Raw genomic sequence first — 61,817 nt, 5'->3', positions numbered from 1 at the left:
CGCTCTCTCTTCCCCCCCGTCGCGCTCTCTCTTCCCCCCGTCGCGCCTCTCTTCCCCCCGTCGCGCTCTCTCTTCCCCCCCGTCGCGCTCTCTCTTCCCCCCCGTCGCTCTCTCTCTTCCCCCCCGTCGCGCTCTCTCTTCCCCCCGTCGCGCTCTCTCCTTCCCCCCCCCGTCGCGCTCTCTCTTCCCCCCCGTCGCGCTCTCTCTTCCCCCCGTCGCGCTCTCTCTTCCCCCCCGTCGCGCTCTCTCTTCCCCCCCGTCGCGCTCTCTCTTCCCCCCCGTCGCGCTCTCTCTTCCCCCGGTCTCTCTCCCCCCCGTCGCGCTCTCTCTTCCCCCCCGTCGCGCTCTCTCTTCCCCCCCGTCGCGCTCTCTCTTCCCCCCCGTCGCGCTCTCTCTTCCCCCCCGTCGCGCTCTCTCTTCCCCCCCGTCGCGCTCTCTCTTCCCCCCCGTCGCGCTCTCTCTTCCCCCCCGTCGCGCTCTCTCTTCCCCCCCGTCGCGCTCTCTCTTCCCCCCCGTCGCGCTCTCTCTTCCCCCCCGTCGCGCTCTCTCTTCCCCCCCGTCGCGCTCTCTCTTCCCCCCCGTCGCGCTCTCTCTTCCCCCCGTCGCGCTCTCTCTTCCCCCCCGTCGCGCTCTCTCTTCCCCCCCGTCGCGCTCTCTCTTCCCCCCCGTCGCGCTCTCTCTTCCCCCCCGTCGCGCTCTCTCTTCCCCCCCGTCGCGCTCTCTCTTCCCCCCCGTCGCGCTCTCTCTTCCCCCCCGTCGCGCTCTCTCTTCCCCCCCGTCGCGCTCTCTCTTCCCCCCCGTCGCGCTCTCTCTTCCCCCCCGTCGCGCTCTCTCTTCCCCCCCGTCGCGCTCTCTCTTCCCCCCGTCGCGCTCTCTCTTCCCCCCCGTCGCGCTCTCTCTTCCCCCCCGTCGCGCTCTCTCTTCCCCCCCGTCGCGCTCTCTCTTCCCCCCGTCGCGCTCTCTCTTCCCCCCCGTCGCGCTCTCTCTTCCCCCCCGTCGCGCTCTCTCTTCCCCCCCGTCGCGCTCTCTCTTCCCCCCCGTCGCGCTCTCTCTTCCCCCCCGTCGCGCTCTCTCTTCCCCCCCGTCGCGCTCTCTCTTCCCCCCCGTCGCGCTCTCTCTTCCCCCCCGTCGCGCTCTCTCTTCCCCCCCGTCGCGCTCTCTCTTCCCCCCCGTCGCGCTCTCTCTTCCCCCCCGTCGCGCTCTCTCTTCCCCCCCGTCGCGCTCTCTCTTCCCCCCCGTCGCGCTCTCTCTTCCCCCCCGTCGCGCTCTCTCTTCCCCCCGTCGCGCTCTCTCTTCCCCCCCGTCGCGCTCTCTCTTCCCCCCCGTCGCGCTCTCTCTTCCCCCCGTCGCGCTCTCTCTTCCCCCCCGTCGCGCTCTCTCTTCCCCCCCGTCGCGCTCTCTCTTCCCCCCCGTCGCGCTCTCTCTTCCCCCCCGTCGCGCTCTCTCTTCCCCCCCGTCGCGCTCTCTCTTCCCCCCCGTCGCGCTCTCTCTTCCCCCCCGTCGCGCTCTCTCTTCCCCCCCGTCGCGCTCTCTCTTCCCCCCGTCGCGCTCTCTCTTCCCCCCCGTCGCGCTCTCTCTTCCCCCCCGTCGCGCTCTCTCTTCCCCCCCGTCGCGCTCTCTCTTCCCCCCCGTCGCGCTCTCTCTTCCCCCCGTCGCGCTCTCTCTTCCCCCCCGTCGCGCTCTCTCTTCCCCCCGTCGCGCTCTCTCTTCCCCCCCGTCGCGCTCTCTCTTCCCCCCCGTCGCGCTCTCTCTTCCCCCCCGTCGCGCTCTCTCTTCCCCCCCGTCGCGCTCTCTCTTCCCCCCCGTCGCGCTCTCTCTTCCCCCCCGTCGCGCTCTCTCTTCCCCCCGTCGCGCTCTCTCTTCCCCCCCGTCGCGCTCTCTCTTCCCCCCCGTCGCGCTCTCTCTTCCCCCCCGTCGCGCTCTCTCTTCCCCCCCGTCGCGCTCTCTCTTCCCCCCCGTCGCGCTCTCTCTTCCCCCCCGTCGCGCTCTCTCTTCCCCCCGTCGCGCTCTCTCTTCCCCCCCGTCGCGCTCTCTCTTCCCCCCCGTCGCGCTCTCTCTTCCCCCCCGTCGCGCTCTCTCTTCTTCCCCCCCGTCGCGCTCTCTCTTCCCCCCCGTCGCGCTCTCTCTTCCCCCCCGTCGCGCTCTCTCTTCCCCCCCGTCGCGCTCTCTCTTCCCCCCCGTCGCGCTCTCTCTTCCCCCCCGTCGCGCTCTCTCTTCCCCCCCCCGTCGCGCTCTCTCTTCCCCCCCGTCGCGCTCTCTCTTCCCCCCCGTCGCGCTCTCTCTTCCCCCCCGTCGCGCTCTCTCTTCCCCCCGTCGCGCTCTCTCTTCCCCCCCGTCGCGCTCTCTCTTCCCCCCCGTCGCGCTCTCTCTTCCCCCCCGTCGCGCTCTCTCTTCCCCCCCGTCGCGCTCTCTCTTCCCCCCCGTCGCGCTCTCTCTTCCCCCCCGTCGCGCTTCTCTTCCCCCCCGTCGCGCGCTCTCTTCCCCCCCGTCGCGCGCTCTCTTCCCCCCCCGTCGCGCGCTCTCTTCCCCCCCGTCGCGCGCTCTCTTCCCCCCCGTCGCGCGCTGTCTTCCCCCCCGTCGCGCGCTCTCTCTTCCCCCCGTCGCGCGCTCTCTTCCCCCCGTCGCGCGCTCTCTTCCCCCCGTCGCGCGCTCTCTTCCCCCCGTCGCGCGCTCTCTTCCCCCCGTCGCGCGCTCTCTTCCCCCCGTCGCGCGCTCTCTTCCCCCCGTCGCGCGCTCTCTTCCCCCCGTCGCGCGCTCTCTTCCCCCCGTCGCGCGCTCTCTTCCCCCCGTCGCGCGCTCTCTTCCCCCCGTCGCGCGCTCTCTTCCCCCCGTCGCGCGCTCTCTTCCCCCCGTCGCGCGCTCTCTTCCCCCCCGTCGCGCGCTCTCTTCCCCCCCGTCGCGCGCTCTCTTCCCCCCCGTCGCGCGCTCTCTTCCCCCCCGTCGCGCGCTCTCTTCCCCCCCGTCGCGCGCTCTCTTCCCCCCCGTCGCGCGCTCTCTTCCCCCCCGTCGCGCGCTCTCTTCCCCCCCGTCGCGCGCTCTCTTCCCCCCCGTCGCGCGCTCTCTTCCCCCCCGTCGCGCGCTCTCTTCCCCCCCGTCGCGCGCTCTCTTCCCCCCCGTCGCGCGCTCTCTTCCCCCCCGTCGCGCGCTCTCTTCCCCCCCGTCGCGCGCTCTCTTCCCCCCCGTCGCGCGCTCTCTTCCCCCCCGTCGCGCGCTCTCTTCCCCCCCGTCGCGCGCTCTCTTCCCCCCGTCGCGCGCTCTCTTCCCCCCGTCGCGCGCTCTCTTCCCCCCCGTCGCGCTCTCTCTTCCCCCCGTCGCGCGCTCTCTTCCCCCCGTCGCGCTCTCTCTTCCCCCCCGTCGCGCTCTCTCTTCCCCCCCGTCGCGCTCTCTCTTCCCCCCCGTCGCGCTCTCTCTTCCCCCCCGTCGCGCTCTCTCTTCCCCCCCGTCGCGCGCTCTCTTCCCCCCGTCGCGCTCTCTCTTCCCCCCCGTCGCGCTCTCTCTTCCCCCCCGTCGCGCTCTCTCTTCCCCCCCGTCGCGCTCTCTCTTCCCCCCCGTCGCGCTCTCTCTTCCCCCCCGTCGCGCTCTCTCTTCCCCCCCGTCGCGCTCTCTCTTCCCCCCCGTCGCGCTCTCTCTTCCCCCCCGTCGCGCTCTCTCTTCCCCCCCGTCGCGCTCTCTCTTCCCCCCCGTCGCGCTCTCTCTTCCCCCCCGTCGCGCTCTCTCTTCCCCCCCGTCGCGCTCTCTCTTCCCCCCCGTCGCGCTCTCTCTTCCCCCCCCGTCGCGCTCTCTCTTCCCCCCCGTCGCGCTCTCTCTTCCCCCCCGTCGCGCTCTCTCTTCCCCCCCGTCGCGCTCTCTCTTCCCCCCCGTCGCGCTCTCTCTTCCCCCCCGTCGCGCTCTCTCTTCCCCCCCGTCGCGCGCTCTCTTCCCCCCCGTCGCGCTCTCTCTTCCCCCCCGTCGCGCTCTCTCTCTTCCCCCCGTCGCGCTCTCTCTTCCCCCCCGTCGCGCTCTCTCTTCCCCCCCGTCGCGCTCTCTCTTCCCCCCCGTCGCGCTCTCTCTTCCCCCCCGTCGCGCTCTCTCTTCCCCCCCCGTCGCGCTCTCTCTTCCCCCCCCGTCGCGCTCTCTCTTCCCCCCCGTCGCGCTCTCTCTTCCCCCCCGTCGCGCTCTCTCTTCCCCCCCGTCGCGCTCTCTCTTCCCCCCGTCGCGCTCTCTCTTCCCCCCCGTCGCGCTCTCTCTTCCCCCCCGTCGCGCTCTCTCTTCCCCCCCGTCGCGCTCTCTCTTCCCCCCCGTCGCGCTCTCTCTTCCCCCCCGTCGCGCGCTCTCTTCCCCCCCGTCGCGCGCTCTCCGTCCCCCCCGTCGCGCGCTCTCTTCCCCCCCGTCGCGCTCTCTCTTCCCCCCCGTCCCGCTCTCTCTCTTCCCCCCCGTCCCGCTCTCTCTTCCCCCCCGTCGCGCTCTCTCTTCCCCCCCGTCGCGCTCTCTCTTCCCCCCCGTCGCGCTCTCTCTTCCCCCCCGTCGCGCTCTCTCTTCCCCCCCGTCGCGCTCTCTCTTCCCCCCCAGTCGCTCTCTCTCTCTCTTCCAACAACATGCCCTCGAAAAAGCCTCGACACCGCCGGGCACTCCAGCTAGTTATAGAATAAAGGATACCTGGGAGTGAGATATAGAATAAACAATGCCTGAGAGTGAGATATAGAATAAAGGATACCTGGGAGTGAGATATAGAATAAAGGATACCTGGGAGTGAGATATAGAATAAAGGGTACCTTGGAGTGAGATGCCGTCAGTAATCTAATTGAGGGTTTCAGATGGTTAATATATAGAATAAAAGACAAGTTATGGTTAAGGAAGCACAGCCGCTTGAGTTTAAGAATATATACAGGGTTGTATTTAACCCTGTTAGTCTATCTGTAGACAATTGTTGTTGGTGTGCTCTCATTATGCCGCGACCGTTAATTCTCATACATCCCAGTAGGTGCTGTTGGCAAACAGTGGGAGCCCTGGTGTTCCAGTTGATATTTCTTTGCTGGCTCACGCTGGATTGCGAAGTACCGAAGCAAGTTGCATTTCTGTTACCTAATCAGCACGGGCCATAAAAACAGTATTTTGGGTTTTGTATAAAAGCGGCAGCAGCATGTCAGCAGAAACATGCTACTGAGGCCATTTAGACCTTCAGTCAATCACGCAATGCACTTGATCATATCGGGTGGGGCTCACCCTCTGTCCGAAAACCAGCTGAACCCAATTCTCTGATGCAGCCAACAGATGTGTAAAGTGCCCAGGTTTGTTGGTGTCTCTTCTCACGTTTTGTTTTTCGCCCCTCAGTTATGGCCACGCTGCAGCTGCCAGCCACCAACCTGGCTAACCTGGCCAACCTGCCCCCAGGGACCAAACTCTACCTAACAACGAACAGCAAGAACCCCTCGGGCAAAGGCAAGCTGCTGCTGATACCCCAGGGGGCCATCCTGCGGGCCGCCAACCCAACAGGTAAGATCTTTCTGCACCGGGCAAAACAGACTGTTTTTTTGTAGGGTTATTTGGGTCAAGCTGGAATGCAGAGCTGCATTAGTGACCTGGAAGCTGGCGTGGCCTTCGATAGAGAGGTCAGCTGTTCTCAAGCCCCTGCCAAACACGTGATGTAGTGAGTTGTATTGTGACATTTAATGGCACCACATGACACTGATGGAAGTGACGTGCGGCTGTTTGGTGGTTACTTGTCCTTCCCCCGTCCGCCACCCTCAATCCCAATGGCCTGAACTTAGTGGAAGCACTAAACAGGACCAATCAATCCAAAGAAAAATTTCCATTGGCTATACCACCAAGAATGTACCAAGTGTTACCTCGTGCAGGGTGGTTTACAAGAACATAAGAAATAGGAGCAGGAGTAGGCCATTAGGCCCTTCGAGCCTGCTCCGCCATTCAGTAAGATCATGGCTGATCTTCTACCTCAACTCCACTATCCCCATATCCCTTGATTCCCTTAATATCCAAAAATCTATTGAACTCTGTCTTGAATATACTCAACAACTTAGCATCCACAGCCCTCTGGGGTAGAGAATTCCAAAGATTCACCACCCTCTGAGTGAAGAAATTTCTCCTCATTTCAGTCCTAAGTTGCTGACCCCTTATTCTGAGATTGCATTCTAGACTCCCCAGCCAGGGAGTTTGGAGGTGGTGCTTGTAACGTTTGCATATTGAATTATCATTGGCCCGCAGGCATCTGTAAGGAATACCTATTATATTCACATGTGATCACATGCTGAGTTGTCATTGGCCTGCAGGCATCTGTAAGGACTGCTATTGTTTAGAAGACCCAGGGGGTCCTGACTCCATCTTGGCCACACGGTGCTGTACTGATATGAGTAAGCACAGACCTGATGTTTCATTAAAACAGTTTAAACTGTAATACTCCATTGTCCTGCAATTTATTATTTTTGTACAAAGTGTGCAAAACAAGACATGGTGTCAGAACAGGGATTTGAAATGGACATCGTTGGAGCTCCCTTACCCCGAATGAACTGGGAATCTTTGAACTTACCTAGAGAATGGAGCAAGTTCAAGCAACACGTGGAGTTGATGTTCTCGGGTCTGTTGAAAAGAAAAGGAGAGGAAGAAAAATGCAGCTACCTACTCCTGTGGATTGAAGAAAAAGGGAGAGACATTTTTAACACATGGTCTCTCACCGCAGATGAAGCAAAGGTACTGAAAAGTTATTTTGACCATTTTGAAGCATCTGTGATGCCCAAGACAAATACGATATTCGCTAGGTACAAGTTTCAGGAGAAAGTACAAGGAGCTAGTGAGTCGTTTGAACAGTTTGTGACTGAGTTAAAACTACTGGTAAAAGACTGTGCATATGCAGATAAAGATGAGATGGTCAGAGACCGCATCGTGTTTGGAATACATTCAGCTAAAGTGAGAGAGAAACTTTTGAATGTTGGGTCCGGGCTAACGCTGGACAAAGCTATGGACATAGCTAGATCGCACGAGATAGCCCAAGCACAGTTGAAAACCATAACCGGCGCCACAAACAGCTCGAGTGAACAGGCAGTGCACGCAGTTAATAGACACACACCAAAGAACACCGCCCAGAGAGCGTGTTTCAGAACAGAAAGAACACCGAGAGTTCTAAAAATGGGCGACACAGACATAAAACGCTTCAAAAACTGTGGATATTGTGGAAACAACTGGCATGGAGAAAAGGAATACTGCCCTGCCAAAGGAAGGCAATGTACTAAATGTGGTAAACGGAACCACTTTGCTAAAGTTTGCAGGACTGTTTTCGGAATAACAGTACACACAGTGAGTGACAGCCAAATGCCAGATAGAGAGCCAAATGCAGAGGAACTGTTTATTGATTCTGTGTCACAGAAAAACAGATTTCAGGGACTGAGCAAGCCTATGCCGATATTGAGATAGGAAAACAGGGCAAAGAGCTTAAGTTTAAACTAGACACTGGATCTCAGGTTAACGTAATTCCTCTGAGTGAGTATCACAGCTTGAAGGATGAGTGTGAGCTACAGCCCACCTCACGCAGACTGACCAGCTATGGGGGTGAGCAGCTCATTGTAAAAGGCACATGTGTGATGAAATGTAAGTACAAAGAAAGCGACATGATGCTGGACTTTTACATTGTTGACACTCGAGCACCTCTAGTGCTAGGTCTAAAGGCATGTTTAGACATGGACCTCGTCAAGCTAGTGCTATCATTGACAGCACCAGTTGATAAGCAGACAGTCATGGAGGAGTTTGCTGATGTTTTCAAAGGAATCGGACTATTCCCAGGTGAATGCACTATTCACCTTGACCCAGCAGCAACCCCTGTGGTTTGCCCACCAAGAAGGATACCCCTTGCTCTACATAGTCACCTGAAGAAGGAGCTGCAGAGCATGGAGAATACAGGAATCATCGTCCAGGAAACAGAACCGACAGAGTGGGTCAACGCATTAGTAGTGGTTGAGAAACCACGTACAGGCAAGCTCAGAGTCTGTCTCGACCCCAGAGATTTGAACAAGGCTATCAAACGCCCTCACTACCCTCTACCAATGCTAGATGACATCACACCCAAGCTTGTGGGAGCACGTTACTTCAGTGTAATGGACGCACGATCAGGATACTGGACTATCACTCACGGAAGAGTCATCTAAGTTAACAACGTTCAACACACCATTTGGACGCTACCGATTTCTGCGTTTACCATTTGGTCTTATCTCAGCTCAGGATGAATTCCAGCGGAAGATCGACGAAACCTATGAAGGCCTCGACGGAGTGGTCGCAATCGTAGACGACATCCTCATCTATGGCAGGAATAGAGAGGAACGTGACAGGAACCTCCGTGCGATGCTACAAAGATCACGGGAGAAAGGTATCCGGCTCAACCCCGAGAAAAGCATAATCGGATCCACCGAGATCAGTTATTTCGGGCATCGCCTCTCGGCTGATGGCATTAAGCCGGATCCAGAGAAAATCTCCGCCATCAAGAAGATGGAGCCGCCGAAAACCGTGCAGAGCTAGAGACAGTACTAGGCATGGTTAACTACTTAGCCAAGTTTGCCCCGAGCCTCTCTGAAATCAACGCACCCATGCATCAGTTGCTCAAACAATCCAATGAGTTCCTGTGGGACAAACAACATGACACAGCATTTCAGAAAATGAAAGACCTAATCACAAGAGAACCAGGACCAATTCTTGCCTACTTCGACCCCAACAAAGAGCTCAGACTACAAGTGGACGCGTCAAAGTACGGACTAGACGCAGTATTACTGCAAGAAGGAAAGCCCATCGGCTACGCTTCCAGATCTCTCTCAGACAGTGAAATCAACTATGCTCAAATCGAGAAAGAGCTATATGCAATTCTGTTTGGATGTAAGCGTTTCCACCAATACGTCTATGGCCGACAGGTCATTGTGGAATCCGACCTCAAGCCCCTCGAGTCAATCATGAGGAAACCACTAGCTGCAGCCCCACCAAGGCTACAGAGAATGATCCTTCAGCTACAGAAGTACGACTTCACAATCATTCACCGTCCAGGCAAAGACATTCCTGTCGCAGACACGCTCTCCAGAAAGTCTCTTAGCTACCAGGACAGCAGCCTCAGTGAAGGCATGGATGTGCAGGTGCACATGGTGTACAACAGCTTACCTGTGAGTGACTCAAAACTGAAGGAGATCCGAGCAGAAACAGAAAGACGCACAACTCACACTGCTGAGCAAAGTCATACATGAAGGATGGCCTGAGGAAAGGAGGAAATGCCCTCAGAGCATATCTGAATTCTGGAACCACAGAGACGAACTGTCACAAATCAACGGAATCGTCTTCAAAGGGGGGAAAATCATCATTCCTACCAGTCTCAGAGAAGAGATGTTGACAAAAATTCATGCTGGACATATGGGCATGGAAAAATGCAAACAAAGAGCATGTGACATTATGTTTTGGCCCGGAATGTGCAAACACATTGAGGACATTGTTGGAAAATGTTCCATTTGTCTAGAACGCCGCCCATCAAATGTCAAAGAGCCCATGATACCTCACTGTATCCCAGACAGGCCCTGGCAGGTCGTCAGCTGCAAGCAAGTGCATGCAAAACGTGTACAGAGACAGCAACACCAAAAGAGATACTATGACAGGTCAGCTAGACTACTGCCGCCGCTGCACAATGGAGAATCCGTCAGAATCCAGGAGCATGACTACTGGAAGCCAGCAGTCGTCATCCAGCCAGCTGACACTGAGCGATCGTATCACGTCCGCACCCCAGAAGGACAGGTGTACCGCCGCAATCGCAGGCACCTCCTGAACACCAAGGAACAACACCGTCATTCCGACGAGAGGTCAAGCCTAGAGTTATCCTTGACTTGTGAACTGTCAACGAGTGTAGGCGGATCGCTGCCCTAAAAAAAACTGTACATCGTTATTGAAACATTGAGATGTTTTCAGTGCTAGTTAAATGTTGAGTTTACTTATATGTTGATGCTACTGAGAACATTATGTAGAAGAAAGGTTCAAAAGTAATGCATAACATTTTTCTTTTAAAAGAAAGGGGATGTAACATTTGCATATTGAATTATCATTGGCCCGCAGGCATCTGTAAGGAATACCTATTATATTCACATGTGATCACATGCTGAGTTGTCATTGGCCCGCAGGCATCTGTAAGGACTGCTATTGTTTAGAAGACCCAGGGGGTCCTGACTCCATCTTGGCCACACGGTGCTGTACTGATATGAGTAAGCACAGACCTGCTGCTTCATTAAAAGAGTTTAAACTGTAATACTCCATTGTCCTGCAATTTATTATTTTTGTACAAAGTGTGCAAAACAAGACAGTGCTGGCCAGCGTTGCACATGTCCCAGTGATTGCTGCAGAATGGCTACTGCAGGGGCCTGGGAGCAGGTGATCCGCCTGCAATTTAGAGCGGAGCCTGGGACCCAGGGGTCAGGTCACCTGTCGGCCCTCTCGGGAGATGTCTGAGGCCACAAATCAGGTCCAGTACCCTCTCTGGCCAGGGGAATTATGTGTGGGGATGTCAATAAACATACAAGAGCAGAGAAGGATGATTAACATTTACACATGTGGGGTGGCCATTCTTTACTGAGAATGCTCACTCTGTGTTGGAACAGTTTTTCCCCCTCTGTCTCCATCTCTGCAGTTAATTGAGTGATCTGTGTATTATGGTGCACCACTAATCAATAAGTCAAATCCTTTCCATTTACTCTTCATCAGACAGAATCCTTGACTCTGGCAGTCTATAAAATGTTCCCCAATTATTCAGCAGCGTGAATACTCCTGGTCCAGCGCCTGTCTGTTGTCTCCTACAGGCTGATAGTCATGTCTACAGCACACAATTGAGTCCCAAATGGGTTGAAGCACAGAGATTATAGATTCAAGCTCCCCTATTACCTCCTCACCACACACAAATACACAGATACTGCCCCCTCCTCCCCACACACAAATACACAGATACTGCCACTCCTCGCCACACACAGCCTTACTGCCCCCTCCTCGCCACACACAGCCTTACTGCCCCCTCCTCGCCACACACAGCCTTACTGCCCCCTCCTCACCACACACAGTCTTACTGCCCCCTCCTCACCACACACAGCCTTACTGCCCCCTCCTCCCCACACACAGCCTTACTGCCCCCTCCTCCTCACACACAAATACACAGATACTGCCACTCCTCGCCACACACAGCCTTACTGCCCCCTCCTCGCCACACACAGCCTTACTGCCCCCTCCTCCCCACACACAAATACACAGATACTGCCACTCCTCGCCACACACAGCCTTACTGCCCCCTCCTCACCACACACAGCCTTACTGCCCCCTCCTCCCCACACACAGCCTTACTGCCCCCTCCTCCCCACACACAGCCTTACTGCCCCCTCCTCGCCACACACAGCCTTACTGCCCCCTCCTCCCCACACACAGCCTTACTGCCCCCTCCTCCCCACACACAAATACACAGATACTGCCACTCCTCGCCACACACAGCCTTACTGCCCCCTCCTCCCCACACACAGCCTTACTGCCCCCTCCTCTCCACACACAGCCTTACTGCCCCTCCTCTCCACACACAGCCTTACTGCCTCCTCCTCCCCACACACAGCCTTACTGCCACCTCCTCACCACACACAACCTTACTGCCCCCTCCTCGCCACACACAGCCTTACTGCCCCTCCTCTCCACACACAGCCTTACTGCCTCCTCCTCCCCACACACAGCCTTACTGCCACCTCACCACACACAACCTTACTGCCCCCTCCTCGCCACACACAGCCTTACTGCCCCCTCCTCGCCACACACAGCCTTACTGCCCCCTCCTCGCCACACACAGCCTTACTGCCCCCTCCTCGCCACACACAGCCTTACTGCCCCCTCCTCGCCACACACAGCCTTACTGCCCCCTCCTCACCACACACAGTCTTACTGCCCCCTCCTCACCACACACAGTCTTACTGCCCCCTCCTCACCACACACAGCCTTACTGCCCCCTCCTCCCCACACACAGCCTTACTGCCCCCTCCTCCCCACACACAAATACACAGATACTGCCACTCCTCGCCACACACAGCCTTACTGCCCCCTCCTCCCCACACACAGCCTTACTGCCCCCTCCTCTCCACACACAGCCTTACTGCCCCTCCTCTCCACACACAGCCTTACTGCCTCCTCCTCCCCACACACAGCCTTACTGCCCCCTCCTCACCACACACAGCCTTACTGCCCCCTCCTCACCACACACAGTCTTACTGCCCCCTCCTCCCCACACAGTCTTACTGCCCCCTCCTCGCCACACACAGCCTTACTGCCCCCTCCTCCCCACACACAAATACACAGATACTGCCACTCCTCGCCACACACAGCCTTACTGCCCCTTCCTCCCCACACACAGCCTTACTGCCCCCTCCTCATCACACACAGCCTTACTGCCCCCTCCTCATTACACACAGCCTTACTGCCCCCTCCTCACCACACACAGCCTTACTGCCCCCTCCTCACCACACACAGCCTTACTGCCCCCTCCTCCCCACACACAGCCTTACTGCCCCCTCCTCCCCACACAGTCTTACTGCCCCCTCTTCCCCACACACAGCCTTACTGCCCCCTCCTCATTACACACAGCCTTACTGCCCCCTCCTCACCACACACAGCCTTACTGCCCCCTCCTCATCACACACAGCCTTACTGCCCCCTCCTCATTACACACAGCCTTACTGCCCCCTCCTCACCACACACAGCCTTACTGCCCCCTCCTCATTACACACAGCCTTACTGCCCCCTCCTCCCCACACACAGCCTTACTGCCCCCTCCTCACCACACACAGCCTTACTGCCCCCTCCTCACCACACACAGCCTTACTGCCCCCTCCTCACCACACACAGCCTTACTGCCCCCTCCTCATTACACACAGCCTTACTGCCCCCATGCTCCCTTCCTGCCAAGTGGATACACAGTACACATGCATGTACTGCCTTCTGTTGTTGGGTGCGGTGGAGTTGCTCACTGTGACCATTCCGTGACTGGTGAATGTCCAGATAGTACGAATGGTCAGAATTCTTCTCCCTGGTTTGTCCAGCCTTCCCGTACAGACGGTTCCTCCTCCAGCCAAGGGGGGAAAGCACCTGGGAGATATCCCCATCGGTTGGGGGGGGGGGGGGAGCAGGTGTGGTGAGGAGGGAACAGTAATGATTGAATGAGTCAATGTAGTGGCAAAACACATTCAGTAAACGGTGGAGAGAAAAGAAATGAAATATTCTGTGCCCTGACCATTTGAAAAGTGAAAACCGGTTGGATGAGTAATCTAAGTGAGGAAAACAGCAGTTAACATATTTAACCCAGACTCACACCACCGACAATGCTCATTTTAAAAAACCAATCTCCCAGTGCCCTGTCACATCCCCCGATGGTGGTGTGACGGGAGCTCTGGGACTTGTCCTGAACAATTCCTGCTCACAGTCTTTACCTTTTAGTTTGTGCAGTGTTCCTGCGGACTTTGGTTGAGATTAACCCCGTGCGATGTTCTTTTAGCAGGGCAGCAGGTGCAGGGGGCGTCAACGAGCACGACTGGCAGCATTCAGGGCACCGTGGTTGGTGGATTACCCCAGCAACTGGGCTACACCTCGTACATCCTCAAGCAGACACCGCAGGTCAGTCTCAGGACACTTCCACCCATCACCATCCACTCAACACTCGTGTTGTTGAAGTTCATTGGTCAGGAAGGAACTAGACAGGCACATGACAACAAATGGGATTCAGGGTTATTAACACTACTGTGGATAGGTGGACTGGCTTGGAACATAGGAATGGGAGAAGGCCATTCAGCCCCTCGAGCCTGTTCCAACAATCAATTAGATGAATGCTGACCTATATCTTAACTCCATCTACCCGCCTTGGTTCCATAACCCTCAGTACCCTTACCTAACAAAAATCTATCAATCTCAGTCTTCTCCTGCCTGAAACTGTTGCTGTGTAGATCGGTAATTTAAGCACGCGCTGTGCGCAGTATCACCACTGAATTTCTGGTGTGGGCTTTGCCGTGTGAGACTACCCATTGGGAGCCCAAGGTCACAAAACGGAATCTTTCATCTTCAGACAAAATGCTTCATATTAAACGATTTCATTCCCCTTAAATGTTAGTGAGCAGAACACAGGAACAAAAATGTTTTTAACTCGCTGGATGTTGTGAATGTGAGGGAAAGGCTGTTTTTTTTCTAGTATGTTTTAGCTCTGGGTCCTGAATCATAGAATGGTTACAGCACGGAAGAAGGCCATTCAGCCCGTCGAGCCTGTGCCGGCTCTCTGCAAGAGCACTTTAGCTAGTCCCACTCCCCTGCCCTTTTCCCATAGCCCTGCAAATTTCTTTCCTTCAGATACTTATCCAACTCCCTTTTGAAAGCCATGATTGAATCTGCCACCACCACCCTTTCAGGCATTGCATTCCAGATCATAACCACTTGCTGCATAAAAAAGTTTTTTCTTACGTCGCCTTTGGTTCTTTTGCCAATCGCCTTAAATCTGTGTCCTCTGGTTCTTGACTCTTCTGCCAATGGAGCAGTTTCTCTCTATCTACCCTGTCCAGACCCCTCATGATTTTGAACACTGCTGTCAAATCTCCTCTCAATCTTCTCTGCTCCAAGGAGTACAACCCCAGCTTCTCCAGTCTATCCACGTAACTGAAGTCCCTCATTCCTGGAATCATTCTCATAAATCTTTTCTGCACCCTCTTTAAGGCCTTCACATCCTTCCTAAAGTGCAATGCTCAGAATTGGACACAATACTCCAGTTGGGACCGAACCAGTGTTTTATACAGGTTCATCATAATTTCCATACTTTTGTACTCTATACCTCTATTTATGAAGCCCAGGATCCCGTAAGCCTTTTTAACTGCTTTCTCAATCTGCCTTGCCACCTTCAACGATTTGTGCATACATACCCCAGGTCTCTGCTCATGCACCCCCTTTAGGATTGTACCCTTTAGTTTATATTTCCTCTCCTCATTCTTTCTACCAAAATGTATCACTTCACACTTTTCTGCATTAAATTTCATCTGCCACGTGTCTGCCCATTTCACCAGCCTGTCTATGTCTTCCTGAAGTCTATCACTCTCCTCCTCACTGTTCACTATGCTTCCAAGTTTTGTGTCATCTGCAAATTTTGAAATTGTGCCCTGTACACCCACGTCCAAATCATTATCAAGAAAAGCAGTGGTCCAAGAACCGACCCCTGGGGAACACCATTGTATACCTTCCTCCAGTCCGAAAAACAACCGTTCACCATTACTCTCTGTTTCCTATCACTTAGCCAATTCCGTATCCATGCTGCCACTGTCCCTTTTATTCCATGGGCTTCAACTTTGCTGGCAAGCCTATTATGTGGCATTTTGTCGAATGCCTTTTGGAAATTCATGTACACTACGCCAGCTGCATTACCCTCATCAACCCTCTCGATTACCTCATCAGAAACTCAGTCAAGTTAGTTAAACACGATTTGCCTTTAACAAATCTGGGCTGGCTTTCCTTAATTAATCCACACTTGTCCAAGTGATTGTTAATTTTGTCCCTGATTACTGTTTCTAAAAGCTTCCCCACTACCAAGGTCAAACTGACTGGTCTGTAGTTGCTGGGTTTACCTTTACACCCTTTTTTGACACCACCCCTGTATCTAAGGAGGATTGGAATTTTATGGCCAGTACCTCCACAATTTCCTCCCTCAATTCTCTCAGCATCCTGGGATGCATCCCATCTGATCCTGGTGACTTATCTACTTTAAGTACAGCCAGGCTTTCTAATACCTCTTTATCAATTTTTATCATATCATGTATCTCCAATACCTCCTCCTTTACTGTACTATGTCTGCAGCAGCATCCTCTTCTTTGGTGAAGACAGATGAAAAGTACTCATTTAGTACCTCAGCCATACCATCTGCCTTCATGCGTAGGCCTCCTTTTTGGTCCCTAATCGGCCCCACCCCTCCTCTTACTACCCGTTTACTATTTATATACCTGTAGAAGACTTTTGGATTATCTTTTGTGTTGGCTGCCATTCTATTCTCATACCCTGGAACAATGGGCTGCCTTTAAAGAGGAAATAGTTCAGGTACAGTTGAGGTACATTCCCACTAGGGGGAAAAGCAGGGCAACTAAAGTCAGGGCTCCCTGGATGATGGAAGAGCTAGAGAGTAAGATGAAGCAGAAAAAGAGCGCATATGATAGATGTCAGATTGCAAATACTTCTAAGAATCAGGCTGGATATAGAAAGATCAGAGGAGAAGTGAAAAAGAAAATAAGAAGGACAAAGATAAATAGAGATAAATAAATAGAGAGAGATAGATAGATATAAATGGAGAGATAAATAGAGAGAATGTATCCCTCGCTCTCTATCTCTTTCTTTCAATATATATCTCTATCTTTCTCTTTCTATCTCTCTTTATCTCTCCATATCTAATCTTTCTCTTTCTATTTCTCTCTATTTATTTATCTCTAGCTCTCTGTCTCTATCTCTCTCTGTTGTAAGGGTCCGCAGGTGAAATGAGTATGGGACAGGGTCAGTTGAGTTACTGTGTAAAAATGCCCCCTGATTCAGCACACACTGGTATTAAATTCAGTCTCACTCAGCGAGGCCACAGGATGCCGGTGTGGGAATCAGAAATGTCACTCTGGTGCAGTTGGGAGCAGGTGCTCTGTGAGGCTGGAGCTTATTCGAAAATGAAAGCATGTCAAAGATTTACACACCACTGTGCTGTGTTGCTACCTGTTTCTGGTGATTTCTGGAATATTTCTGCTTCATCAGTGGGGCTACGATGGTATAATTAGGGTAACAGGCTTCAAGGTGTTCCTCGGCCTGGTGGAGTGATGGAGCTGGCACACTGCGAGTGCTGTGCGGAGAATGATACCGGGGCTTAGAGGGTTAAATTATGCGGATGGGTTGCCTAAACTTGGCTTGGATTCCCTTGAGTTTAGGACACTGAGGGGTGATCTGATTGAGATGTTGAAAATGTTAAAAGGATTTAATGGGCTAGATACAGAGAAACTATTTCCTCTGGTGGGGGAAATCCAGAACAAGGGGGCACAATCTTAAAATTAGAGCTTGGCCATTCAGGAGCAGAATCAGGAAGCACTTTTTCACACAAAGGGTAGTGGAAATCTGGAACTCTTTTCCCCCAAAAGGCTGTGGATGCTGGGTGACAATTGTAGTTTTCAAGACTGAGATCAATAGATTTTTGTTAGGTAAGAGTATCAAGGGATATGGAGCTAAGGCGGGTAAATGAAGTTGAGGTACAGGTCAGCCATGATCTAATTGAATGGTGGATCAATGGCCTCCTCCTGTTCCTATGTTCCTAGAAATGTCTTACTCGAATGGAGTGTCATACCAACCCTGAGTACCCAGCATTTAGCACAGGGTGAAACCATTAACTCCCAGCAACTGCTCTGAAAAATGCACCCTTAAAGTGGCTGGAGTTAGCCGAAGCACTTGACTAAGCATTTAAAAGATAGCCACATGTGTTGTGTTAACGGGCAGCAGTACTTCATTTTGAAATCGCTTCTCCTCAAGCATCAACCTTCCTTCACACGCAATGGTCAACACCATAATGCACAGCTAAGGCAATGACTATGGTTTGGTCTGACATGGAAAAATAGTGGCTTTCAATAGAATCATACAGCACAAAAGGAGGCCATTCGGCCCATCGTGCCTGCTCTGGCTATTTGAAAGAGCGATCCCATTAAACCAGCTCTTTCCCCATAGCCCTGAACTCTTTCCTTTTCAAGTATAAATCCAATTCCCTCTTGAAAGTTACTGTTGAATTTGCTTCCACCACTTTTCAGGCAGTGCATTCTAGATCATAACAACTCACTGTGTAAAAAAATTTCTCCTCATCTCCCCTCTGGTTCTTTTGCCAATTATCTTAAATTTGTGTCCGTTGGTTACCGACCCACTGCCAATGGAAACACTTCGGGCTGGATTTTCATGTAGGAGGCGGGACTACAACTTTTGGGGTTGTAGTCCCTCCTCCATCGAGTTGTAGCCAACCCACGCGATTTTGACTTGATTGACCTTGTTGAGCCCGCCCAGCGGGCTCAGCGGGCCGATTAAGGGCCACCCAGCAACAGGTGAAGTCACAGATTGATATTTCATCTGTCAAGACCTTTTGACAGATGAAATATCAGCGTTTCACAGCTGTTTGAAGCTGTCAAACACTGACAATCTGTACTGCAAATTAATTCCTTCCTCTCAGGATGATTTAGAGATCTCTTCGGAACAGAAAGCTGAATGCTGCAATTTTTGACAGATCGCGGCCATTCTGCTTTCTGTGCCGGTGAGATGAGGGACTCCCGAGACCTGAAAGAAGGAAGGCTGTAAAGGTAAGTAAAACATCTTTAAACACACCAAACACACCAAACACACTTACCTCTGCACTCATGCACCCATCACTCACCTGAACACTGGCCATCTCGACCCCTCCAAGCCCTTCATCCCGCCTTGCTAACTTGGCGTGGTTTGGAGCTGTCGGGAATCCCACACTTCAAGAATGAAAATAGGGATTAGGCTAAAAACTGCCTGTTAACTACCTGTTAGCAGGCAGTTAATTGGCACTAATCCCCTTCCCGCCTCGGGGAGGCGGGTCCCAGCGCGGGTCGGGTACTCGCCTCCTTTGAAACTGGCATGGAGGCGGGTTAGGGGTGGGATGGGTTCGTACCCCCCCGATTTCGGGATTTTAACCCCCCACATGACTCCAATCCCGCCTCCACGGCCCAATGAAAATCCTGCCCTTTCTCTCTATCTACTCTATCAAAATCCTTCATAATATTGAACATCTCTGTTAAATCTCCCCTTAACCTTCTCTGCTGTAAGAAGAACAATCCCAGATTCTCTAGTCCCTCCACATAACTGAAGTCTCTCATTTTCTTAGCCATTCCGTAACTCTGGCAGGAATAGCCAGAAACTCCACTGTACCCAGGAAATGTGAACCTTCGGTGCAGGTGACTGAGATACTCTCACACAGTGGTGAGTGTTGCATTTCTCATATTCAAATTGTTCTTTGACAGCAGCCTTTCTTCTTTCCAGGGCACATTTTTGGTTGGCCAGCCGGTCCCTCAGGCCTCCGTGAAGCATGGGGCTGGTGGCTCTGTGGCGCCCAGCGTAGCAGTGCAGGGGCCACCTTCTACAAGCGCCCACCAGCAGGCAATCAGAGTCTCCACTGCCCAAAAAGCAGTATTTGCACAGGTAAATGCTACACTCTGTTAAACTGGTGGGGTGGGGTTTTCTAAGTTATGCATGAATCGCGCATATTTTGAGATACAGGGGCACAATTATAGTTGGAGCACTGAATTGATTCAGGAGTTATCCATAAGTACAAAAGCTGTTCTCGAGGACTGGAGCAAGGCATGAACTCAGGAAATACAGGTAAACGTCTGCAGTGTAGGAAGTGCTCAGGAGCATTTTACGAGATGTGTGTAAAGCTAATGATCACACGTGCCATTCATTTTTGGCAGACATTTATTAATTGAACTTTATAACCATTGCTTACAACTTGCTAGTCCCCTTCAAAGGGCATTAAGAGTCAACCACTTTGTGTGGGACCCGAGTCACATATAGGCCAGGCCGGGTAGATTTATACTGAACTCAAGTTCACTTCTTGCCATGGTGGGATTTGAACTCGTGCTAGTCCAATACCATAACCACTAGGCTACTGCATCCTACTGCCCCCGATGCCTCTGCAGCTCCATTCCTTCTGTGGGACACTAACCAAATTGGAATTCAGTGTCGTTTCCTCTCCTTTTCTCCAGCAATGTAAGTGAATGTTATTAGGAGCGAGGGTTTTCTAACTTCCATACAATGAATGAAAGACTCCTATTGAAGCAGAACTATTTGATAGAAATACTGGGCCTGTAGCCTTTTCCCTCTCCATGTGAGGAAATGGCTGGCCTTCATGTGGCTTCTGTCCACAGTGACATGACTGAAATTGGGAGCTCTCTTTGAGAGGAATCGCAGGCTCAGGTCCATGTCCCATCACTCCATGGTGCAGTATTCCTGAGAATGCCCGTTGAGCATGAGGTTGGTTGGGATTATGGCCTGTTGTTGAATTGTCCAGCCATAAGAATGGAGCAGCGTGGTTTTAGAATTAGGTTTGTGAATGACAGCATTTTGGCTCTAAACCCAATTTATTGGAATCCATTCAGTTACATAAAATGGCTGACAAAGGCAGTGCAGTGGGTACTACATGGATTTGAGAGTCACTCATCCAACAAGGTCCTGCATAGGAGGCTTACTAAGAATATCCGTGCCATGGCATTAATGGAAGATCGAATTAAAATTGGCTTGGGACAAAGAAAGTGAAGGTTGTGTCTTGGGCAGAACTGGAAGGTTTGAGGACAACATAATGAGCCTCAAGCAAGACGTGAGATTAGAAAGAATTACCTCCCCGCAGGATAATGGATCTGTGCAAAAGAATCCCAGCTAAAACCATCAATGTTGTACCGATTAACTCCACTACAAGGAGATGGATCAATACCCTATATTGGAATGGGATCGAGGATTAGGGTCCACACAGACAGATTATGTGCAGAACATGGAGATCCTGACCAGCTAGGGCCATGGCAATGTCATACCAAGAAAGGATATAAGGGTTACATTTTGAGGTTTCATTTATTATTTTTTTACCCTGGATATTTTTAGCTTTCATGTTTCAGACTACTCTTATATGTGAGCCCTGGCTCCCTTTGTCCCAGAGAGAGTGTTTTCACCTGCCCAGTTATCTAGGTAAATGTGTAGCGTGCCCGGGGAACGGACAGAGAACCCTATTCAGTTTATTTAAGCTACTGATGTTATTCTGTGATCTCGCATGATTTCCCTTGTCTTCTGAAGGCGGTAGAATAACAAACAATAGACTGTGCCTTAAGCTTTAACTGCCAAACAGATTTATTAAGCAGTAAGAGGGTAAATGAATAGTAGGAGCACTTGAGGAACAGGAGGCACGTGTTGGTTTGCTTTCACGATCTTTGGTATGTGGAATCAGTGGGTGATTAAGAAAAGCAAACAAAAACTAAAAGAGACACAAAGTTCTCAATCGCAACTCAGTACTTTTTCTCTCTGTCAGCAGCAGCAGCTGTGCCTGTCACTACTGCGGGTATGGTAGCACAGTGGTTATGTTACTAGACTAGTAATCCAGAGACCTGGACTAATAGTCCAGAGAACGTGAGTTCAGATCCCACCATTAAGGATTAGAGGGGAGTTGAGAACTTTTTTCACACAGAGGGTGGTGGGGGTCTGGAACTCACTGCCTGAAAGGGTGGTAGAGGCAGAAATGCTCATCACATTTATGAAGTACTTGGATATGCACTTGAAGTGCCGTAACCTACAGGGCTACGGACCAAGAGTTGGAAAGTGGGACTAGGCTGGATAGCTCTTTTTCGGCCAGCACAGACACGATGGGTCGAATGGCCGCCTTCTGTGCCATAAATTTCTATGATTTCTATGGCAATTTGAATTCAGTTTAAAAAATCTGGAAATAGAAAGCTGGCATCAGTGTTGGATTGTCGTAAAAACTCAACTGGTTCACTAACGCCTCTGGGAAGGAAACCTGCCGTCCTTATGCGGTCTGGCCTATTTGTGACTCCATGTGACACTTAACTGCCCCCTGAAGTGGCCTAACTAGCCACTCAGTTGCAGCAAACCACAATTCAAGAAGAAGGCTCACCGCCACCTTTTCCAGGCAACCAGAGACGGACAATAAATGCCAGCCGTGCCAGTGATGCCCACATCCCGAGAATGAATTAGAAAAAATCTGTGTATTGATAAATTTGTATATTTCGTTGAAGGTTTGCTCATGTTTTGTGTAGGTGATCTTAACATTCCTTATATTTACAAAAAATATCCTCACACTGATTCATGGGCCCTCTAAGCTTTTTTCCTTCATTGGGAACCGATTCAATTCCTTTGGCTTCTATTCACAGCCTATTATTTTACAATGCTGTTTCATTCTTGTTCATTGAATTCTTTCCAATTGCCCTCTGTTGGAGACTCCACATTGTTGCTGTTACAAAATGTCTGTGTTGCTGCCTTGGGCTTACACCTTGTGGATCTGCCTGCCGACCCTTGCCTGTTGCTTCTACAGAGCATCCAATAATTTGGTACCTTCAGCATCTGGCGTTGAACAGCTAAAAATGCAACAACTACCTGTATGTTGCTTTATGTTAGAAAGAAACTCGAGTGTCTGAGGCAGTCTTGAGAATCTGATGATCACTGGAGCTTCCATCTTGCAGTTAATGAGGTCAGGACTGCTGAGTTAGATTCCTGCCTGAAAGGAGGAGGAGGAGGGTGTGGGAGGACTTTCTATCCATGCATTTTCTGGAGAAAAAAAGACCTGCTGACAGGAATCTGGATTTTCTGAGTTACCTTTCCTCCCCGAGGCAGGGTCCTCCAGGGTCTATACTTGGCCTTCTCTTCTTCCTTGATTATTTGCTCATACATACACTGACACACTCAGTCTCCATATTTACATTGATGCACCCAGCCTCACCACTTCTTTTGATCCCGCAACTACTTCCTTGCTGGCTGCCTCTTCATTTTTCTCTCCTTTAAAAACCTTGCGAAAACCCATCTCTCTGCCCCAGCCTTCAGTCCCCTCTCCTAACTTCTCTCCACTGCTCGGTCACCTGTTCCTCTTGTTACTTCTTTGTAAAACTCCTTGGGACATTTAGTACATTCAACGTGCTGTATAAAGCTAGGTGGCTGTAGTTCCTAACAGCGGGGGACATGGATTACCCACGCGGTCTCCCGTGGTGGAGCCAGCCCAAAGTCGCAGTTCTGTTGCTTCCATTGGAGCGATCTGAGGATGCTCACTACTGATGACGATATGGAGCAGGCGCCATGCAGCTTGGAATGGTTACACTTTGGAGAAAAAGGAGATAGCAGGAAGCCCTCTGCCACCGTCTATTGCGTTGTGTTTATCACTAAACCAGGTGTAAATGTAATTGTTTTACGCACAGGTTGTCCCGAGTACCCAGGCGTCCTCTCTGCATTCAGCTGCCGTTTCCTCACTCGTCCATTCCCACTCGCCCGACGGAGCAGCAAGGCCACTGTCCGTAGCGTCCCCCCTCTCGCAGCCTGGCACCACCACCCTGCGGGTGGCAGGAGGGGTCATTACGACAGCCAGCCTCTCGACATCAGTCTCAGGAACAGCACCGGCAATCGCAGGAACTGTGGCTCCGCAGGTAACAGGAGGGGGGAGGGGGAGGGGTCCATAAACAAGGATAATAAAGAACGACAGCACAATAATTGCACACTCGGAGTTTTGGAAACCTTTTTACTTTGAGAACGTTCTGATTGGCTTTGAAGGAGATGTAAATTGCAGGTAGCTCCTGGTCTTGAATCTCAACAATCGCCCTGCGAGCACTCTGACTCTAACACTACTTTATTCTTTATTCCGTTAGCAGTCGGAGCTGATAGGCCCCAGCCCCCCTGTGGCCTCTGCGATGCCCCTAGTGAAAGCCTCAGGACAGCAGCCGTCCCTCCTGGTATCCCAGGTGCACTTAGCCACCGGCCAATCGACTCGCATCGTTTCCGTTGGTTCCCAGGCAGCCCATGTGGGGGTTTCCCAGCCCAATGCTGGAGGATCCAGCAAGACCAGCAGCTCGGGGGCTTCCAGTCTGGTCTCCTTCGTGTCCAGTTCTTCTGCTGGAATGAACACTGTGAGTGGAAAAGCCGTAGCAACAGTATCAGGTAAGATGGGAGCATATGACATTTAGAAACCAGTTAAACCTTCTCTTCCACCCTGAGTAGGGCCGGACCACTCTTCCCGGATACTCGCTGTGTCTCCCTCTATAACACTTGCGCAGTTAGAAGGAGTTTACTGAATGGTACACTAATTTTATCCTTAATTTCTTTGAGATGTTTCCTTTGTTCTTAAGCCTCTCTGCAACTTACTCTGGCCCACTGGGGAGACAAGCAACTGGATCTCTGATGTCTACCTCTATTGTTTTGTAACCAGCTACCACCAGGGAATGGTACCATAGTGGTAATGTTACTGGGCTAGTAATCCAGAGGCCTGGACTAATGGTCCGGTGACGCCACCGGGGTGGCGGCACAGTGGTGTACAGGCGGGAAGGAGTGGCCCTGGGAGTCCTCAACATTGACTCCGGACCCCATGAAGTCTCATGGCTTCAGGTCAAGCAAGGGCAAGGAAACCTCCTGCTGATTACCACCTACCGCCCTCCCTCAGCTGATGAATCAGTACTCCTCCATGTTGAACAGGACTTCAATGTCCATCACCAAGAGTGGCTCGGTAGCACCACTACTGACCAAGCTGGCCAAGTCCTGAAGGACATAGCTGCCAGTCTGGGCCTGCGACAGGTGGTGAGAGAACCAACACGAGGGAAGAACCAACAATCACCAATCTACCTGTTGCACATGTATCTGTCCATGACAGTATTGGTAGCAGTGACCACAGTCATTGTGGAGACGAAGTCCTGTCTTCATACTGAGGATACCCTCCATCGTGTGGCACTACCACCGTGCTAAATGGGATAGATTCAGAACAGATCTAGCAGCTCAAAACTGGGCATCCATGAGGTGCTGTGGGCCATCATCAGCCGCAGAATTGTATTCCACCACAATCTGTAACCTTATGGCCCGCCATATCCCTCACTCTACCATTACCATCAAGCCAGGGGACCAACCCTGGTTCAATAAGTAGTGTAGAAGAGCATGCCAGGAGCAGTACCTGGCGTACCTGAAAATGAGTTGCCAACCTGGGGAAGCTGCAACTCAGGACTGCATGCATGCTAAAAAGCGGAAGCAGCATGCTCTAGACAGGGCTAAGCGATCCCACAATCAATGGATCAGATCAAAGCTCTGCAGTCCTGCCACATCCTGTCGTGAATGGTGGTGGACCATTAAACAACTAATGGGAGGAGGAGGCTCCATGAATATCCCCATCCTCAATGATGATGAAGCCCAGCACGTGAGTGCAAAAGACAAGACTGAAGCATTTGCAACCATCTTCAGCCAGAAGTGCCGAGTGGATGATCCATATTGGCCTCTTCCTGAGGTCCCCACCACCACAGAAGCCAGTCATCAGCCAGTTTGATTCACTCCACGTGATATCAAGAAATGGCTGAGCGCACTGGATACAGCAAAGGCCCCGACAATATCCCTGTTATCGTGCTGAAGACTTGTGCTCCAGAACTAGCCGCGCGTCTAGCCAAGCTGTTCCAGTACAGCTACAACACTGGCATCTATCCAACAATGTGGAAAACTGTCCAGGTATGCCCTGTCCACAAAAAGCAGGACAAATCCAATCCGGCCAATTACTGCCCCATCAGTCTACTCTCAATCATCAGCAAAGTGATGGAAGGTGTCATCGACAGTGCTATCAAGCGGCACTTACTCCCCAATAACCTGCTCACTGATGCTCAGTTTGGGTTCTGCCAAGACCACTCGGCTCCCGACCTCATTACAGCCATGGTCCAAACATGGACAAAGGAGCTGAATTCCAGAGGTGAGAGTGACTGCCCTTGACATCAAGGCAGCATTTGACCGAGTGTGGCATCAAGGAGCCCTAGTAAAATTGAAGTCAATGGGAATCGGGGGGGGGGAAAACTCTCCACTGGCTGGAGTCATATCTAGCACAAAGGAAGATGGTTGTGGTGGTTGAAGGTCAATCATCACAGCCCCAGGACATCGCTGCAGGAGTTCCTCAGGGCAGTGTCTTAGGCCCAAACATCTTCAACTGCTTCATAAATGACCTTCCCTCCAACATAAGGTCAGAAATGGGGATGTTCGCTGATGACTGCACAGTGTTCAGTGCCATTCACAACTCCTCAGATAATGAAGCAATCTATGCCCGCATGCAACAAGACCTGGATGACGATCAGGCTTGGGCTGACAAGAAGCAGGTAACTTTCATACCACAGAAGTGCCAGGCAATGACTATCTCCAAGAAGCAAGAGTCTAACCTCCGCCCCTTGACATTCAACGGCATTACCATCGCCAAATCCCCCACTATCAACATCCTGGGGGGTCACCATTAACCAGAAACTTAACTGCACCAGCCACATAAATACTGTGGCTACAAGAGCAGGTCAGAGGCTAGGTATTCTGCGGTGAGTGTCTCACCTCCTGACTCCCCAAAGCCTTTCCGACATCTATAAGGCACAAGAAAGGAGTGTGATGGAATACTCTCCACTTGCCTGGATGAGTGCAGCTCCAAAAACACTCAAGAAACTCGACACCATCCAAGAAAAAGCAGCCCGGTTGATTGGCACCCCATCCACCACCTTAAACATTCACTCCCTCCACCACCAGCTCACCGTGGCTGCAGTGTGTACCATCTACAAAATGCACTGCAGCAACTCGCCAAGGCTTCTTCGGCAGCACCTCCCAAACCCGCGACCTCTTCCACCTAGAAGGACAAGGGCAGCAGGCACATGGGAACACCATCACCTCCAAGATCTCCTTCAAGTCATACACCATCCTGTCTTAGAAGTATATCGCCGATTCTTCATCGTCGCTGGGTCAAAATCCTGGAACTTCCTACCTAACAGCACTGTGGGAGTACCTTCACCACATGGACTGCAACAGTTCAAGAAGGCAGCTCAGCACCACCTTCTCAAGGGCAATTAGGGATGGGCAATAAATGCTGGCCTTGCCAGCGACACCCATACCCCATAAACAATTTTTTTTTTAAAAGGTGGGAGGTGTCCCGCCTCTGATTGGCACTGCCTCGTGATGTCACTATCCCGCCTCTGATTGGCACTGCTCCCATGATGTCACTATCCTGCCTCTGATTGGCACTGCTCCCATGATGTCACTATCCCACCTCTGATTGGCACTCTCCCATGATGTCACTGTCGAGCCTCTGATTGGCACTGCTCCCGTGATGTCACTGTCCCGCCAGTGATTGGCACTGCCGCATGATGTCACTATCCTGCCTCTGATTGGCACTGCTCTCGTGATGTAACTACCTGCCTCTGATTGGCACTGCTCCTGTGATGTCACTCTCCCGCCTCTGATTAGCACAGCTCCCGTGAGGTCACTGTCACGCCTCTGATTGGCACTGCCCCATGATTGTCACTGCTCCTGTGATGTTACTATCCACCTCTGATTGGCGCTGCTCCCGTGATGTCACTCTCCTGCCTCTGATTGGCACTGCTCCCGTGACGTCACTGTCCCGCCTCTGATTGGCACTGCTCCCGTGAGGTCACTGTCCTGCCTCTGATTGGCACTGCCCCATGATGTCACTGTCGAGCCTCTGATTGGCGCTGCTCCCGTGATGTCACTGTCCCGCCAGCGATTGGCACTGCTCCCGTGAAGTCACTGCTCCTGTGATGTTACTATCCCGCCTCTGATTGGCACTGCTCCCGTGATGTCACTGTCCCACCTCTGATTGGCACTGCCCCATGATGTCACTGTCGAGCCTCTGATTAGCACTGCTCCCGTGATGTCACTGTCCCGCCTCTGATTGGCACTGCTCCTGTGAGGTCACTGTCCTGCCAGTGATTGGCACTGCTTCTGTGAGGTCACTGTCCTGCTTCTGATTGGCACTGCCCCATGATGAGCTGGTTGATATAGGGAACTCAATGCGTGGGGAATTGCAGGCTAAAGCCATGTGCTGCCTCGACACAGGGCAGGCTTCAGAGCTACATGCTGTTACACAACCATTCCACTAATCAGCAGCTTGTATTGGACAGTGTTACGGGCTGGAGATCTATTGAACAGGTCAACAATAAGCAGAGACGAGTTATCTCATCTGATTGCCCCCATTTTATCTCACACTGTAGTGCTTCTGAATTGAAAACCAAAAAACAGGAACCCCTATATTGGGGGGCGGAGCGGGAATCACACATTTATTTAATACTAGCTGAAGTGCCCGGCAGTGCCGAGGGTCTTTTGAGGGCATGTTGTTGTTGGAAGAGAGAGAGAGAGCGACTGGGGGGAAGAGAGAGCGCGACTGGGGGGAAGAGAGAGAGCGACTGGGGGGAAGAGAGAGAGCGACTGGGGGGAAGAGAGAGAGCGACTGGGGAGAAGAGAGAGAGCGACTGGGGGGAAGAGAGAGAGCGACTGGGGGGAAGAGAGAGAGCGACTGGGGGAAGAGAGAGAGCGACTGGGGGGAAGAGAGAGAGCGACTGGGGGGAAGAGAGAGAGCGACTGGGGGGAAGAGAGAGAGCGACTGGGGGGAAGAGAGAGAGCGACTGGGGGGAAGAGAGAGAGCGACTGGGGGGGGAAGAGAGAAAGCGACTGGGAGGAAAGGGGGAGGCGGGGGAGGAAAGGGGGAGGGGGAGGAAAGGGGGAGGGGAGGAAAGGGGGGCGGGGGGGAGGGGAGAGGAAAGGGGAGGGGGAGGGGGGAGGAAAGGGGGAGGGGGGAGGAGTGAAGAATGGGGAGCGGGGGAGGGGTGAAGAAGGGGGAGGAGGAGAGGGGGAGCGCCCCGTCAGCCCGAGCCCCGCCTCCCCGAGCCCCGCCCCGCCCCCCCAATCTCCCCGAGCCCCGCCCTGCCCCCCCAATCTCCCCGAGCCCCGCCCCCCGATCTCCGGAGCCCCGCCACCCCCGCCCTCCCGAGGCCCGATTTCCCGAGCCCCGCCCCCCAATCTCCCCGAGCCCCCGATCTCTCGAGCCCCGCCCCCCCAATCTCCCGAGCCCCGCCCCCCCCCCCGATCTCCCGAGGCTCCCCCCCCCCCCCCCCCCGATCTCCCGAGGCTCCCCCCCCCCCCCCCCGGATCTCCTGAGGCCTGATCTCCCAAGCCCCGCCCCCCCCCCCCCGAGCCCCCCCGATCTACCGAACCCCGATCTCCCGAGCCCCGCCCGAGCCGGCTTCAAGAGCAGAGAGGGAGACGCCGCTGCGCAACCTACCGCGTGAGGCCCCGGCTGGACTCAAGTCGCGCGCGCTGACTCCTGCCCCACCCGCCTTTACTAAGATGGCGGCGACGCTCGGCTCTGGCCCGCCCCCTCCAGTCTTCACAAAGATGGCGGCGATCGCGAGCCGCTTGTTGAGCGTGACGGGAGGTGCCTAGCTCGGGCGTGGCTGGGCAACAGAGGCCCAGGCTTACAGGCCTGGAAAAACGGTGAAAGGTAGGAAAATTCTAGATGTTAGAAAAGATTTACAAATTAATTAACTTTTTTTAAAAACAATTTGTGTTTTTAAAGCAACTTTTTTTTTGCTGGAAATATAGATTTGAAAAGAAACATGCAAAAAGTGGGAAAAAGAAATGAACAGTTTTGGAATCAAGATGGCGGCCACTCACCTCGGTTCAGAATGATCAGGCCCGCCCACACACGCACCGATTTGGTCAACCGTCAGGTCCCTGCACTGTAGGATTGGTCAATCATCACGTCACTCAACTGTAGGATGGCCCGCCTGCACGCACAATGAACCGCCCCACTCGATGCAAATGAAGCGGATAATGAGCGGAATTTTGAACGTTGTTTGGATACCGTCGGCACAATTTTTGTCCGACCATCGGCACAATTTTTGTCCGAGCAAAAAGTAAATACGCCTACAAGAGTCCCCTAATGATGAGCTTTCTTTTGATATAACATATGTGTAGGTATGCTCTATAACTTTTGATTGTATAGCCGGACAGAGAGACAGACAGAGAGACATATCCTTTTATATATATAGATACTTCACCGCAGTTTGTTGCGAATTACTTAACTGGCTGTTCTTAGTGCATTATGAATGATTGTGGTGGAGCAAACCAGTTTGGCATTTAAGTGTTGGAAGGAGAGATGTTCCTGTTGCTGATTGAGCTAGCTCAGTGATGCCATCGCTAACTAAACTCCCACAATGGGAACTTTAGCCTGGAAGCAGCCATAGTTGTGGAAATGAAACGATATAGTCTTAAAATATTTGTGGATGTTCCCTTGCTGGCTCAGTTAAGCCACGCAGACGAGAAGGTACAAGCCCAATTCCCGGCTGAGATAGGCGATCTCAGCCAGCACAACAGCAGGGAGGCTGCAATTGTCCTCGGTACCCCTGGGCTGGGGTTGGGGAAAATCAGCCATGGGTTTTTGCTACTGTTCTTGCAGTGACCCCTGCTGGAAGTTCATCTGTGAGTGGGCAGAGGGTGAGGACAGGATTGGGTTGAATTGTAACCCCCCGCCCCGCCCCCCCCCCCCCCCCCCCCCCCCCCCCAATCGTCGAATGTCTTGCTGGCACTTCACCACCTGGGCTCACACATGGAGTACGGGCACTGGGACCAGGTCCTGCAAGGCAGCCAGCGTTCACGGAACTGTGAGAGTCAGCGCCTTCAAGAGAGGTGGAAAGGAAAATAAAGGGATTGAAAAGCATCGGTGGCTATCAATTGTACCCATAGGGTAGCCGCTTATCCTGTGTAAATTGATTTTTTTGGTGGGGGGGTGGGGGGGGAGTTGTTTTACTGCAGTTTCTATTTAAACGTTCGGAGGTTTGAAACCCCTGGGTCCACCTGAAACAAATCCTGCATTCGGAGTTAAAAAGAGCATAAGAAAATGTTGTGAGGCATTCACGTACACTTAGAAAATGAATAAGTGATGGGAATATAGTGTTCAGCTGTCCCTCTGAGACCACAGAGTGTAATGGTGGAAGAGCAGAGTCTAATGGAGATTAACCGTAGTATTTATACTAATCCTGGCTGCAATCACAGCTTCTGGGCAAATCAGATGCCCTGGAAACACTTTAGACAGAGTTTTGCCACCAGTGACCCTTCAAAAAAAAATCAAACTGTCTCACTAGGAATTATGATTTTCTTTTTATCCCCTTCTCTCTCCTGAAGGCACTGACCAGTGCTGGCCCTATGGGAGCTGTCTACTCTTCACCAACTCACCCACACACGAGCCCAGTGAGCATCGGCAGCATATTGAACCGCGGGAGGCATCGCAGCCATTCCCTGAACCTGCCCTCATCCTATATCCTGGCACGAGCGGTTTCTCGCAGGGACAGTGATCTGGAGCAGGAACCCTGAATGACTTGCTCCTCTTGTAGTCCAGAGGCTACGGGCAATCGTACTGTCCCAACCCTTGCCCCGGCTGAGATTTGCAAGTTCAGTTTGGACTGGGGTTTCAAAGCCTGGGACTCTGACTGTGTAGATAAGTGTCGCACTGGAAGGTCTGGACTGGAAGGCTGTAACCTAGAAAAGTAATCTTTGATCCCTGTTAAATGGCACCAGGGCTCGTTGCCGATTTAAGTTATCCACCTTCTGCCCCACCCACCCATGTAAAGTGCCTGGGATGTTACCCCATTTCAAGAATTGTTATATAAATGCAGTTTGCTGTTGATATCTTTTCTCTCCCGTGAGCTTTCTATCTGGAGGCAGTTTCATCAACTGCATACGTGCTAATATTTATTCTCCTCTACATTAAAAAAAACCATTTTATTTCCTCCCCTTCTCTTTCGACCTTCAGAAATCCAGCAATCACAGGGAGGTGAATACCTGAAAGGCCTGTGTCAGGAGCATTATTGAGCCAGTTTCTGGGTATTCGAGATAGACCTAGCATTACTCTCTCTGTCACATTCCCTTCTGGGTGAATGGAGGGGGACGTGGAATGTGTGGGGCCTTATCAGCGTCAGTCACTGCCTCCTTCTGACTGGGAGTTAGTGCCATCACTCAGTGTCTTCCCGACTGGCAGTTAGTGCCGTCACTCAGTGTCCAGGGGAATTATCCTGGTGTCCTGGCCAATATTTATCCTTCAATCAACACCTAAATCAGATTATCTTGTCATTGTCACATTGCTGTTTGTGGGAGCTTGCTGTGTGCAAATTGGCTGCCACGTTCCTACATTACAACAGTGACTACACTCAGAAAGGTACCTCATTGGCTGTAAAGCACTTTGGGACCTCTGGTGATCGTGAAAGGCGCTGTATAAATGCAAGTTTTTTTTTCTTTCTCCTGACTGGATCTTATCGGTGTCACTTACTGCCTCCTCCCGACTGGGAGTTACTGCCGCATCACAGTGTCCTCCCGACAGGGAGTTAGTGTCAGTGCCGTCACTCAGTGTCCTCCCGACTGGGAGTTAGTGTCATCACTCAATGTCCACCTGACAGGGAGTTAGTGCCGTCACTCACTGCCTCCTCCCGACTGGGAGTTAGTGCCGTCACTCACTGCCTCCTCCCGACTGGGAGTTAGTGCCGTCACTCACTGCCTCCTCCCGACTGGGAGTTAGTGCCATCACTCAGTGTCCTCCCGACTGGGAGTTAGTGCCGTCACTCACTGCCTCCTCCCGACTGGGAGTTAGTGCCGTCACTCACTGCCTCCTCCCGACTGGGAGTTAGTGCCGTCACTCGGTGTCCTCCCGACTGGGAGTTAGTGCCGTCACTCAGTGTCCTCCCGACTGGGAGTTAGTGTCGTCACTCAATGTCCTCCCGACTGGGAGTTAGTGTCATCACTCAATGTCCACCTGACAGGGAGTTAGTGCCGTCACTCAATGTCCTCCCGACTGGGAGTTAGTGCTGTCACTCAGTGTCCTCCCGACTGGGAGTTAGTGTCGTCACTCAGTGTCTTCCCGACTGGGAGTTAGTGCCGTCACTCAGTGTGCTCCCGACTGGGAGTTAGTGTCGTCACTCAGTGTCCTCCCGACTGGGAGTTAGTGCCGTCACTCAGTGTCCTCCCGACTGGGAGTTAGTGTCGTCACTCAATGTCCACCCGACTGGGAGTTAGTGTCGTCACTCAATGTCCACTCGACTGGGAGTTAGTGCCGTCACTCAGTGTCCTCCCGACTGGGAGTTAGTGTCGTCACTCAATGTCCTCCCGACTGGGAGTTAGTGCCGTCACTCAGTGTCCACCCGACTGGGAGTTAGTGCCGTCACTCACTGCCTCCTCCCGACTTGGAGTTAGTGCCGTCACTCAGTGTCCACCCGACTGGGAGTTAGTGTCGTCACTCAATGTCCACCCGACTGGGAGTTAGTGGCGTCACTCACTGTCCTCCCGACTGGGAGTTAGTGTCGTCACTCAATGTCCACCCGACTGGGAGTTAGTGCCGTCACTCAATGTCCACCCGACTGGGAGTTAGTGTCGTCACTCAATGTCCTCCCGACTGGGAGTTAGTGTCGTCACTCAGTGTCCTCCCGACTGGGAGTTAGTGTCGTCACTCAATGTCCTCCCGACTGGGAGTTAGTGTCATCACTCACTGCCTCCTCCCGACTGGGAGTTAGTGCCGTCACTCAATGTCCTCCCGACTGGGAGTTAGTGCCATTACTCAGTGTCCTCCCGACTGGGAGTTAGTGCCGTCACTCAGTGTCCTCCCGACTGGGAGTTAGTGTCGTCACTCAATGTCCTCCCGACTGGGAGTTAGTGCCGTCACTCACTGCCTCCTCCCGACTGGGAGTTAGTGCCGTCACTCAATGTCCACCCGACTGGGAGTTAGTGCCGTCACTCGGTGTCCTCCCGACTGGGAGTTAGTGCCGTCACTCACTGCCTCCTCCCGACTGGGAGTTAGTGCCGTCACTCAGTGTCCTCCCGACTGGGAGTTAGTGCCGTCACTCAGTGTCCTCCCGGCTGGGAGTTAGTGCCGTCACTCAGTGTCCTCCCGACTGGGAGTTAGTGCCGTCACTCACTGCCTCCTCCCGACTGGGAGTTAGTGCCGTCACTCACTGCCTCCCCCCAGTCTGGGAGTTAGTGCTGTCACTCAGTGTCCTCCCAACTGGGAGTTAGTGCTGTCACTCACTGCCTCCTCCCGACTGGGAGTTAGTGCCGTCACTCAGTGTCCTCCCGACTGGGAGTTAGTGCCATCACTCAGTGTCCTACTATAAGTTACTTTGTTTCAGTTTCTTGCATGGTCCGTTCTGCCGGTTCCAGAGTGACCGGCACATTGCAGGTCCGATGACGCATTTTTGCCCATCACCACTGGTATATCCGTCGACCGCTATTAACAGTACATCTGATTTACAAAAGCATTCCCCTTGTGAGATCGAGTGAAGAGAAAAACACAATCCCTGTTCCTTGGCGCAAAGCCTTGCGGTGGGAGACTCCCCACAACCTAGCCCCCTGTCTCGGTTTCCTCTGGATTAAGCTGCCTCTTTGAAGTGCATTGTTTGTGGCAGCAGTGCAGCCTGTTCAGTCAGGAGCGCCCTGCAACATGTGTGTTGTGTTGTTAAAACATCAGTATGATCGTGTCCTGCATTCACATTCTGTGACTGTATTGAATCAGTGGTATTCGCAGCTCAGATCAAGAGAATGGACTAATAATTCGCAACAAATCTCTCGTGCTCTCCGACCCACCTCAAACAATTATTCTCCCATTCTTTACTTACTGTCCCAGCCCAATGTGCAGTGTTTTCCCTGCCCCAGACACTGTTGTTCCATCTGCGCTCAGGTTTCTCCCAGTGCTGCTCACTGTCCAGGCTCACATATGAAGAATAGTCCCTTGTATGAGATGCTGGAGGGCACTCACCACCCAGCAAGTGGGCAGTATCCTCGGGAGAAGAAGGGAGAGAGACACTGGCAAAAATGAAACCTCACACTGTACATATCCACTGAGTAGGGTGGTCTAAAAATTCCATTAACTTATATAAAGCTGCATGACTGAGATGAGGAGAAATTTCTTCACTCAGAGGGTTGTGAATCTTCAGAATTCTCTACCCCAGAGAGCTGGATACCCAGTCGATGAGTATATTCAAGGCTGGGATCGATAGATTTTTGGACTCCAGGGGAATCAAGGGAAATGAGGATAGGGCGGGAAAGTAGAGTTGAGGCCGAAGATCAGCCATGATCTTATTGAATGGTGGAGCAGGCTCGAGGGGCCGAATGTCCTACTCCTGCTCCTATTATGTCCTTATGTTCTAACAATCTGGACAGTGAATATGTATTGCCGTGGGATGGTTTCTGTGACCCAGTCACGCAGGGATCGGGCCGTTAGAGGAAGCGCTGTTTATGATGTTGTACCCGGGATCGACTTCATCAACTGATGGATCCTGGTTAATGGTGCATGGTGATGTCACAGGGCCACACCACACAGACGTTTGGCTTATGACAAAACGACAATGTTTTTAAAATGATAAAAATTGGGAATGAATAAAATTATGACATGATTTAAACTAATTGCACACAGAATGTCAAGAGAAACCATTTAAACTCATTGAAACCAGGCTGACCTCCATATCTCTAGGCAAAAATATTAATGATTTTTCTTAGCCTTGCCTGTGAGTTCTATTAAACATCACACCAGGACCAGCAGTTGGGATTAGTTGTACTATTAACAAGCGCTTTCGGGGTTAAACACGATGCATAAGATCTTACAAAAATAGGCCAATTTATCTGCCTTTGGTCTGTCTGCTCACTGTCCGTGGGTAGTGTAATGTCTGATTATCGTTCTGCCATTTCTTTGTACAGTGAAGACCGAGCCTGGTTCTGTAGGAGCTTGCTTCAGCCCCACACTTTCCACAGCAGGCACCGTGAAAGTGGAAAGAGCAGGACTGGAGGGGGCGTTTGAAATTATTGAGTAAGTCCAGCATTTTATTCTCAAATCCCTTTTTTTATGGAGGCGTCCCAGTCGTGTTCAGTTTAAAAAGTCAGATACAGCGCAGGTTAGATACAGAGTAAAGCTCCTTCTACACTGTCCCATCAAACATCCCCAGGGCAGGTACAGCACGGGTTAGATACAGAGTAAAGCTCCCTCTATACTGTCCCATCAAACACTCCCAGGGCAGGTACAGCACGGGTTAGAAACAGAGTAAAGCTCCCTCTACACTGTCCCATCAAACACTCCCAGGGCAGGTACAGCACGGGTTAGATACAGAGTAAAGCTCCTTCTACACTGTCCCATCAAACATCCCCAGGGCAGGTACAGCACGGGTTAGATACAGAGTAAAGCTCCCTCTACACTGCCCCATCAAACACTCCCAGGGCAGGTACAGCACGGGTTAGATACAGAGTAAAGCTCCCTCTACACTGTCCCATCAAACATCCCCAGGGCAGGTACAGCACGGGTTAGATACAGAGTAAAGCTCCCTCTATACTGTCCCATCAAACACTCCCAGGGCAGGTACAGCACGGGTTAGATACAGAGTAAAGCTCCCTCTACACTGCCCCATCAAACACTCCCAGGGCAGGTACAGCACGGGTTAGATACAGAGTAAAGCTCCCTCTACACTGTCCCATCAAACACTCCCAGGGCAGGTACAGCACGGGTTAGATACAGAGTAAAGCTCCCTCTACACTGTCCCATCAAACACTCCCAGGGCAGGTACAGCACAGGTTAGATACAGAGTAAAGCTCCCTCTACACTGTACCAGCAAACACTCCCAGGGCAGGTACAGCACGGGTTAGATACAGAGTAAAGCTCCCTCTACACTGTCCCATCAAATACTCCCAGGGCAGGTTTGCTCTGGCCTGTACTGAGTTAGCTGATCTCAGCTACATTTGGCCTTATTGTCCCTGGAGTGGTGGTGGAGACCTGGTCACTATTCTTTGATCACCTCCGGAAAATGCATGTCTGTGAATGTCGGGTAATACACACCTGTGAAGTTTACCACAGTCAAATACCTTGCCAGTACTATAGCAAAATACTGCAGATGCTGGAAATCCGAAATAAACAACAGAAACCACTGGAAAAACTCAGCAGGCCAGGCAACATCCGTGGAGAGAGAAACAGAGTTAAAGTTTCAGGTCGAAACCCTTCTTCAGAACTGAGAAAAAAGCAGGAAATGAAACAGATTAAAAGGCCAGTTTAGGGGCTGGGGAATGGGGGAGGGGAGGAAAGAACAAAAGGGAAGGTCTGAGAGGTGAAGAGACATTAAGAGATATTCAAGGTGAGACAAGATGGTAATAGGACAGGTAAAGAGACAAAAGATGGCTCTAGATGAAGTGTGAAATGCGCTGGCAGAATGAGAGACAGCTGCCATGTGGGAGAGAAAAAAAGGAAAAGGCACAAACCAAAAGTGTGGATAAAAAATATATAAAATTATAATAGGGGCCGAGGTTATGATCTGAAATCTGAAACCTTGCCAGTACTCACTGTTTAGCTTCACAGAAGAAGAATGGTCACTTGGGTGAGATACAATAGAGCAGGCAGCCTCATGGTACAGCATGAGAGAAAGGGGAGAAAACTGACAGATAAAAGATCCCTCTAACTGACTTGTGCTTCATTGTTAAAGTCTGCTGTACCAATAACTCACCTGGGAGATGTTTATTGACACACCATCCGCCCCTTATGTTATAGCCTTCTGTAGGATCAGTTCAGTGAGGTGTTACTGCATTACAATAACTGTCACTATAGAAATACACAGCAGGTCCGGCAACATCTCTGAAGAGAAAAGACAGGTTAATGTTTTGGTCACAACTGGCTGTTAGGTGTCGCTGCTTTAGTGCCACACAGAGAGCACTGACCAGCCTCTTATTCCTTGCTGCCTTTAGCCTTGAATACATTGAGAATGTGCAGCAGCTATTGACCGCCATCCTGAAGAAGGCGCCTTTGATCGTGCATAAGAAAAGTGAGTATAGCTCTTTGATTTTTATTTCAGGCATGTCGCGCATTTTAAGGTTGGATTCGGCAGTTGCTGTTTCACAAACCCTGCGATGGCAGCAAATCCTGTGCATTCACATTGGGCAGGTTTTGAGTCAGCGCAAAACTATTTTTGCCAGATATTCTCTTTTAGTGATGTTGATTGAGGGATAAATATTGGCCAGGAAACCAGGGAGAACTCCCCTACTCTCCTTTGAAATAGTGCCATAGGATCTTTTACATTCACCTGAGAGAGTAGACGGGGCCTCAGTTTAACATCTCATCCGAAAGACGGCACCTCCGATAGTGCAGCACTCCCTCAGCACTGCACTGCAGTATCAGACTAGATTAGGTGCTCAACTTTAAAAGGGCTGTAGCCTGTGGTTCAGATGGTCATAAAGGGTCACATTGCACTATTGGATAGGAACGGTAGTGTAGTGACCTGGACTAATAATCCGGAGAATGCGAGTTCAAATCCCACCATGACAGTCTGAGAATTTGAATTCAGAAATAAAAAGCTGCTATCAGTAAAGGTGATGATGAAGCTATCAGATTGTCATAAAAACCCACCTGGTTCACTAATGCCCTTTAGGGAAGGAAACTTGCCGTCTTTACCCAGTCTGGCCTATTTGTGATTCCAGTCCCACACCAACGTGGTTGACTCTTAACTGCTCTCTGAAGTGGACTAACAAACCACTCCGTTATATCAAACTGCTACAAACATGGACCCCAGCGGTTCAAGGAAAAGACTCACCACCACCTTCTCTAGGCAACGAGGGATAGGCAATACATGACGGCCCAAAAATTAATTCGAAAAAGATCAGGGTGATCACCTGGCCAATACTCATCCCTCAACCAACACTACCAACAACAGATTAACTGGTCATTTTCCCACTTGCTGTTTGTGGCACAAATCAGCTGCCACATTTGCCGACATTGTAATTCCTTGGCTGTAAAGTGCCTTGGATGTCCCAAGGATGTGATAATGCGCGACATACTTTAGGAGTCATGGCTTCTCTCTGCATTGCCTCCATAGCTTGAACAGTGACCAAAATTGAACGCAGTACTCAAGGTGCAGTCTGGCCAATTTAACTTGACTTTCTTTGACTTGTGCTCAACTAACCCAGCGATCGAATTCAGCACTCTCTTCACTTTGTTTATTGCTGCCCAACTGGTTTGACATGTTAAGTGCTGAATTTACTATCACACCCAGCTTGCTTCCCTTTAGCTATTACTATAACATCCATAATCTATCTGTAACACCCAATGGTCATTATATAACAGGTGCCGGCTGTTAGATACATTAAACACTGAGTGATGAATTTTCTCCAATAGATGAGGACACCAACCCATTCTGTGCGACTTCTCTGGAACAGTATTACAGCTGGAATATCGGGAAGAGGAGAGCTGCAGAGGTAAGGCCCAGCTCCCAGTGTTCTTGAGCCCAGGTTAATTCTCAGTCGTTTTTGTTTTAACTATGCAAAGCTTTGAGGGGAGAGATGAAGAGAGGAGCAAAATCAGCAGGATTCCCACTCTCGATTGCTATCCATTGATCCCTGCTGAAAATGTACGTGGATTTCGGGTAAGGACAGGAGCAGGCTCCACTGCAATGCATCCCATGGTCAAATATCCCGCCAACGTTCACTGGGCTCGTGTGTGAAGAATAGCGATTTGGATGAGGCAGTCGTCACCTGTGTAACTGGAGCCCAGCAAGAGTTAGCTTTCAAAGGGGGAAGGGGGGAGGGGAGTTGGGCAGAGGGTCGACCTATTTTGTGGCCTCTTTCACTGCCATTCTGAAACCAGCTGTGTCCCTCTGTTTGAGGGATGCAGCAGATCCCTGCTCGGTGCCTCACTGAATGTTGTGGCTGAGACTGGCACCTCAGCATGTGGCGACCTGCAGGCAGAACCCGAGCATTCTGTGATACAGGACTTGGTGTACTAGTGACCATGATACAGGATCCCCTGTGCCAGTGCATGTGTTACAGGAACCTGTGTCCCAGCATATCTGATACAGAATCCCATGTCCCGGTGCCCCGTGATACAGGATCCCATGTCCCGGTGCCCCGTGATACAGGATCCCATGTCCCAGTGCTCCATAGGAAGTTAGGAACAGGAGTAGGCCATTCAGCCCCTCGAGCCTGTTCCACCATTCAGCTGGATCATGGTTGATCTGTACCTCAACCCCATTTACCTGCCTTAGTTCTATATCCCTTGATACCGTTACCCAGCAAAAATCTATCGATCTCAGTCTTGAAACCTTCAATTGGCCCAGCATCCACAACCTTTTGGGGAAACAATTCCAGATTTCCACGACCCTTTGTGTGAAAAAATGCTTCCTGATTTCACTCCAGAATGACCTAACTCTAATTTTAAGATTGTGCCCCTTTGCTCTGGATTTCCCTTCCAGAGTAAATAGTTTCTCTGTATGTTCCCTATCGAATCATTTTATCTGTTTTAAACAGCTCAATTAGATCAGCCCTCAAACTTCTGAACTCATGAGACTGCAACCCAAGTTTATGCAACCTGTCCTCCTAATTTAACCCATTAAGCCTGGTATTCTGGTGAATGCGCTGTACCCCCTCTAAGGCCAATATATCCTTCCTGAGGTGCAGTGCCCCAGATGGGGACTGATCAAGGCGCTATACAACAGTTGTAGCGAGCATAACTTCCACCCTTTGTATTCCAGTCCCCTTGAGATAAAGGCCAACATTCCATTAGCCTTTTTGATTACTTCAGCCCGAGGATAATTTTGCTTCTGTAGTGTTTTCCCTCCTTATTTTTATTCTGTGAGGACGATGGTGTAAAGCAGAAAACCTCATGTTGCCCTGTCCCTCCGTCTTCCCCCAGTGGCAGCGGGCAGTAGCCGTGCGGAAGATCCTGCAGGAGGTGATGGAGAAATGCCCGCGGTTCAGCAACACAGAACCCATGAAGACCAAGCAGATCGTGAACTGGTGCCGCCAGCGAGGGTACACACCTCCCGACCCAGAGACCGCCGTCACCGAAGAGGATTCAATGGAAGATATACTGACTCAGATCGACAATGAGCCAGGTGAGCTGGCCACTCGACTCCGAGCGATAACACTTTCAGGATTAGGAAGGTGAAAGCACCAAACAGACCCGGCAAATTGTTCGCTGTGGTGAAGGGTTCAAATCCCCAGCGGACACAAGTTAAAAATGAGGAAGAGAGGAGTGAGAAGAGAAGTGGGGGCAATAGAGTCATAGAGTTATACAGCACAGAAAGAGGCCCTTCGGCCCATCGTGTCCGTGCCAGCCATCAAGCCCTGTCTATTCTAATCCCATTTTCCAGCACTTGGTCCGTAGCCTTGTATGCTGTGGCATTTCAAGTGCTCACCGAAATGCTTCTTGAATGTTGTGAGGGTTCCTGCCTCTACCACCCTTTCAGGCAGTGAGTTCCAGATTCCAACCACCCTCTGGGTGAAAAAGTTTTCCCTCAAATCCCCTCTAAACCTCAAATCCCTTCTAAACCTCGTGCCCCTTACCTTGAAACTATGCCCCCTGGTTATTGACCCCTCTACTAAGGGGAAAAGTTCCTTTCTATCTACCCTATCTATGCCCCTCATAATTTTGTACAACTCAATCAGGTCCCCCCTCAGCCTTCTCTGCTTTAAGGAAAACAACCCCAGCCTGTCCAGTCTCTCTTCATAGCTGAAGCGCTCCAGCCCAGGTAACATGCTAGTGAATCTCCTCTGCACCCTCTCCAATGCAATCACATCCCTCCTATAGTGTGGCAACCAGAACTGCACACACTATTCCAGCTGTGGCCTAACTAGCGTTTTGCACAGCTCCATCATAACCTCCCTGCTCTTGCCTTCATTAGCCGAGGCACAGAATATAAGTATCCCATATGCCTTTTTAACCACCTTACCTACCTGTCCTGCTGCCTTCAGGGATCTATGTACATGCACACCAACGTCTCTCTGATCCTCTGTCCTTCCTAGGGTCCTACCATTCAATGTGTATTCCCTTACCTTGTTAGTCCTCCCAAAATGCATCACCTCACACTTTTCAGGGTTAAATTCCATTTGCCATTGTTCTGCCCATCTAACCATCCCATCTATATCTTTTCACTTGAAGGGTAATCGAGCTGCAGAATGTTGCCAGGTTCCATCTCCTGTTCCCGCTGCAGCAAACATTCCTTGTCTTACATGTGGGGAAGCGGTAGCTCTTCTGCTTTACCTGGTGGAGTGGAGCCCCTTTGTCCTGTACACTGTGGCGGGGCGGCTCCTTCCCCTATACCTGGTGCAGCAAGGGTTCATTGTCTTATATCCTTCTCCTCTACCTGTACAGTGGAGGCTCCTTCTCCTCTTCCTGTACAGTGGTGGCTCCTTTTCCTCACCCTGTACAGTGGAGGCTCCTTCTCCTCTTCCTGTACAGTGGAGGCTCCTTTTCCTCACCCTGTACAGTGGAGGCTCCTTCTCCTCTTCCTGGACATTGGAGGCTCCTTCCCCTCTTCCTCTACAGTGGAGGCTCCTTCTCCTCTTCCTGTACATTGGAGGATCCTTCTCCTCTTCCTGTACAGTGGAGGCTCCTTCTCCGCTACCCTGTACAGTGGAGGCTCCTTCTCCTCTTCCTGTACAGTGGTGGCTCCTTTTCCTCACCCTGTACAGTGGAGGCTCCTTCTCCTCTTCCTGTACAGTGGAGGCTCCTTTTCCTCACCCTGTACAGTGGAGGCTCCTTCTCCTCTTCCTGGACATTGGAGGCTCCTTCCCCTCTTCCTCTACAGTGGAGGCTCCTTCTCCTCTTCCTGTACATTGGAGGATCCTTCTCCTCTTCCTGTACAGTGGAGGCTCCTTCTCTTCTACCCTGTACAGTGGAGGCTCCTTCTCCTCTACCTGTACAGTGGAGGCTCCTTCTCCTCTTCCTGTACAGTGGAGGCTCCTTCTCCTCTACCCTGTACAGTGGAGGCTCCTTCTCCTCTACCCTGTAAAGTGGAGGCTCCTTCTCCTCGACCCTGTACAGTGGAGGCTCCTTCCCCTCTTCCTGTACAGTGGAGGCTCCTTCTCCTCTTCCTGTACAGTGGAGGCTCCTTCTCCTCTACCTGTACAGTGGAGGCTCCTTCTCCTCTTCCTGTACAGTGGAGGCTCCTTCTCCTCACCCTGTACAGTGGAGGCTCCTTCTCCTCACCCTGTACAGTGGAGGCTCCTTCTCCTCTTCCTGTACAGTGGAGGCTCCTCCTCTTCCTATACAGTGGAGGCTCCTTCTCCTCTTCCTGTACAGTGGAGGCTCCTCCTCTACCCTGTACAGTGGAGGCTCCTTCTCCTCTACCCTGTACAGTGGAGGCTCCTTCGCCTCTACCCTGTACAGTGGAGGCTCCTTCTCCTCTTCCTGTACAGTGGAGGCTCCTTCTCCTCTACCTGTATAGTGGAGGCTCCTTCTTCTCAACCCTGTACAGTGGAGGCTCCTTCTTCTCTTCCTGTACAGTGGAGGCTCCTTCTTCTCTTCCTGTACAGTGGAGGCTCCTCCTCTTCCTGTACAATGGTGGCTCCTGCTCCTCTACCCTGTACAGTGGAGGCTCCTCCTCTTCCTGTACAGTGGAGGCTCCTTCCCCTCTACCCTGTACAGTGGAGGCTCCTTCTCCTCTACCCTGTACAGTGGAGGCTCCTTCTCCTCTACCTGTACAGTGGAGGCTCCTTCTCCTCTACCCTGTACAGTGGAGGCTCCTTCTTCTCAACCCTGTAGAGTGGAGGCTCCTTCTCCTCTAGCCTGTACAGCAGAGGCTCCTCCTCTTCCTGTACAATGGTGGCTCCTTCTCCTCTACCCTGTACAGTGGAGGCTCTTTCTTCTCTTCCTGTACAGTGGAGGCTCCTTCTCCTCTACCCTGTACAGTAGAGGCTCCTTCTCCTCTACCCTGTACAGTGGAGGCTCCTTCTCCTCACCCTGTACAGTGGAGGCTCCTTCTTCTCAACCCTGTACAGTGGAGGCTCCTTCTCCTCTACCCTGTACAGTGGAGGCCCCTTCTCCTCTGCCCTGTATAGTGGTGGCTCCTTCTCCTCTTCCTGCACAGTGGAGGCTCCTCCTCTTCCTATACAGTGGAGACTCCTTCTTCTCAACCCTGTACAGTGGAGGCTCCTTCTTCTCTTCCTGTACAGTGGAGGCTCCTTCTCCTCTACCCTGTACAGTGGAGGCTCCTTCTCCTCTACCCTGTACAATGGAGGCTCCTTCTTCTCAACCCTGTACAGTGGAGGCTCCTTCTCCTCTTCCTGTACAGTGGAGACTCCTTCTCCTCTACCCTGTACAGTGGAGGCTCCTTCTCCTCTACCCTGTACAGTGGAGGCTCCTTCTCCTCTACCCTGTACAGTGGAGGCTCCTTCTTCTCAACCCTGTACAGTGGAGGCTCCTTCTCCTCTTCCTGTACAGTGGAGGCTCCTTCTCCTCTACCCTGTACAGTGGAGGCTCCTTCTCCTCTTCCTGTACAGTGGAGACTCCTTCTCCTCTACCCTGTATAGTGGTGGCTCCTTCTCCTCTTCCTGTACAGTGGAGGCTCCTCCTCTTCCTATACAGTGGAGGCTCCTTCTCCACTACCCTGTACAGTGGAGGCTCCTTCTCCTCTACCCTGTACAGTGGAGGCTCCTTCTTCTCTTCCTGTACAGTGGAGGCTCCTTCTCCTCTACCCTGTACAGTGGAGGCTCCTTCTCCTCTACCTGTACAGTGGAGGCTCCTTCTCCTCTTCCTGTACAGTGGAGGCTCCTTCTCCTCTACCCTGTACAGTGGAGGCTCCTTCTCCTCTACCCTGTAAAGTGGAGGCTCCTTCTCCTCGACCCTGCACAGTGGAGGCTCCTTCCCCTCTTCCTGTACAGTGGAGGCTCCTTCTCCTCTTCCTGTACAGTGGAGGCTCCTTCTCCTCTACCTGTACAGTGGAGGCTCCTTCTCCTCTTCCTGTACAGTGGAGGCTCCTTCTCCTCACCCTGTACACTGGAGGCTCCTTCTCCTCACCCTGTACAGTGGAGGCTCCTTCTCCTCTTCCTGTACAGTGGAGGCTCCTCCTCTGCCTATACAGTGGAGGCTCCTTCTCCTCTTCCTGTACAGTGGAGGCTCCTCCTCTACCCTGTACAGTGGAGGCTCCTTCTCCTCTACCCTGTACAGTGGAGGCTCCTTCGCCTCTACCCTGTACAGTGGAGGCTCCTTCTCCTCTTCCTGTACAGTGGAGGCTCCTTCTCCTCTTCCTGTACAGTGGAGGCTCCTTCTCCTCTACCTGTACAGTGGAGGCTCATTCTCCTCTACCTGTATAGTGGAGGCTCCTTCTTCTCAACCCTGTACAGTGGAGGCTCCTTCTTCTCTTCCTGTACAGTGGAGGCTCCTCCTCTTCCTGTACAATGGTGGCTCCTGCTCCTCTACCCTGTACAGTGGAGGCTCCTCCTCTTCCTGTACAGTGGAGGCTCCTTCCCCTCTACCCTGTATAGTGGAGGCTCCTTCCCCTCTACCCTGTACAGTGGAGGCTCCTTCTCCTCCACCTGTACAGTGGAGGCTCCTTCTCCTCTACCCTGTACAGTGGAGGCTCCTTCTTCTCAACCCTGTAGAGTGGAGGCTCCTTCTCCTCTACCCTGTACAGCAGAGGCTCCTCCTCTTCCTGTACAATGGTGGCTCCTTCTCCTCTACCCTGTACAGTGAAGGCTCCTTCTCCTCTACCCTGTACAGTGGAGGCTCCTCCTCTTCCTGTACAGTGGAGGCTCCTTCTCCTCTACCCTGTACAGTGGAGGCCCCTTCTCCTCTACCCTGTACAGTGGAGGCTCCTTCTTCTCTTCCTGTAGAGTGGAGGCTCCTTCTCCTCTACCCTGTAGAGTGGAGGCTCCTTCTCCTCTTCCTGTACAGTGGAGGCTCCTTCTCCTCTTCCTGTACAGTAGAGGCTCCTTCTCCTCTACCCTGTACAGTGGAGGCTCCTTCTCCTCACCCTGTACAGTGGAGGCTCCTTCTTCTCAACCCTGTACAGTGGAGGCTCCTTCTCCTCTACCCTGTACAGTGGAGGCCCCTTCTCCTCTGCCCTGTATAGTAGTGGCTCCTTCTCCTCTTCCTGCACAGTGGAGGCTCCTCCTCTTCCTATACAGTGGAGACTCCTTCTTCTCAACCCTGTACAGTGGAGGCTCCTTCTTCTCTTCCTGTACAGTGGAGGCTCCTTCTCCTCTACCCTGTACAGTGGAGGCTCCTTCTCCTCTACCCTGTACAGTGGAGGCTCCTTCTTCTCAACCCTGTACAGTGGAGGCTCCTTCTCCTCTTCCTGTACAGTGGAGACTCCTTCTCCTCTACCCTGTACAGTGGAGGCTCCTTCTCCTCTACCCTGTACAGTGGAGGCTCCTTCTCCTCTACCCTGTACAGTGGAGGCTCCTTCTTCTCAACCCTGTACAGTGGAGGCTCCTTCTCCTCTTCCTGTACAGTGGAGGCTCCTTCTCCTCTACCCTGTACAGTGGAGGCTCCTTCTCCTCTTCCTGTACAGTGGAGACTCCTTCTCCTCTACCCTGTATAGTGGTGGCTCCTTCTCCTCTTCCTGTACAGTGGAGGCTCCTCCTCTTCCTATACAGTGGAGGCTCCTTCTCCACTACCCTGTACAGTGGAGGCTCCTTCTCCTCAACCCTGTACAGTGGAGGCTCCTTCTTCTCTTCCTGTACAGTGGAGGCTCCTTCTCCTCTACCCTGTAGAGTGGAGGCTCCTTCTCCTCTTCCTGTACAGTGGAGGCTCCTTCTCTTCTTCCTGTACAGTGGAGGCTCTTTCTCTTCTACCCTGTACAGTGGAGGCTCCTTCTCCTCACCCTGTACAGTGGAGGCTCCTTCTTCTCAACCCTGTACAGTGGAGGCTCCTTCTCCTCTACCCTGTACAATGGAGGCTCCTTCTCCTCTTCCTGTACAGTGAAGACTCCTTCTCCTCTACCCTGTATAGTGGTGGCTCCTTCTCCTCTTCCTGTACAGTGGAGGCTCCTCCTCTTCCTATACAGTGGAGACTCCTTCTTCTCAACCCTGTACAGTGGAGGCTCCTTCTTCTCTTCCTGTACAGTGGAGGCTCCTTCTCCTCTACCCTGTACAGTGGAGGCTCCTTCTCCTCTACCCTGTGCAGTGGAGGCTCCTTCTTCTCAACCCTGTACAGTGGAGACTCCTTCTCCTCTACCCTGTACAGTGGAGGATCCTTCTCCTCTGCCCTGTACAGTGGAGGCTCCTTCTCCTCTTCCTGTACAGTGGAGACTCCTTCTCCTCTACCCTGTATAGTGGTGTCTCCTTCTCCTCTACCCTGTACAGTGGAGGCTCCTTCTCCTCTACCTGTACAGTGGAGACTCCTTCTCCTCTACCTGTACAGTGGAGGCTCCTTCTCCTCTACCCTGTACAGTGGAGGCTCCTTCTCCTCTACCTGTACAGTGGAGGCTCCTTCTCCTCTACCCTGTACAGTGGAGGCTCCTTCTCCTCTACCCTGTACAGTGGAGGCTCCTTCTCCTCTACCCTGTACAGTGGAGGCTCCTTCTTCTCAACCCTGTACAGTGGAGGCTCCTTCTCCTCTTCCTGTACAGTGGAGACTCCTTCTCCTCTACCCTGTACAGTGGAGGCTCCTTCTCCTCTACCCTGTACAGTGGAGGCTCCTTCTCCTCTACCCTGTACAGTGGAGGCTCCTTCTTCTCAACCCTGTACAGTGGAGGCTCCTTCTCCTCTTCCTGTACAGTGGAGGCTCCTTCTCCTCTTCCTGTACAGTGGAGGCTCCTTCTCCTCTACCCTGTACAGTGGAGGCTCCTTCTCCTCTTCCTGTACAGTGGAGACTCCTTCTCCTCTACCCTGTATAGTGGTGGCTCCTTCTCCTCTTCCTGTACAGTGGAGGCTCCTCCTCTTCCTATACAGTGGAGGCTCCTTCTCCACTACCCTGTACAGTGGAGGCTCCTTCTCCTCTACCCTGTACAGTGGAGGCTCCTTCTTCTCTTCCTGTACAGTGGAGGCTCCTTCTCCTCTGCCCTGTACAGTGGAGGCTCCTTCTCCTCTACCTGTACAGTGGAGGCTCCTTCTCCTCTTCCTGTACAGTGGAGGCTCCTTCTCCTCTACCCTGTACAGTGGAGGCTCCTTCTCCTCTACCCTGTAAAGTGGAGGCTCCTTCTCCTCGACCCTGCACAGTGGAGGCTCCTTCCCCTCTTCCTGTACAGTGGAGGCTCCTTCTCCTCTTCCTGTACAGTGGAGGCTCCTTCTCCTCTACCTGTACAGTGGAGGCTCCTTCTCCTCTTCCTGTACAGTGGAGGCTCCTTCTCCTCACCCTGTACACTGGAGGCTCCTTCTCCTCACCCTGTACAGTGGAGGCTCCTTCTCCTCTTCCTGTACAGTGGAGGCTCCTCCTCTGCCTATACAGTGGAGGCTCCTTCTCCTCTTCCTGTACAGTGGAGGCTCCTCCTCTACCCTGTACAGTGGAGGCTCCTTCTCCTCTACCCTGTACAGTGGAGGCTCCTTCGCCTCTACCCTGTACAGTGGAGGCTCCTTCTCCTCTTCCTGTACAGTGGAGGCTCCTTCTCCTCTACCTGTACAGTGGAGGCTCATTCTCCTCTACCTGTATAGTGGAGGCTCCTTCTTCTCAACCCTGTACAGTGGAGGCTCCTTCTTCTCTTCCTGTACAGTGGAGGCTCCTCCTCTTCCTGTACAATGGTGGCTCCTGCTCCTCTACCCTGTACAGTGGAGGCTCCTCCTCTTCCTGTACAGTGGAGGCTCCTTCCCCTCTACCCTGTATAGTGGAGGCTCCTTCCCCTCTACCCTGTACAGTGGAGGCTCCTTCTCCTCCACCTGTACAGTGGAGGCTCCTTCTCCTCTACCCTGTACAGTGGAGGCTCCTTCTTCTCAACCCTGTAGAGTGGAGGCTCCTTCTCCTCTACCCTGTACAGCAGAGGCTCCTCCTCTTCCTGTACAATGGTGGCTCCTTCTCCTCTACCCTGTACAGTGAAGGCTCCTTCTCCTCTACCCTGTACAGTGGAGGCTCCTCCTCTTCCTGTACAGTGGAGGCTCCTTCTCCTCTACCCTGTACAGTGGAGGCCCCTTCTCCTCTACCCTGTACAGTGGAGGCTCCTTCTTCTCTTCCTGTAGAGTGGAGGCTCCTTCTCCTCTACCCTGTAGAGTGGAGGCTCCTTCTCCTCTTCCTGTACAGTGGAGGCTCCTTCTCCTCTTCCTGTACAGTAGAGGCTCCTTCTCCTCTACCCTGTACAGTGGAGGCTCCTTCTCCTCACCCTGTACAGTGGAGGCTCCTTCTTCTCAACCCTGTACAGTGGAGGCTCCTTCTCCTCTGCCCTGTACAGTGGAGGCTCCTTCTCCTCACCCTGTACAGTGGAGGCTCCTTCTCCTCACCCTGTACAGTGGAGGCTCCTTCTTCTCAACCCTGTACAGTGGAGGCCCCTTCTCCTCTGCCCTGTATAGTAGTGGCTCCTTCTCCTCTTCCTGCACAGTGGAGGCTCCTCCTCTTCCTATACAGTGGAGACTCCTTCTTCTCAACCCTGTACAGTGGAGGCTCCTTCTTCTCTTCCTGTACAGTGGAGGCTCCTTCTCCTCTACCCTGTACAGTGGAGGCTCCTTCTCCTCTACCCTGTACAGTGGAGGCTCCTTCTTCTCAACCCTGTACAGTGGAGGCTCCTTCTCCTCTTCCTGTACAGTGGAGACTCCTTCTCCTCTACCCTGTACAGTGGAGGCTCCTTCTCCTCTACCCTGTACAGTGGAGGCTCCTTCTCCTCTACCCTGTACAGTGGAGGCTCCTTCTTCTCAACCCTGTACAGTGGAGGCTCCTTCTCCTCTTCCTGTACAGTGGAGGCTCCTTCTCCTCTACCCTGTACAGTGGAGGCTCCTTCTCCTCTTCCTGTACAGTGGAGACTCCTTCTCCTCTACCCTGTATAGTGGTGGCTCCTTCTCCTCTTCCTGTACAGTGGAGGCTCCTCCTCTTCCTATACAGTGGAGGCTCCTTCTCCACTACCCTGTACAGTGGAGGCTCCTTCTCCTCAACCCTGTACAGTGGAGGCTCCTTCTTCTCTTCCTGTACAGTGGAGGCTCCTTCTCCTCTACCCTGTAGAGTGGAGGCTCCTTCTCCTCTTCCTGTACAGTGGAGGCTCCTTCTCTTCTTCCTGTACAGTGGAGGCTCCTTCTCTTCTACCCTGTACAGTGGAGGCTCCTTCTCCTCACCCTGTACAGTGGAGGCTCCTTCTTCTCAACCCTGTACAGTGGAGGCTCCTTCTCCTCTACCCTGTACAGTGGAGGCTCCTTCTCCTCTTCCTGTACAGTGAAGACTCCTTCTCCTCTACCCTGTATAGTGGTGGCTCCTTCTCCTCTTCCTGTACAGTGGAGGCTCCTCCTCTTCCTATACAGTGGAGACTCCTTCTTCTCAACCCTGTACAGTGGAGGCTCCTTCTTCTCTTCCTGTACAGTGGAGGCTCCTTCTCCTCTACCCTGTACAGTGGAGGCTCCTTCTCCTCTACCCTGTGCAGTGGAGGCTCCTTCTTCTCAACCCTGTACAGTGGAGACTCCTTCTCCTCTACCCTGTACAGTGGAGGATCCTTCTCCTCTGCCCTGTACAGTGGAGGCTCCTTCTCCTCTTCCTGTACAGTGGAGACTCCTTCTCCTCTACCCTGTATAGTGGTGTCTCCTTCTCCTCTACCCTGTACAGTGGAGGCTCCTTCTCCTCTACCTGTACAGTGGAGACTCCTTCTCCTCTACCTGTACAGTGGAGGCTCCTTCTCCTCTACCCTGTACAGTGGAGGCTCCTTCTCCTCTACCTGTACAGTGGAGGCTCCTTCTCCTCTACCCTGTACAGTGGAGGCTCCTTCTCCTCTACCCTGTACAGTGGAGGCTCCTTCTCCTCTACCCTGTATAGCGGTGGCTCCTTCTCCTCTACCCTGTACAGTGGAGGCTCCTTCTCCTCTTCCTGTACAGTGGAGGCTCCTTCTTCTCTACCTGTACAGTGGAGGCTCCTTCTCCTCTTCCTGTACAGTGGAGGCTCCTTCTCCTCTACCCTGTAGAGTGGAGGCTCCTTCTCCTCTTCCTGTACAGTGGAGGTTCCTTCTCCTCTTCCTGTACAGTGGAGGCTCCTTCTCCTCTACCCTGTACAGTGGAGGCTCCTTCTCCTCACCCTGTACAGTGGAGGCTCCTTCTCCTCTACCTGTACAGTGGAGGCTCCTTCTCCTCTACCCTGTACAGTGGAGGCTCCTTCTCCTCACCCTGTACAGTGGAGGCTCCTTCTCCTCTACCCTGTACACTGGAGGCTCCTTCTTCTCAACCCTGTACAGTGGAGGCTCCTTCTCCTCTTCCTGTACAGTGGAGGCTCCTTCTTCTCAACCCTCTACAGTGGAGGCTCCTTCTTCTCTTCCTGTACAGTGGAGGCTCCTTCTCCTCTACCTTGTACAGTGGAGGCTCCTTCTCCTCTACCTTGTACAGTGGAGGCTCCTTCTCCTCTTCCTGTACAGTGGAGGCTCCTTCTCCTCTACCCTGTACAGTGGAGGCTCCTTCTCCTCTTCCTGTACAGTGGAGACTCCTTCTCCTCTACCCTGTATAGTGGTGGCTGCTTCTCCTCTTCCTGTACAGTGGAGGCTCCTCCCCTTCCTGTACAGTGGAGGCTCCTTCTCCTCACCCTGTACAGTGGAGGCTCCTTCTCCTCTTCCTGTACAGTGGAGGCTCCTTCTCCTCTACCCTGTACAGTGGAGGCTCCTTCTCCTCTACCCTGTACAGTGGAGGCTCCTTCTCCTCTTCCTGCACAGTGGAGGCTCCTTCTCCTCTACCTGTACAGTGGAGGCTCATTCTCCTCTACCTGTACAGTGGAGGCTCCTTCTTCTCAACCCTGTACAGTGGAGGCCCCTTCTTCTCAACACTGTACAGTGGAGGCTCCTTCTTCTCTTCCTGTACAGTGGAGGCTCCTCCTCTTCCTGTAGAATGGTGGCTCCTTCTCCTCTACCCAGTACAGTGGAGGCTCCTCCTCTTCTTGTACAGTGGAGGCTCCTTCTCCTCTACCCTGTGCAGTGGAGGCTCCTTCTCCTCTACCCTGTACAGTGAAGGCTCCTTCTCCTCTACCTGTACAGTGGAGGCTCCTTCTCCTCTACCCTGTACAGTGGAGGCTCCTTCTCCTCTACCTGTACAGTGGAGGCTCCTTCTCCTCTACCTGTACAGTGGAGGCTCCTTCTTCTCAACCCTGTTCAGTGGAGGCTCCTTCTTCTCAACCCTGTACAGTGGAGGCTCCTTCTTCTCTCCCTGTACAGTGGAGGCTCCTCCTCTTCCTGTACAGTGGAGGCTCCTTCTCCTCTACCCTGTACAGTGGAGGCTCCTCCCCTTCCTGTACAGTGGAGGCTGCTTCTCCTCTACCCTGTACAGTGGAGGCTCCTTCTCCTCTACCCTGTACAGTGGAAGCTCCTTCTCCTCTACCCTGTACAGTGGAGGCTCCTTCTCCTCTACCCTGTACAGTGGAGGCTCCTTCTCCTCTACCCTGTACAGTAGAGGCTCCTTCTCTTCCTGTACAGTGGAGGCTCCTTCTCCTCTTCCTGTACAGTGGAGGCTCCTTCTTCTCAACCCTGTACAGCAGAGGCTCCTTCTTCTCTTCCTGTACAGTGGAGGCTCCTTCTTCTCAACCCTGTAGAGTGGAGGCTCCTTCTCCTCTACCCTGTACAGTGGATGCTCCTCCTCTTCCTGTACAATGGTGGCTCCTTCTCCTCTACCCTGTACAGTGGAGGCTCCTTCTTCTCTTCCTGTACAGTGGAGGCTCCTTCTCCTCTACCCTGTACAGTGGAGGCTCCTTCTCCTCACCCTGTACAGTGGAGGCTCCTTCTCCTCTACCCTGTACAGTGGAAGCTCCTTCTTCTCAACCCTGTACCGTGGAGGCTCCTTCTCCTCTTCCTGTACAGTGGAGGCTCCTTCTTCTCAACCCTGTACAGCAGAGGCTCCTTCTTCTCTTCCTGTACAGTGGAGGCTCCTTCTCCTCTACCCTGTACAGTGGAGGCTCCTTCTCCTCTACCCTGTACAGTGGAGGCTCCTTCTTCTCAACCCTGTACAGTGGAGGTGACTTCTCCTCTTCCTGTACAGTGGAGGCTCCTTCTCCTCTACCCTGTACAGTGGAGGCTCCTTCTCCTCTTCCTGTACAGTGGAGACTCCTTCTCCTCTACCCTGTACAGTGGAGGCTCCTTCTCCTCTACCCTGTACAGTGGAGGCTCCTTCTCCTCTTCCTGTACAGTGGAGACTCCTTCTCCTCTACCCTGTATGGTGGTGTCTCCTTCTCCTCTACCCTGTACAGTGGAGGCTCCTTCTCCTCTACCTGTACAGTGGAGACTCCTTCTCCTCTACCTGTACAGTGGAGGCTCCTTCTCCTCTACCCTGTACAGTGGAGGCTCCTTCTCCTCTACCTGTACAGTGGAGGCTCCTTCTCCTCTACCCTGTACAGAGGAGGCTCCTTCCTCTCTACCCTGTATAGTGGTGGCTCCTTCTCCTCTACCCTGTACAGTGGAGGCTCCTTCTTCTCTACCTGTACAGTGGAGGCTCCTTCTCCTCTTCCTGTACAGTGGAGGCTCCTTCTCCTCACCCTGTACAGTGGAGGCTCCTTCTCTTTCTGTACAGTGGAGGCTCCTTCTCCTCACCCTGTACAGTGGAGGCTCCTTCTCCTCTTCCTGTACAGTGGAGGCTCCTTCTCCTCTACCCTGTACAGTGGAGGCTCCTTCTTTTCTACCTGTACAGTGGAGGCTCCTTCTTCTCAACCCTGTACAGTGGAGACTCGTTCTCCTTTACTGTATCGCGTAGTTCCAGTGTGGTCCTTATCAGTAAATTGTCAGAAAGATAGAGATGTTTTCGGTCTCCTGTTCAGCCTCATTTCTGTCTCCTCTTCCTGCATCCCTGTGGGATTGAGCGCAATGGAGTTTCAGGGACATGGCAAGCTGGGATTTAATCAGTTTAATATTTTATTAGTAAGGGTTTGCAATTATTCATTGCTCACAATTATATGACGGCCACAATAACAAAAGCCCGATGTTCCTTGAAGACAATGTCCCAGTAGACGCTCTATATATAGCTTATCAGCCCGTTTCAGCAATCTGTCAAACTATACGCTTTCAAATGGTTCAGCGCAGTGTCCTTGCCCTATATTATCCCAGTATTAAATCACTGGGATAAAGTTAGATCGATATTTAAAAGACATCAGGGATAAATAACCACACACAATTTAGAAGAGATGGTCCGATTTTATAATCAGACACAAATTTACTCTGTGGGAGGCAGGGGGTGGCAGTCAGTTAGAAACGTTCAGTTTATATTCCCCGCCATTATTTACAAACCCTTGGGGACATTTACAAATCCTTGAGTTATTTACAAATCATTAACTCCATTTAAAAACGCTTTGCGGTCGATTTTAACCGTTCCCGCCTGGAGGGAATGGAGCGGGGGATGTTGGGGGAGGGGGGGGCCTTTGAAATGGAGCGTTGTGACTTAACTCCCTGTTCCCGCTGGCCGCCATTTTAACTGCTCACTGCTGTGTGGCTGAGGAGCCACGTGGATTTATGCAAATTGGCGTCCTATTACATCAATGGGACATCGATTACATTTTAACTGTGTCCTGAGCGGGGAAACTGCCACGGACTTTCCAGCGGCCCGAAGCAGGTCTGCTGCTGGTCTGGCGACAGAAGAGACCGTCCAAGGTAGGTGAAAAACTTCCCTTTGTGGAGCTAAAGAGGAGCAGCAGTGTTCCTCCAGGCCCCACAAGGAAATTCACAGCCTCTCCTCCTTTTCCTCCCGTGAGACCCTCCCAAAACCCCCTCCCCGTGACTTGCCGGTGAGCTTTCCTTTGGTGCCAGCAGGCGGCCTCCGGCTGCGTGAACTTGCTCACATGCCTGCCAGCCAGCTGCTGCTCTCCGCTCGTTTCATGCAGGCAGCTGACTGGCAGCATGCAGAGGAGGCCCGAGAGTTAAAATACCCTGGGTCTCAAACTTAGGCCAGTGAATGCGTTTTGCATTCGCACCCCCACCCGCTGCCACCCCCCACCCGCTGCCACCCCCAACCCCAACTAGGAGAAAAATCAATCCCTGTGTGTTATTCATAAACCCATAGAGATATTTACATATTCTTGAAGATATTTGCATGTTCTTCATTCTGATTTCAATTATTTTCCAAATCCTTCCCATTATTTACAACTCCTTGTGTTAATTATAACTTTTTTCCTGTATTTACAAACTCTCCGAGCTACTTATCGATGTTTGGAGTCATTTACTAACTTTTATTTACAAACCCTTGGGTATCTAGAAACTTATGGTGCTATTTACAAACTCTTGCCAATATTTAGAAATTCGCAATTATTTACCAATGCTGGGGGCTATTTAGAAACTCACCATTATTTACCAATGCTTGGCACTGTATTTCAGAATGCCCCTCCACGTACGCTGGGGCCGATGAGCTCTGCCAGAGGCTCATGGAGGTGGAGGCCATTTTGAAAACTGAGCCTGAGAGTGATGAAGAGGTAGACATCATTGGCACGATCGAGTCCTCTAAAGTGAAAGTCAAGAAAGAGCTGGAGGAGGAGGATGAAGAGGTCAAGTTCTACATGGGCATGATGCCAGCCATGGAGTACGCCAGAGACACAGCACAGCAGGTAACGATCAAAAGCTAAGATGTAGCCAGATACCCAACTCACAGCCAATACCTACCCGTGTGTTTGTGAGAGAGAGTCTGGCTCTCTATCTCCTTAGCGTGTGTGAGCATGAGCGCACGCTGTCCTTTCTGCTGGTTTAGTCTCCGCACTGACTGCTCTCCTTTCTGCTGGTTTAGTCTCCGCACTGACTGCCCTCCTTTCTGCTGGTTTAGTCACCGCAATGACTGCCCTCCTTTCTGCTGGTTTAGTCTCTCCGCACTGACTGCCCTCCTTTCTGCTGGTTTAGTCTCTCTGCACTGACTGCTCTCCTTTCTGCTGGTTTAGTCTCTGCACTGACTGCCCTCCTTTCTGCTGGTTTCGTCTCTCCGCACTGACTGCCCTCCTTTCTGCTGGTTTAGTCTCTCCGCACTGACTGCCCTCCTTTCTGCTGGTTTCGTCTCTCCGCACTGACTGCCCTCCTTTCTGCTGGTTTAGTCTCTCCGCACTGACTGCCCTCCTTTCTGCTGGTTTAGTCTCTCCGCACTGACTGCCCTCCTTTCTGCTGGTTTAGTCTCTCCGCACTGACTGCCCTCCTTTCTGCTGGTTTAGTCTCTCCGCACTGACTGCCCTCCTTTCTGCTGGTTTCGTCTCTCCGCACTGACTGCCCTCCTTTCTGCTGGTTTAGTCTCTCCGCACTGACTGCCCTCCTTTCTGCTGGTGAATTTCTCTGCACTGACTGCTCTCCTTTCCTTCGGTAGATCGGTGTTACGATTGAACCCCTGGAATTGGAGAGCCAGGTTTACGCACCAGTGATTGAAGACATGATCATAAAGGTAAGGTAAAGATGCCGGAGATCATTCTGAACCAAGCTGCTTTTTCAAAGCTTGTAAGCAAGGGGTGAAGTGATTAATTGCTGCTGCAGTGTGCAGTGCCACTGAGCATAGAGCAAACGTCAGTTGGCATGGACACGCGCACAGTAAGTTTCAAAACTCAGCAGTAAACAAGCCAAGCACTATCCCCAAACAGAGGGAACGAGTAACAGTGGGTCGCTCCAAATCACTCGTGCCAATTCTGAGTAACAGTGTGTCACTCTAAACCACTTGTGCCAGCACTGAGTCACTCCAAGAAGCTTATGATCTTCCAGTATGCACTGGCATTGGGTGTGGTTCCTCACCTCCAGCATGTTCCTGGGAAATTCAGTCTCTGGCAGAGAGGGTGCAGAGTAAAGGGCCTGGCAGAAGCTGCAGCCTTCTCTGAGGTTGGTGTGCTGACATGATTCCTGATCACTCTTATCTTTTTGTCTTAAGGCTACTGAACAGTTTGTAAGCGACATCCTTCGTGAGTCTTTGGGACTTGCACACCAGGGCACTCCCCACAACAGGTACAGTGCAAATCCTATTTCTAATCGACTGGGGATATTGGGGGTCTGACAGCCAATGTCGGTCAAGGACAGGGGTGAGAGGTGAGCGGGATAGAATACGGGCAGCAGAGTTTTGGATGAGTTGAGGTTTATGGAGGATGGGAAGTTGTCCAGGGGAGCATTGGAATAGTGGAGTCTGAAGGTGACAAAACATGAATGAGGGTTTTTAAGCAGCAGATGGACTGAGGTAAGAGACGAGCCGGATGATGTTTTTGAGATTGAGGTAGACAATCTTTGTGTTCGGAAGTTCAGCTCGGGGTCATATCGGCCTGAGACAATGGCCGGGGAGGGGGACAGAGTTGGTCGCTAGTGAATGGAGTTTGTAGCTGGAGCAGAAGACAATGGCTTTGGTCTTCCCAATGTTTAACTGGAGGAAATTGCAGCTCATCCTCGACTGGATATTGGACAAGCAGTCTGACAACACAGACGTGATGGTGAAGCCAAGAGAAGTGCTGGAGCGGTAGAGCTGGGTGTCATCAGTGTACGTGTGGAAGCTGACCCCATGTCTGCAGATTATGTCGCCAAGGGGCAGCATGTAGGAAGTTGAGGGGGCCAAGGATAGAGTTTTGGTAGACTCCAAAGGTAACGGTGCCAGTGTGGGAAGAGAAGCCAGTGTTGGAGATGCTCTGGCTGTGATTCAGTAGGTAAGAGTGGGACCAGGCGAGGGCAGTCCCACTCAGCTGGACAGCAGAGGAGAGGTGTTGGAGGAGGATGATATGGTCGATTGTGTCAAAGGTTGCAGAGAGGTCAAGGAGGGATAATGCACCACAGTCCCAGAGGATGTCAGTCTCAGTAACTCCTCCCAGTCTGCACACCACGTACTGACTGATGTTAATCCAGTTCTGTCACAGTCAGTCTCAGTACCCCAGCCCAGCCTGCACATCGTGTACTGACTGATGTTAATCCAGTTCCCTAGGTTCCTCTGCATCTTCCTACACTTGCACAGAAATAAATGAATCCTATAGGGAGCAATGTTAGTGAGGGAAGTGAGATCATTGGTGCCCTTTCAGCCACTTATGAGTGTTTGCTGGGTTGTTGAGTGTGAATAAACAGGACAGTCAGGGTATGGAGAAAACAGGACTGAAAGAAGATCTTCTATTCAGACAATTGGCAAAAGAAGCAGGGGGGAGATGAGGAGAAATGTTTTACATAGCGAGTTGTTGTGATCTGGAATGCACTGCCTGAAAGGGTGGTGGAAGCAGATTAACTTAATAGTAACTTTCAAAAGGCAATTGACTATATGCTTGAAAAAGTAAAAAAAAGAGCAGGGGGAGTGGGACTAATTGGATAGCTCTACGAAAGAGCCGGCACAGGTACGATGGGCTGAATGGGCTTCTGTGCTGTACGATCCTATATCCAATTTGCAAATAGTGAAGCTTCTGTTTCTTTGTTTGATTCAGAGCGCCCAAAGAACTGAGTGTAACCAACGTGCACCAGGCCATCTGCAACATCTCCGTCTGCGACTTCCTCACCAACAAGTACATGGGCATCCTGACAAGTGAACAGACCCCGCAACAAGAACGATGAAAGCCCCCATCGCCCCCACCCACCCCGCATCCAGACAGGGACCCTGGAATGTCCAAGCCAGCTGTTGCGCTGACACGTCACTGCGTCCTTTGTGTCTCCTGCCGTGCCCATAGCGCTCGTTGTGGAGCCACAAAGGGTACCGGACCTAGTGCCGCTGGTTGGAGCTGGTACTTGTCGGGGGAAGGAGAGGTGTGCTGGGGGGACTCGTGGCACTTGTCAGTCGAGCAGCTGGACAAAGATGTCAAGGCTAATGCCACACTTTTCAGTGTCACTATATGAGAGGAAACCAGAGCAGCGATCTGCTTACACTGTGCTGTACAGCGCAGGAGGACTTAAATAGAAACCATCTCCCTTCGATCCAAGCAGTCACACTTCCGAACCAAATAGCAGCGGCCAATCAATAAATCTATTAAAAACTGTTTTTTAAAAATGGTACAGGCACGGATTTGAAATTCACGCCCTTTATTGATAAAGATTAAATGGCCCGTCAGTGGCAGCAGGCTGGAGAGCATAACAGCTTCATCACTGCATTCTCCCACCCGCCTGCTCGCGAGTCTCTGCTGTGGGCGAGGGGCGTCGAGCAAGGCCCAGGCTGCTCCATGCGGCGAGGGAGAAATCAGACAGAGGCCCGTGCTGCCCTCACACAGCCAGCTTTACAGCCTGAGAGCAGTTCACTGCCACCATCCCCTCCCCCACTCCTGGCACTCAGGACTGTGGCACAGGGACAGAGATGCCCTGGAGGTCAGTCTCGCCTGCAAAGTCATCAACATTTGTATAACGCATTGAGCTTGACTAATGAGAGTTTGGCTCTGCCTCTGACCCTCACTCCCTGGCCAACAGCCATTGTATTTGTTTTTTGAGCTGTTTTCTTTGACTTGGTTAAAGAGATGCATTGTGGAGCACAGCCAGCTTTGGCTGAATGGCAGGATAAATTCTCGTGTCCATGTGCTGGCGTGAATCTGGATGGTTCAATTGTTGCTGGATAAAATGCCGCTTCCGGTTTGGCCTCGCTGGAACAGCGATATGTTTATCCCACCCTCTTTCTCCTCTTTTCCGAACCCGCAGACAATAAGATAAATATTCAGCTGAATAAAAATCGATGTGTATCAAAAAAAAGCTGCGTTTTGGCCATTTGCTGGGCACAGAGGCCACCTTTGATAGCACAACAGTAAGACTCTTGTTTAATCGCTTGTTCTTTACAGATGTGCCGTCCCCACAACTGCTCTGTAATATCTCGGCCGTAGTTTAAGTTTGCATGTCTAATTCCAATTATGGCTTCCACCTGAGATAAAATTTAAAATTAGGAACGCTAGACATCTAAGCGAGAAAGATAAAATGCTGGAAACACACGGTGGGCCTGTCAGCTTCCGAAAGAGAACAGCCCGAATCGTGGTCCCTTCATTTGAGCTAGTCAATTGTGACCATTTATCTTTCCGCAATGCTTACTGACTTTCTGATTTTGTTTCCCCCAATATTATTTCGTGTTGAGAAATGCAATCTTGCCACTGATTTTGCGGACTTGATTAGAGCACTGAAATATTTATTTCAGAGTAGCATTGGAGTAATTTGAGAATGTGCACTGCCCCTTAATGGGTCCAGTGTAGCACAGTGACTGGCTTGGCTGCTAATTGTGAGGCTGTTTATCTTCTGGTTTTGGCACTGGCACAGGGCCTCTGACAAGTGGATCGAAACTGGATTGAAATCTTCTGAACTCAGAACCGTTACAGGTGGCAGCTATCAGCAAAAGCATGAAGTGCAATGAACAGGTTTTCAATAGGCAAAATAGCAGTAAGAGATACATTAAGGTGAGCCCAGGAATGAGAAACGAGAGAAACTGGGGCTCTTTCCGTTAGACAGAGAAGGTAAGGAGATCCGAGAGAGATGTTCAGAATTATGAAATGTTCTGATGAGGTAAATAGGAAAGATATATTTCCACTGGGCATTGAGTTTGTAATTTCATCACCAAATCAGCAATGGGAGAGGTTTGGAAGATTTATTTGACGCGAAGGACATGCATTTATATAGCACCTGTCACGACCTCGGGACGTCCCAATGCGCTTTACAGCCGGAGAAGTACTTTTTCCAAGTGTAGTCACTGTTGTAATGTAGGAAACGTGGCAGCCAATTTGCGCACAGCAAGCTCCCACAAACAGCAATTCAATAATTTTTTTTTAGTGGTGTTGGTTGAGGGATAAATATTCGAAATAGTGCCATGGGATCTTTTGCGTCCACCCGAGAGGGCAGACGGGGCCTCCGTTTAACGTCTCATCCGAAAGACGGCACCTCCGACAGTGCAGCACTCCCTTAGTCCTACACTGAAGCGTCAACCTTGAATGTACTCAAGTCTCTGGAGTGGGACTTGAAACCACAGCCTTCTGCCTGAGGCAAGAGTGCTACCAACTGAGCTATGCCTGACACTGAATCGTGATCAGTGACTGGCGAACTGGCTGAATAGGTTCCACAGAGTTGTCCCAGGCACAGACCAGGGATGGGGTCACCTTCTAACCGCATCCCGCTGGCAATTCTCATGTTAGTTATGCACTTGACTACCGAGGGCTGAGGCACACGGTCAATACGATCCCTTACACTTCTTGATCAGCAAATCGACACTTCTTGATCAGCAAATCGATAACGAGACAGTCAGGATCAGTGTCAAACAATAACCCTCACACAGGGAATGTCACTTGCTGTCTGCGTTTCCTACAGTACAACAGTGACTACACTTTAAAAGTACTTCATTGGGTGTAAAGCACCTTGAGATCTCCTGAGGTTGTGAAAGGTGCAATATAAATACAAGTCTTTTTTAAAATCCAGCAGAACAGTTCCAGATCTCCATCCGTCTGTCCAGTAAACATTTTTTCAGGATGAAGGATGACACGCTGATCCCACACTCGCAGCTGGAAAGCCCACGCTTGAAGGGAGCGCAGGTGGGCGATCCGGATAGTGTTGTACCCCAAATTCTCTGGAGCCGCACTCTGAAGAGTGAGGGGTCATGAAATTAGCCCTACAAAGTCAGGAGCAGGAGAAAGCCATTCAGCCCATCAAGCTTACTTCAACCAGAGTCCATGCATGGTTACGCTATCACAGACTCTCTTCCCCAACCATCTACTTTAAGGAATACTGGGTTTCTTCTCCTTCCCTCGGAAAAACATCAAGCAGTGGACCATCAATCAACTACCAATTTTCTCCCCTCTACTGAAGGTGCTGACTCTTGCTGGGGCACCAACAGCCCTCTGGTACTTTATCCAAGCAGCTATTCTTCACGTGTGAATCTCGACAGTGAGCCTTGGCTATTTTTCCATGGGAGACATCACAGCTGAGCCCCGCCCCCTCAATGTTCACATGCACAACAGGCAGTGGGTACCTGAGGTGATTTTCCCCACCTTAGCTCATGGCTGTGGAGACCAAAGCTGAGATCAGGTAGCTCAGCGCAGTTGTTGGGCTCAGTGCAACAGTGGACAATATCTTTAACCACTCAGGCCTTGGGAGAGATTCCTATCAATCGAACAATCAGGAGAAGAGTTTGCCCGTGCTGGATGGTAGGATCTGGTCTGCTCAAAAGGGTTAAGGCAACAAATTGTACACTGAGCTTCCCTCCTATAGAGTAACACTGAGCTTCCCTCCTATAGAGTAACACTGAGCTTCCCTCCTATAGAGTAACACTGAGCTTTCCTCCTGTAAAGTAACACTGAGCTTCCCTCCTATAGAGTAACACTGAGCTTCCCTCCTATAGAGTAACACTGAGCTTTCCTCCTGTAAAGTAACACTGAGCTTCCCTCCTATAGAGTAACACTGAGCTTCCCTCCTATAGAGTAACACTGAGCTTCCCTCCTATAGAGTAACACTGAGCTTCCCTCCTATAGAGTAACACTGAGCTTCCCTCCTATAGAGTAACACAGCTTCCCTCCTATAGAGTAACACTGAGCTTCCCTCCTATAGAGTAACACT

The 61,817-nt window shown here is 51.9% G+C and overlaps 1 protein-coding gene across 3 annotated transcripts; it reads left to right on the top strand.

Annotated features, from left to right (window-relative positions):
• Positions 1 to 5,278: 5,278 nt before the first annotated feature.
• LOC147116008 (YEATS domain-containing protein 2-like) lies at positions 5,279 to 58,985 on the top strand. Of its 3 annotated transcripts, none has more exons than XM_085990716.1 (13): positions 5,279 to 5,472; positions 13,517 to 13,632; positions 19,048 to 19,206; positions 22,971 to 23,195; positions 23,415 to 23,703; positions 35,281 to 35,389; positions 37,303 to 37,379; positions 38,726 to 38,805; positions 40,238 to 40,439; positions 54,717 to 54,943; positions 55,681 to 55,755; positions 56,230 to 56,303; positions 57,743 to 58,985. In XM_085990716.1, exons 1-13 carry the CDS (start codon positions 5,313 to 5,315, stop codon positions 57,867 to 57,869), a joined length of 1,920 nt encoding a protein of 639 aa, XP_085846842.1. In that variant the 5' UTR covers positions 5,279 to 5,312; the 3' UTR covers positions 57,870 to 58,985. The 3 variants fall into 3 exon arrangements, with proteins under 3 accessions (XP_085846842.1, XP_085846841.1, XP_085846843.1); XM_085990715.1 differs by having other exon boundaries at positions 5,280 to 5,472; positions 13,514 to 13,632; XM_085990717.1 differs by lacking the exon at positions 22,971 to 23,195 and having other exon boundaries at positions 5,280 to 5,472; positions 13,514 to 13,632.
• Positions 58,986 to 61,817: the final 2,832 nt, after the last annotated feature.

The sequence above is a fragment of the Somniosus microcephalus genome, chromosome 6 (genome assembly GCF_052327205.1).
Source record: "Somniosus microcephalus isolate GS21.2 chromosome 6, FLI_Smic_1.0, whole genome shotgun sequence".
NCBI classification, from domain to species: Eukaryota; Metazoa; Chordata; class Chondrichthyes; order Squaliformes; family Somniosidae; genus Somniosus; species Somniosus microcephalus.
Note: the sequence above shows the minus strand (reverse complement) of the source record. Positions and strands in the feature narration are given on the sequence as shown.

What these genes read in the sequence shown, in the direction of transcription:
- LOC147116008 (XM_085990715.1), top strand. Translation starts at nt 5,313, where the DNA reads ATGGCCACGCTGCAGCTGCCAGCCACCAACCTGGCTAACCTGGCCAAC. An exon ending in AAAAAGCAGTATTTGCACAG is followed by an intron (nt 19,207 to 22,970) that starts GTAAATGCTACA and finishes TTTTACGCACAG; the next exon opens with GTTGTCCCGAGTACCCAGGC. An exon ending in GGAAGAGGAGAGCTGCAGAG is followed by an intron (nt 38,806 to 40,237) that starts GTAAGGCCCAGC and finishes GTCTTCCCCCAG; the next exon opens with TGGCAGCGGGCAGTAGCCGT.